We start from the raw sequence: 72,089 nt of genomic DNA, 5'->3' as shown, positions 1-72,089 counted from the left end.
TGATATAAATGAGATTTAAACGCATTCAATACATATTAGTTATATTAGAAAAAATAACATATTCTACTAATATATATATATATATATATATATATATATATATATATATATATTAGTAAAAATTATAATAATTGAATATTAATAAAGTACTTAATGAGACGAATCAAAAGAGATCCCATATGACTATATTTTTTCTTATATATTGAGAAAAATCTAAAAGATTCTCTCTAATTGTGAATAGTGTCAAGATTCCAAGTGAGAAAGATAAAAAATACAGAGGGAGTATATAGGAATAAGATCACGTGAAAACTATTCCTTATGCTGAAAACTGAAAACTGCAACATAAAATGAGCAAAAAGTATCTAAAAATGAGCAAAAAGATAAAATGAGCAAAAAGTTCTTAAAATGAGCAAAAATTTGTAAAATGAGCAAAAGTTTCTTAAAATGAGCGAAAACATAAAATGAACATAAGTTTGTAAAATGAGCAAAAACTTCGTAAATTGAGCGAAAGTTTGCTAAAATGAGCAAAAATTTCATAAAATGAGCGAAAGTTTGCTAAAATGAGCAAAAATTTCTTAAAATGAGCAAAAATATAAAATGAGCAAAAAATATAAAATGAGCAAAATATCGATTTTCAGCTTAAAGTTAGTTTTCAGTGGATCCTACCCCTATATATATATATATATATATATATATATATGAGGACATTATGTTGTTTAAGAAACAACTAAACAACATATGTTAAATATTTACTATGTTTAAAACTTATGATTGTAACAGATGTCTACTATGTTTAGGGAGCTCCATTTCTTAGGGATTATAGTTGATTAATTGTGTTTAAGAAATGTGTTTAATATGTATTATATGTTTAATGAATAAATGTTATTCCTAATATTGATTCAATAATTATGTTAACCAGTTATTCTCTTGTATAAATTTTTCATGAAGTACACATTTAGTGTAGGAGATGAAACACCTACAGATGTTGGTACACAATTTACAATTATGAAACAACAATTCAAAGGAAGTTCTTTTCAATCTTTCTACGTGATTTAATAAAGTGCTAGAGTAGTCTAGTAATCAATCTTATTGTTCTATTTATGATCTCGAGGAAACAATTTGATTGATGGCAGTCTTCCAATAATTGGGTTGCTTAGATAATAATAAGTAGATGCATTAACTTACATCATATGGCAATGCAAAAACAATAACTACAACAAAGTGTAAAGCTCCTTCAAAAAGAAACCTACAAGTGTAAAGCAGTAGACAGAGTTGTAAAATAACATTAAGCATTATTCTAAGCATATAATAAAACGTAGAATTGCAAGTGTAAAGCAGGATAATTAAGAATAGTTTACTTGTCTAGAATCTAGATCAGTGTTTTTGTTGGTTTACCGTTTACAGTGGTGTACTTTCAACGGTTGTAGATTGTTTGGTCCATTGCTTTTGAAAGAGTACGCTTTAGGAGGTTTGTCTCTTAGCTTTGTGACTTAGGTTGTACATTTGTCTTTTTGGCACACATTACATCTTACTTACCAAAATGAAGTAGATGCATTTGCTAAAGTGATAACAGAGTATGAATTTATAGCAAAATTATAGGTTTTATTAACATTTAGTCATCTCTTAATTATTTCATATTTAATTCTTATATATGTAATCTTTAGAGTTGTGCAGAAGACATACAACAAGAAGTTAAGTTTAACAAATAGCCAAAAACTTACACTTTCTCTCTCCTCCATTTTAGCTTCTTCATTTGGGGAGAAGCTGTCACTTCTCTCTAGAATGAATGGAACAGTAATCTTGCTTAGTCTTCACTAAATTTTCTTCTCAATACTCTATATTGTCGCCATGGCAAAGAAAACTAGTGGAAATGCGCAGGGAAGTAAAGGAGGTAAGGGGAAAAAAAGAGTTACAGGACCTTCATCAGACTCGCAAGCATTGAGAACGAGGTCTATGGATGAAATAATGGGTGTTGAGGCCTTAGATTTTGGATTAGGGATTGAACAACCGATGGCACCTGAATCTTCACTACAGGAGTTGAGGAATCAATTGAACATTAGGCACACATTTAATAAATGGCTTCAATCCATTCATACGAGTGTAAAGAAGGATCGCTCACAGCCTGTTCGAAGAAATGCTGCCGAAGGAGGTATGATTACTCCTATTTTATTGCATGTTGAGAATGAAATGGAGAATCCAAAGGATTAGAAAGAAGTAATGCAGGATATATGACACAAGAATGATTCTGATGGGGGTTTGCAACAAGGAAAACATTGTGAACCAGTAACCATTGAGATGGAGGATATTCAGGAGGAGGTGGATTTCTGGAGTTCTTCACTTATTTGTTATGTAGTGGGAGCGAATCCACCTATACAAGTGATGGAGGGTTATCTGAGAAGAGTTTGGAAGAATTTCAATGTGGATAAAGTTGCAGTTGTGAAGAAGAGAATGTTCTTGGTTAGATTTAAGGCCATGGAATAATCAAGGGATAGAGTGATGGAAGGCCACTATTTCTTTGATAGGAAGCCTGTAATCCTGAAACTTTGGCATTCAGATATGGATTTTGAAAAGAGAGACATTGAAAACCATACCTGTGTGGATACAATTGAAATTATCCTTGAAATATTGGGGGTCAGAAATCTCTCCATAAAATAGATGCACAGTTAGGAGATCCAATTAAACGTGATGAAGCTACGAGGAATAGAGAGAAGTTGCAATATGCACGTATATTGATTGAGATAGATATTGATCAAAATTTACCTGATCAAATCTCTTTCTGGAATGAGCATGGTAGTCTGACTGAAGTGCCAGTGCTGTTTGAATGGAAACCAACAAAATGTCATATTGTAATAACTTTGGGCATGAGGAGAATGAGTGCAAAATTAAGAAGGTAAAGAAGATATGGTTCCTAAGGTGGCAGGATCAAATCAACCTGCACCTATAGTTGAACCAGTGCAACATGATGTAGTGTTGCCAGGAAAGAGCACACCAGTTGAAGGAGATCCTGATGGATTCCTGAAGGCTTTAAAGCCTATAAGAGTCAGGGTAAGTAGCATTACTAAGACTTATACACAAAACACATTCCAAACACTTGAACAAGAGGAAGGAAGGGTTGAAATAAGAAGGGAAGAGCTGCCAAAAGTGATACATAACAAGGAAGGAGGGGGGAGAGCCTCTAGATCAGGATGGAAAAGATCCTGAGTTGGAATGTGAGAGGATTGAACAATATCAATAAGCAGAAGGATGTAAAGCAATATGCCCAAAAGCTTAGAGTTGGTGTTGTTTGTCTCTTAGAAACGAAAATAAAAGCCCAAAATATGGGCCATTTGTATCAAAGGGTGTTCCAAGGGTGGTGCTTTACAAGTAATTCTTGTGTACATGATGGTGGCAGAATCATTTTAGCATGGAATCCAAGGAGTTTTCAGGTAATTTAATTACAATTATTAAGGTAACTGCTCAAGTGTTACATTGTTATTTGTTACCTTGTAGTGGTAGAGGTGGATTTTTTTGCTCTTTCATTTATGCTTTTAATGAAAGAAGTAAAAGAATCGATATGTGGGAGGATTTAAAAGGATTGAATACTCAGGATGCATGGATTATATGTGGAGACTTTGATAGTGTGATGCACATTGACGAGAGAATTGGTTCTCAGGTGAGAGAAGTGGAGATGAGAGATATGATCAATTGTATGCAGTGTTGTAGTATGCAGGATATTAAGAGTGTGGGGAATTTTTATACCTAGAATAACAAACAACAGGGTTGTGCAAGAGTCTATTCCAAGCTAGATAGAGTGTTGTCTAATCAAGCTTGGATGGACTTGTATCCATCTATTGAAGCTTGCTTTCATAATGAAGGTGAATTTGATCATACTCCAGTTGTCATATCAGTCTATGAAGAAGAGTGTGAAGGCAGGAGTCCTTTTAAATATTTCACCATGTGGAGGTTATCACCAAAGTTTGAGGAGTGTGTTAGAAGAGCTTAAGGTGTAGAAGTGGAGGGGACAAAGAGGTTCAGGCTTGTTAACAAGCTTAAGAATGTGAAAAAAGCTTTAAAAGGCTTGAATAGAGAAGGTTTTATGGAGATTCAGGCAGCTGAAATAAAAGCTTATCATAGAATGCAAGATGCTCAGACAGAATTACATAAGCATCCAGGAAATCAAGTGTTAGCTGAGATTGAACTGGAGGCTGTGAAGGAATATCATTATAAGCATAAAGCTTATATGGAATTTCTTGCTCAAAAAACAAAACATGCTTGGAATAAAGATGGTGATGAGAACACATCTTTATTTCATCAAAGTATCAAAGCTAGAAGACTACAGAACCAGGTTCATAACATTTATGATGAAGATGGAGTGTGGCAAGAAGGTTCAGAGAAGGTTTCCAAGGCTTTCTTAGCATATTATGAGAGATTACTTGGCTCAAATGCGAAGAATAGGAAGCAGGTCACTACTCAATTGATTAGAGAAGGACCAATGATAACAGAAGCGCATAGGAGCATACTCACAGCACCATACACTGGTGAAGAAGTTCAGAAGGCTTTAATGTCTATTCCATGTGATAAAGCTCCAGGCCCAGATGGATTTAGCTCTCATTTCTATAGAGATGCTTGGTCAATAGTTCAAGCTGATGTGGTTGAAGCAATCTTGGATACATTGCAAGGGAGGAGAATGTTGAAGGAGTTAAATACAACAATAATCACTCTCATTCCTAAGACTAAATGTCCTAAGAATGTGAGTGAATTTAGACCAATATCCTGTTGTAACACCTTGTATAAGTGTGTTACTAAGGTCATCTATGGAAGATTAAGGAGGGTACTACCTGAGTTAATGATGGAGAATCAAGGAGGCTTTGTACATGGCAGGTATATTGCTCACAATATCATGGTCATCAAAGATTTAGTGAGGCATTATGGAAGGAAATCTGCACCACCAAGCTGTCTCCTGAAGATAGACATTCAAAAGGCTTATGATACAGTCAATTGGGATTTCTTGAAGGAAATGATGGAAGCTCTTGAATTCCCTGAAGCATTTACAAAACTCATAATGGAGTGTGTAACCACACCTATGTTCTCCTTAATGTTGAATGGGAGCATGATAGGATTTTTTAAGTCTTCAAGAGGGTTGAGACAAGGTGATCCTATCTCAGCACTGCTATTTGTTCTATGTATGGAGTATTTGTCCAGGATCTTGACCAAAATGGGGGAGTTAGAGCAATTCAAGTTCCATCCTAGATGTAGAGAGATGAAGCTTACACACTTGTGCTTTGCAGATGGCCTTATAATGGGCTGTAAGGGTGAGTTCACATCCATATATCTCCTGTTGAGAGCCTTTAAGTTGTTCTCTTACACTTCAGACTTGAAGGCAAACATTTATAAGTCTGCTTTTTATAGTTGTGGTGTAAATGGAGGAGAGCAGAATCATTGAGGTTTCTGGATTTCAAAAAGAGAAATTGCCTTTTAGGTACCTTGGGGTACCAATTTTGTGCAAAGAAGATCTCTAATGCACAGTGTGAAGTATGATAGAGAAGATGACAACTAGAATAAGGGTCTGGAACACTAGAAACTTGTCTTATATGGCTAGGGTTCAGTTGGTGAACTCAGTGTTATTGAGCCTTCATAATTACTGGGCTCAGGTCTTCATCTTACTTAAAAAAGTGCTGGATGAAACCAACAAGATTTGTAGAGATTTTGTTTAGAGTGGGCAACAATTTAGTCACAAAAATGGATTTGTTTCTTGGGAACAAATGTGCTCATCTAAAGCAGCAGGGGGAATGGGTTTCAGAAATATTATTCATTGGAACAAGGCTAGTCTGGGTAAATATGTTTGGGCTCTTGAGACCAAACAAGATAGTGTTTGGATAAAGTGGATTAGTTTAGTATATTTGAAGAATACTAAATGGTGGAATTACACACCTCAGGTAGGAGCCAGTTGGTACTGGAAGAAGAGTTGTCAAGTGAAAGAGCAGCTCAAACAGTGCTATTCCCAAACAGAAATTAGTTCCATGGATTTATATTCAGTAAGAGAAGTGTATGGAAGGTCTGTAGGGGGAGCAACAACAGGTTCCATGGGATAGATTGGTGTGGAATAGGCTAAGTGTGCCTAAGCATAAATTTATTGTATGGTTAGCTGTGCAAAACAGACTACATACTACATCTAGGCTGTATAGGTATGTTGTGAGCCAAAGTGCCAATTGTTTGATATGTGGAAGTGATGAAGAAACTCATAAGCATTTATTCTTTCAATGTCACTACAACAGTGAAAGTTTAAAATGCTTGAAGAATTGGCTTGGAATTCGATTAGAGGAACATGATCTTCAGCAGATGTACATGAAGGTACAAAGAGGAAGCATATCTGAATTTCAGAAGCAAGTGATTCTTGCTAGTTTAGCTGCTTTATGTTATAGTATATGGCAAGGTAGAAATTCTGTGTACTGGCATCAGTGTTTACCCAGCATTGCTATGGTTGTTTTTTTTTTTTGGTGAAAAGAGAGGGGGACAACCCAAAGCACTAGGCTAAAGAAAACAAACTACAACTAGAAAAGATAAAGGACAACCGACACTACAAAAACAAACACAAAACAGAAAAATGAAACACCAACTGAGTCACCACCAGATTACTCTTGTCAGCAGGGACAAGACTTATGGCTCTTCAGCACGCGCCGGAACCATCCGAGGCCAACTCACTCCCCCTAAATCCTCCAATAAAACGGCATGAAGGTCCTTCGGGACCGCCTCTAATAAAACCACAGATTGGTGACTTAGAACCCCATAGTTCGCGAGCCAATCCGCCGCCTTATTCGCTTCTCTATAGCAGTGAGTGATCTTGACTTCCCAACCATCTCGTTTGATGAAGGCATGACACTTGCGAATGATTTGAATAAAAGGAGAGCTCGCCGGAGGATCTTCCACGAGCATACGAACAACCACTTCTGAGTCTAACTCCACATGGACCTTACGGTGGCCCCCTTCCCAAGCAACTACCAAGCCTCGGAGAACCGCCATTAACTCCGCACGAGTGCACGTACAAGTACCACAATTAATGGTGAAAACTTCAAACAGTTCCCCTCGGTGCCCGCGAATTCTGTGTACTGGCATCAGTGTTTACCCAGCATTGCTATGGTTGTTAAGCAATGTAAATATATTGTTAGATCTAGAGTTCTAGCAGTGGTGCCCAGGAGCATTACTAGACAAGATCAATCATGGTTAAGTAAGTTGTAAACAGTTTGTAAGTAAATGGTTTTAGTACTTCTAGGAGGGAGTCCAACCTAGTTGGTTTGTCTCCTAATTGAAGTACTTAAGTTGTAATCTGTTGGTTAATTAATCTACTTACTTAGCAAAAAAATAAATCTTTAGAGTTGTATATATCTATATAAATATTTATACAAATATATTAAAAGACGTTCCAATCAAAGAAACGGTGCCCCGTGGCACTCTTTTCAAACTTCTAATACACATGGTTATAATCTCATTTAAAAATATTAACAACGTGTATTTAGTAATATTTCGAAGACATGACCTTTGAAATGAAATGTGAGAGTTTAATCACTAATCTACTACAATTTGAATGCTTAATGTTTCATAGTAAAACATATTAAATTCTTATAGTTACATGTAATTATAAAGACATAGACAAACTTTTTGATCTCTAACACTTTTAACAACATTCTCTTACCCCAATTCCATTGAAATAATTACTTTTATCCCCCACTTCCTTAGAAATTTTTTTAAAACGATTTATCATGCCATAACTTTCATTTTCCAATTTTGCACTAGACATAATATTATGAAAAACTAATACACTTAATTATAAAATATATAAATAATAATATATTTGATAATTGTAAATGATCCGGGTATCATCCGGGCCAAAATACTAGTATATATATTAAAAGGCGTTCCTAAACAAGAAATTGTGTCACGTGGCGCTCTCCCAAGGGAGTTTTAGTTCATGTAATCCCTGTACAATGAAAAAAATTAGAAATTGCATAGTGTACGCTTTGATCCATTGACCTCAAGTTCATATACTAAAGTTTGAGGTTTTTTAATTATCGCCCCAAAATTACTTAAAATCGCCCAAAATTCATTTTTTCGGACTATTTTACCCTTTTCTCCTTTACACACCACCCACCACGCCCCACCACGCCCCACCACCCCCTACCTCTTCACTGCCACCTATGACCCTCCACCGCCGTCACCTACCTCCCCCAACCACCACCATCACCCACGTAGAATTGTTGCGGATTTTTTTTAGGATTGGACGAACGTCCGTGGTGGACGATCGCCCCATGGCCGGAACGTCTGGCCTGGACGTTCCGATCATGGGGCGATCGTCCGCGGTGGACGTTCCACCTATGGCCGGAACGTCCAGGCCAGACGTTCCGGTCATGGGGCGAACGTCCACCGCCGACGTTGTTCGCCCAATCCTAAAAAAATTTCGCAACAATTCTGCTACGTGGGTCGACGGAGAGATGTCCGCCTTGGTCTCAGGTTGTCGGGGGTGGTGGACCAGCGAAGTCGTCGGAATTTCGAGTACAACGCCGGTGGTCGGCGACTGAGAAGTAGAGAGAAACTTGTGCTGACATGTGAAGGATGGATAAGGGCTTGAGAAGGAGTAAACTTGAAGTCTGCATACATAAACACGGGAGTAAGCACAAGTTTGGTTAAGGGCTTGAGAAGGAGAGAGAGAACTCAGGGTTAAGGGCTTGTTGTGGCAGGATCGGTGGTGGGTGGTGGTGGTGGTGGTGGTGGGTGGTGATGATTTAAGGGAAAAAAAGAGAGAAGGTTATAGAGGTAATTTCAACTATTTTTTTGGGCGATTTTAAGTAATCATGGGGCGATGTATAGATGTTCAGCTAAAGTTTTAACCACTAGACCAAGTTGTATTTAGTGTTATCATTTTAAAGTACAATATTAATAAATGATATTTCTTCTTACCCGGAACATAACTTGGACTTAATAACTAGCTAGTTATCTATAAGAAAACCACGCTATGTAAGTTATTTATACTACATTATCTTCTAACCTGATGTTACAACATCAAATTACTAGTAACATATCACTATTTGCCACCACAATCCGGCCATATATATACTAGCCTTCATATGCACACGATGCGTGCGTTAATTTCAAAATTTGTTATTTTATTAATCACTCCATTCGTACTTTATTTATGATTAAATTTAAATGTGAAAAATTCAACAATTAGATGAATTTAGATATATTAATTCGGTAATGTAAAAAATTAAAAAGGTTGTGAGTGATTGTTAAAATTAATTTTTTGTGAATGAATATTGAACAGAAAGAACAAAAATAATGAGTTGGTTTAACTGAATTAAAGAGTATCAAAGGTAGTGAATTTTCAAACTTTTCATGTGCACGTTATGGAATTTTTTCCTTGAATAATGCAAAAGTGGGTTTTAATTCCCGAAAAAATAAAAATTCCCTGCATACCGTCCACGTAGGACAGCATGCGAGAATTTTTTTATTTTTTTTTCTACTTAAGTAAAACCGCTAATTGAAGTAGCGGTTTACAAAAAAAAAAAATTAATTTTTTTTTGTTTTGTTTAGTAAACCGCTACTTACTGAAATCCCTAACTCCAGAGTTTGATATGTGCTTGCAACATTTTGCCAAGGAAAACCGCTACTCAGAGTAGCGGTTTATATATATAAACCGCTACTTGAGATAACGTTTTATGTGTATAAACCGCTATTTAAAGTAGCGATTTATTTTAAAATAAACCGCTACTGTGAGTAGCGGTTTTGGTGGGCAAAAACAAAAAAAAATAGTTTCTCGCGTGCCGTCCTACGTGGACGGTAAGCACGGTAAGCAGAGAATTTTTATCTTTTTGGGCATATTTTGGGAATTAAAACCCACATTTGCATTATTCAAGGAAAAAATTCGCACGTTATGTATGCCATCTTTTTTATAAGGTATAAATATTTTGTCCATTTAATTTTTGATTGAAGTATTTGATGCATATACCATTATTTTAAACTTGTTTTAAATGGCAAGTTGGAATGAGAATTTTTAAATGATTTGCTTTTGTAATTTTTTTCATTCCATTAATTAGATCATTAAGGGTATTTTAGTCACTTCAAAAGAGGACACCACACCTCTTCCCTTGACTTATATATATATATATAATTATATTATTATATTATATATATTATATATATATATATATATATATACACACATACATACATACATACATACATACATACATACATACATACATACATACATACATACATACATACATATAGGAGTGCTAATGAGCCTGGGTGGCTCACAAACAACACGAGTTCGGCTCGATCAAAGCTCGACTCGAGAGGGCTCGGCTCGAGTTCGGGTTCGGGTCGAGACCTTAACGAGCCGAGCCTGACCTTAGTGCAGTTCGGCTCGAAAGCTCGCAAACATGTTCGAAAATATTTGAAGTAAACATTTTATACATTGATTTTTAATCCAACTTAGATTTCCACTAAAAAAACCATATTGATTTTTTATCCAACTTGGATTTCCAATAAAAAACTATAAGGCCCAGTTAGAACTTCAAAGTCCACTTCAAAAATACATAAAAAATTTCAGCAAGGGTTTTTGAAAAAAGTTGAACAACTTTGACATTTGGAGGACAAAGTAGGTTGCGAAAAATTAGAGAAATGGTCGTTTAAACTTTAAGCTAAGCCTTCAAGGGTTCTCGAAAAACCTTATCTCTCAAATCTCCAGTTGAACAGTTCTCCAGCTTCACACACTTAATGACTTGATGTTGGTCTTCGGCGGCGAACATCATGGTCCTGGCGGCGAGCAGTGTGGTCTTCGACGGCGAGCAGGTGGTCTTCGACGGCGAATAGCATCCGGCTAGCGAGAAGATATGTAATCTTTTCTATTTTTCGTTTTTTCTTTTTTTGATTTTTCAATCGTATTTATGTGATTTATGTGTTTCGATTTTCATTTGTTTTATTCAATTTTTTATTCATTTTTTTCCATTGCTTTAAGTACAATTGTCGAGCCTTTTCGACCCAAATAGTTCGCAAACCTTCTCGAGTCGAACCCAAGTTTTTTTTTCGAGCTTGAGCCGAGCCCATAATTTCGAGCTCAACGAGCTTCGAGCTCGGTCCTTCCCAATCTCGAGCCGAGCCTAGCCTAGCCAGGTTCGATCTCAGCTCGGCTCATTAATACCCCTATACACACATACATATATAGGGGCAAGATCACATGAGAATGATCCTTACATGAGAAATGAGAATGAATCTCAACCACACGACTGGATTAGAGTTAGAACACTCGTTCATTAGAGTTATATCCCCCTAAAAAATTTGGAGCCCAAAATAAGTTTTTTTTTTTGAATTTTTTTTCTAATATTCTTTATTTGGAGTTACATCACATATTCATAAGAGTTATAGCGCGTAAAATTCACACACACACACACACGCACACACGCACGCACGCACGCACGTGCGCTCACACACTCACGCACGCACGCACGCGCACGCACACACGCACGCACACACACACACGCACGCACGCACGCACGCACACACACACACGCACACACCACACAAACACACACACACACCACACACACACACACACACACACACACACACAACACACACACAACACACACACACACACACACACACACACCCACACACACACACACCCACACACACACACTTTTTTTATGTAGAATTAGAACGTGGATTTATTTTTCATTTTTTTTACGTCAAGCAAAAGCGCAACTTAGATTAGTGGTTTATTAAGATAAATCGATACTTGAATTAGTAATTTATCACTAACAAAAACATTGATCAAAATAACACTTTATCTTAAAAAACAACTAATCTAATTAGCGGTACAATTTATCCTATGATGCCATATAAGACATTTAATGAAAATTCCCGTCAAAATTAATTCAAATACTTCGCTGACAATGGAAATCGAACCCTCAAATACTATTGATTTGTTAATGCATTTAGCTTATTTAATCAATGATAGAAGAAGTTGCTTTCAAGAAACCCTACTTCAACTAGTGATTTTGCATATTTGACCGTCTTTTGAGCTAGTTCACTTAGCGATTTTGATATATGTATGTATAAACTTTTGGATTCACTGCAACATGAAAATATTTTGTTAATATAACATTTTCTAGGGGGAAAAAAATCTCATTTTCATCAAAATTTATTTATTTTAATACAAGATCAAGTCGAAATAAATATAATTTGAAGTTAAACTAAAATGGTGGAAATGTAAAAGTTGAAACCATCGATTTATCAAGTGTCTCGATAAAGTAACGACCTTATGGTCCTTATGAACATAATTTGAAACAAATCTTATAAGATCTTAATCCAACCAAAAGTAACCCAACTTTCAAACTAAACTTGCTCCATACTTGACCTAACTTGAACTTTATTAGACACAAGCTTATTCCAACGGATTTAATTATGATCGGGTTGAACCAAAGTAACCCAGACTAATCGTTCTCAAATTCAAACCCGAATCGACGAATTCTAACCGATAATAATACGTAAAGACCTGAACAACACCTAACCCGACTACGACCCGAACATGACGATCCGACTGAAACCCAACCCAGCCCAAAATTTCCACCCTTCTCCCCACTATATACTATTAAATAATGTAGGGAAAAAAAGAGAAAAGCACTACTTCACATACATAACTTATGTCCAACTCCCAAAAAGTTGAAAAGTTTGCTATGGAGAAAATATTAAGTGATGCAGGGACTACTACATATATAGTGATCGATACGAATTTTTCCAAGGATGTCTTGGCCTAGTAATTAATACTGAGGTACTGTGAACAATAGGTTATAGGTTCGAATTCCCATTCTCCTTCTTTGTACTTTGTACTGCCTTCACGGCTCATATGGAAAAAAAAAACATATATAGTGGTACGAACTTATTGCTTTACTGGAGTTCATATATTGATTGCTATACAAGGATAATGTACTAGTGGAGCAGTATTCAGAATTGGGTAAAGGATCACACATGTCATTGTACCTTCCAATTAGAAATTGATGTTTTACATGGATTTGTAAATTTCATGTTTTGCATAAAAGACTTGAGCTTATTATGTTTTATTTTTTTTAATATAAGTTAAGCACTCGCGTCGGAGCGACGGTAGAACATTGAAAGATGCACCAGCACCACCGACACAGCAAGGCCAAACACAAACAACGACTATTGCAGCCGAAAAAGCTTCGAAGAGAGAGGAGTATATAAGAAAAGGAAGCAAACAGCACCTCCTCGGACCTCGGGGTTGATTGAAAAATGACAATACTTGAGAAAGAGGAAGGTATTAGGTATGAGTGAATGGGAATTTTTCTGTAAGTTTGTGGAAGTAGAGTTGAGAAAGAAGACAAAAGTACGATGAGCTATATTGGCTTAAAAACACATTCGCCTAGAAGCTCACTTAGTGCGTTGATTGATTAATAGAATTAAAGAATGATCAGTGGGTAAAATATGATCTTATAAGTATTACTTTACACACCCCACTTCCTTTTTTCAACTTAATTTACTAGAGAAAGGACGGAAATTAAATAAAATACTTTTGAGAAATCAGTGTTTAACACATCCTCGTTTCATATTCATCGTCAAACTTTGTATCATTAAGATGTAGAGACGCTTTAATCCAAGAGAGCTTTTATTTTATGTCAGTTTTATTTTTTCAAGTATAATTAATTCCGTCCTCAGTTGTTGCATTGATCTTGATTTCAACCTCAACCCCATTACAATCCTTTAAAGTACTCTTGCTCATTATGTATCGTATTGTTGAATATTAAGTGATTTAAAACGACAAAGTTAAAGAGTATAGCATCATTTGAGTCGATTTGATTTAGGTTGAGTGTTATCTTTGTCCCTTAATTAACACATAAGAGATTAAGTGTCAATAACTATAGTGAGGTTTGTCAAGTTTGGTTAAGTCCATCTTGGGGAAGATGGTTTGTGATATGATTGGAGAGTCGATTGCGATACATGACATGTTTTGCGGCTTTTGTTCGAGATTGTTCTCATGTTTGGTTCATGTAGTGCTTATATCTCTCATGTTTTTAGTTGAGTGTTTGGCCCTCTTGTATAGTTCTATATTGTAGGTTGTGGTCTTACTTTTCCAATATCTGTATCTTATTGCTTGGGTACAAGTAATGATTTAGCTTGGAAGAGTTTGATATGTCATGTTTTTATGTAGTTTATAGGTGCATCTAGGTTGGATTTTAGAGCATTTAGATTTATATCTAGGTTCATATTGCATTATATTATTACGTTACGGTATTATACTCATAATTGGTACATTTTCTTGTTTTTTTATGTATTTCAGGTTATGAGTACATATTTGGAGTATGATTAGCTAAGTTTAAGGATTAGGAGCAACTAAAAGGAAGGTTGGTAAACTTCATTGGGCCTAATACAAGCCCATGCCGGAGGAGAATTTGACCAGATACAAGGTTGATAGGGCTTCATCCTAAAATTAATTGGTGATAAGTGGAGTAACCCATCAATCTATAAGTTAGTCATTCTCTCTCTAATTTTTCAATGTGGGATACGTATTTCCTAGCTCACATGTGGGTTATACTCTTATTAATATTAACACTCTCCATCATATGCGAGTCACCTTTAATCCTACAATCTGGATAGGTCATAACATCCTCGTTGGGCCCTCTCTCAACTTCCAACATAAGGTCAATTGAGCTCTTTCTTAGGGTTATCACAATTTTGTTGGTCTTACTTGTCCCAAACAAATCTATAACACCTTCCATCTTGCACCACATCTAAGATTGGTAGAATTCCATCCTAATACCAATGGGTGACAGGTGGAGTAGCCCACCAATCTATATCTTACTCATTCTCTCTCTAATTCTTCAATATTGGATAATTACTTCCTAACTCACATGTACGTGGATTATACTCTTAATAAATGTGCATTTAATAAGTATCGTTTAGATATGTTATAGTACAAGTTTGAGTGAAAATAAAGTGGAAAATTATCAGAAGAAATGTAGAAAAGGAGTCACTCTACTATTCTGACCATAACTTTTTACGTATTTCTTAGAATTGAATAATTTCAGCATGTTTGGAAACTAGACTCAAAGAGATTTTGAACGATAGATGGAACGTCCCAAGGAGACTGCTAGCCAAAGTGTTATGTCTTTTGGAATATTGGATTGTTTCTACTGGAACCTGCTACCGTACGCGCGGATCACTAAATCCTCCTATTTAATGCTTCTTATACTTTCCTTATCTTGTAAATTGCTTTATTACTCATATTAGGATTATTTATACGAAATTTTCACCATTAACACCCGATAATTTTTTTATTCACCATATACCCCTCGATATTTTCAAAATTTACTACATACCCCACACTTTGTTGATACTTCATCATGTACCCCTACTGATTAATGACTATTAACTTTTTTATCATTAATTCTTAATTGCATCACCAAACCTTAATTAATTGATCCCTATTTGAGTTGTTTATCTTGATTGACCACTATTAAAACACCATAAATGACCCCTTTTATCGTTACTCCTCCACAGCTCTCTTTCTTTTTCTTTGGCTCTAAGTGTTGTTTCAATGCTAATTTGTTAGGATAAATGAGTAATATAGGAATCACTTAAGGTTTAGTAACGGAATTAGGGTTAATGATCAAAAATTTGATTGTCACTAATTATTGAGGGCACATGGTGAATTATCAAGGAATTGAGGTATATATATTGTAAATTTTGAAAATATCGAGTGCACACATGGTGAATAACTTTTTTTTATCAGGGTATATATAGTAAAGGAGAACGCTCCACTCTTTGACTCTTATTCTTAGTTCTAGTTCTAGTTTTGTTCTTTTTTTTTTCTCTAAAGCTTGTTAGTTGCAAATCCTAGTTCTTTTACTAGTTTATTTTCATGGATTTTATTATTTCATTCTCTTTCTTTCATTGATTTCTTCAAATATGTTTTCCTCTGTAGATTTAGATTTTATTCTTCATTTCATATTTGAGCAGTTATATTCTAGGGTTTTGAAAATCCATGTTTATATACTATTAATCTTGATTGATATCATTGATGGTTCGAATACCCCTTGATTAGGTTTATCTTGTTGACCTTGCAACCTGATCAATTGTCTGATTAAATCTTGCTAATAAAGAGTCATAGATCGAGAAATAGTACTCTTTAGAGGTTACCTACAATTAGTAAATCTGATCATGTTTGCGAGCGTACTTCATATGTTGATTTGAGAGCATTAATTAAGACCCGACCGTAGAATTAACTTATGCTCTAGATATATGACTAATTGAACTATTGATTACATTTTGATTGATTATAAGTATGAACATTACAAACCATTGCCCTAAATCTTTTTAGTTTGATTTTCTTTATTTATTAGTTAGAACCTTTCATGTTTAGTTTCTCCATATTTTAGAAGCTAAGTTAAAACAATAGTCTCTCTATAAATTCAACACTACTTACCATACTAAATTATTAGGAAGTTTTATTAAGATTTTATTTTTAATTAGGTGTGCGATAGCCTATCAACGACCTAACTATACTAAGGGTCTGTTCTCTCCAACTTATTTTCAGTTCAGTTTAGTTCAGCTCCATTCTTTTATAACCATTTTGTTAAATATTATTATTATGTTGGTCTAATTTATTTTACTAATTACTCTTATTATTATTTATTTTTATTTCATTATTAATAAGTATTATTATTATAATTATAATAATAGTAATTATTATTATTATTATTATTATTATTATTATTTTGTTTATTATAGCTTTACTCATTATTATTACTATTATTATTAGAAGGAACATGGTTTAGGCCAAAAGCACAAATAAACCCACGTTTTTTAGCTCATAGACCAATCAAATTGCGTCAAAATAGTTTATGATGTAATTTTGCGCAGTCCGACCCAATCATTATTTTTATTACTAAATATTATTATATTATTAAATCTAATTATTAAAATAGTAATATTAATTTAGTTCATCATCAAGTATTAATATATTAATACAAATAATATAAAATAATTATTATTAATTATCATTATTATCATTAATTATAATTATTATTAATTTATGATTATTAATATTATTTATTCATAACTATTATTTAAAAATATCCAAAATACTATTATTATTATTATTATTATTATTCATTATTATTACTTATTATTATAATAATTATTTAATATTCATATTATAATTGTTTAAATATTATTTATATATTTATTACATTCAGTTCAATTCAATTTAATTCAATTCAATTCAGCTCAGCTCAGTTCAGCTGTTTTATGCCAAAGAGAACAGGCCCTAAAACCCATGACAATCATACTCAAACCCCAACCCAACCCAACCCAACCCAATTCAATATTTCCACTATACCCTTTCCACTATATAGTATTAAAGAATGTATAGAAAGCAAAAGGGAAAGCCTTACTTCACATGTACAACTTATGTCGAACTCTTAAAACGTTGAAAAGTTTGCTATGGGGAAAATATTAAGTGATGGAGAGACTTACATATATAGTCTACGAACTTTATTGCTTTAATCGAACGTAGAGTTGAGGAAGATGACAAAAGTACGATGGGGGCGACAATATTGGCTTAAAAACACATTCGCCTATCAGCTGAGTTAGTGGGTTGATTGATTAATAGAGTTCAAGAATGATCAGTGGGTAATTGGTAAAATATGATCTTACAAGTATTACTTTACACATCCCACTTCCTTTCTACAACTTAACTTAATGTATTATAGAAAGGATGGAAATTATATAAAATACTTTTGAGAAATCAAGTAATTACTTAGCACATCATCATTTCTATTGATCGTCAAACTTTTTATGATCAGCTTTATTTCTGACTAACATTTAGAAGACACATTATAAAGTTGGAGGACTACTTTTATTATATAAACTTTCACTAATTGTTGGTAGTTAACGTAGTTTTATAAAGGATGAAATTTGATGTGTATTTTCAACATTAATTTATTATATTATTTCATTGACCATTTACAAAGAATACTAATAAATTTGCGCCAAAAAACAAGAATCACTAGGTCTACCTTATTTTATGGTAGAAACCTAGGGATAAACTAAATCTCCACAAAATCTTGATGACCGAATTTTGTCTCATCTAAGCAACTAAACAACTTTGAAAAAAGAAAAAAAATAGGGAATAATTATAATCTTTAATTATCATACTTTAAAACTCATGAAGTCATGAACAATACATTAACGGTTCGAAAAAAATATTTAAAGAATAACAAGCGCAATTGATTAAAAAAACCCTAGCTTATACATTAATATCATGTAATCAATAATATTTAAATCTCCTAATTCTTTTTTTTTTTCTTTTCTTTTTTTGGCTTGGATGCTAAACTTAGAAGTTGGTAATCAATAAGGTAGAATTCCGTTGTTCCTCAAAGTACCACCATGCATATTATGATTAAAACGTCTAGTTGATTGAGCCTGATATAATCTACTCAATAAGAAATCAATTCTTGACAAAGGAGGGTTACAACAATTACTATTAGATAATAACGATGAATTAAAAGAAGATGATGATGTTGTAGTAGTAGTATTAGATTGTTCATTTGTTGTATCAATTACCACACAACATTCATCCATTGATAAGGATCGCTTCAAACCCACCTTAACCAAGTCTTGTGGTCCTAGTCCTTGAATAGGCAGCACCAATTTAGTGGAATGACATAGCAAACCCCCGGACCGAGTCCTCGGCAAACCATGACCAGCACTACCACCACCAGCAGCAGCGCCGTTGCCACAAGCCGTGGCACGGACGACGGAGCGACAAATGGGACAGTTTATGTGGGCATGGAACCAATGATCAATGCATGAGACGTGAAAAATATGGCCACAATTAGGCAGCCTACGTATTAAGTCACCTTTTGTAAGCTGTCCAAGACATATAACACATTCATCATCATCTTGATTAATTCCATATAAATCACATGTTTTAGAGGAGTAAAATAAGATTGGGATTGTGTTTAGTACACGTTTATCGAGACCGGTTTTAGTTGATGGTTCAATGGAGAGATTTTGAGCTCTTTGACGGGTTCTTTTGCAGTATTTGATGAACATTATATGAAGAAGTGAGAGTGCTACAGAAGTTGTGATTATAGCACCAAGTGAGATTATAACGATGGGAACGTAATTATTTTTAGTTCCTTTCTTTTGGATTGAAGAAGTTATATCCTCCATAATTTAATCATTGATTGCTTGAATTGAGTTTTGAGCTTATATTTTGAGTTTGTTTGAAGTTTTCTAAAAAGTCACTATTTTCAAGTGAATTTTGGGAGAGTTTTTTGAGAGATTTTAGGTTTGGAGTGTATGAAGTGGAGGAGTAGTGTGCGACTTTATAGGGAGAGGGAGGAGTAGTTGCGCACAAAGCTGAGCTTTTATAGGAGCATTACCTTATACACTTTTTCCCTTTTGTTTGTTGTGGAAAACATTTGTATTGCATTAACGAGGTAATATTCTTTTTTAGGGACCCTTTCCTTTTTCTTTTGTTCTTGTGATTGATAATTTCTCTTTTTACACTCTAATACCTGTTTTACAAGTTATTTCTTGACATATAAAGTGTGATATGCTTTTTTTTTTTTTTGGCAAGGGTACTATCCTACTACAACTGTATGTATGCAGATATTTAGAGTAGCGAGCTGTATGTCTGTATGGTACACGTGTGAAAACGGGTGCACGACTTAATTTCAATTTAGTTTGATTCAGTTTAATTTCATCTAAATTCATTCAGTTCAACTTAAACTTTATAATCTTAATCTTAATCTTAATATATCATATCACATATCACATAACTAATATATAAAGCAGAGTACAAAAGCCAATTTACGAGGTCGCGACATTTGGCGTCCTCATTGGACGCCATTTGTTGCGTTCATTAAGTGTTATGTCATTTTTTTTTATGTATAAATAGAGTTCTAAATTGATTAAAATACAAATAGAGTTTAGGATGAAAATAAATAGAGTTGAGTTCACAATGAAAAACTTAAAAATAGTAAATTGATTATAACTTTTAATATATAGTTCGTAAAATTATAATTTTTGTACCCTTAGAAAGTGTTTAAAAAGTACTTTAAAATAAGATCTATTTATACTATATTTAAAATTTTATATTAAAGTAATGTATAAAAGAAAATATTGACTAATTATGTGAACTACATATTATATATTTTTAGAGGTCAACTTTGCACATTGAGTTCTTTCCCAAGGTACGGTTTCTAATAGATGTATATGAGATATATTGCTTAGATTGTAATAAAGATAATACGTTGTTAATACATAAGCTGTTAGTTAGTTAGTATTTCTGTTAGTTTGTTATAACTAACTGAACTATAAATACTAGCTTGTAATAATTCAGCTACCTACTTCTTCATATTACAATAGAATCTCCAGAGAGTAAGAAGATTTTCTCTCTCTTTAGCTTATCTGATTCTCATGGTATCAGAGCAGGTTCAAAATAATTGACCTGGAAATTATCTCAGATCAACTGAAGTTGAATCAATTCGATTGTTTCTTTTCCTTCGATTCTTCTATTGAAATTGCAAGATTTTTTTTAGTTTCTGCAACTTTAGATTTCAATCTTCTGCAAATTGCAATTCAACCTCGAATTTCTCTCTGAAATTTCTTGATTTCTTCTTCATTAATGGCGGAAGGAAGTGGTGAAAACTCAGTCACTGGAGGTGCTGGTGATAGCAATGTAAGTAATAGCTACAATGATCCATTTTACATTTCAAATTCGGATCAAACTATGAACAAATTAGTTGCAGTTAATTTGAATTCAACTAATTTTGTTAGCTAGAAGAGAAACATTAAGCGTGCATTAATTGCGAAAAATAAACTTGGATTTCTAGATGGTTCAATTATGAAACCTGATGAGAAGAATAAGGAGTTTGATAGATGGTTGAGATGTGATTATCTAGTCACATGTTGGATTGTTAACTCTATGGAGCCAGAAATTGGTGAGAACTTTACTTTTGTAGAAAGTTCTACTCAATTATGGACTGAAGTGTGTGAAAGGTATGCTCAAAGTAATGGTCCACAGATTTACCAATCAAAGAAAGATTTAGAAAAATTGAAGCAAGAAAATCTTTCAATTGTAGCTTATTTTGAAAAGATGAAACGAATCTGGGATGAACTGCAAAATTTGCACAATTTTCCAGATTGTAGTTGTGGAGTTATAACTAAATGTACATGTAATTTCTTGAAGAAGATTGTCGAGTTTCAAGCAGAATAAAAATTAATGGAGTTCCTGTTAGACATTCTACTAGTATTAGCAAACCTCCCACCAAATTACTAGATTTTGAATGTCCTACTATTCCTCACCAATCTAATTCATTATCTTTTCTATGTCTTCTTCTTCTCCACCTACCTCTGAACCATTTTCTTATGAACAAGCCTGCTTGAGTCATGAATGGCAAGTTGCTGTAGATAAGGAAATTTCTGCCTTAGAATTGAATGATACTTGGGAGTTGACATTTCTTCCCAAAGACAAGAAAGCTATTGCTTCCAAATGGATTTTTATAATCAAATACAATCCTGATGGTTCAATAGAGAGGTATAAAGCAAGGCTGGTGGCAGTAAGGTATCAACAAGTTCCAGGGAAAGATTGCACTCACACTTTCTCACCAGTGGCTAAAATAGCTATTGTTAAAGTATTTATTTCTATAGCTACTGCTAAAGGGTGGCCTTTATGTCAATTTGACATAAATAATGCCTTTCTTCATGGGTTCTTAGATGAAGAAGTCTTTATGAAGCCTCCTATGGGTTGTAAAAAGGCACAACATGGAGATGTGTGCAGACTTAAAAGGTCCATCTATGGCCTTAAACTGGCTTCTTGGCAATGGAACAAGGAATAATGTAAATTCCTTCTTGCTCATGGTTTTGTTCAATCCATTCAGGACTACTCTCTGTTTACTAGGCAGAAAGATGGAGAATTCTTGGCTGTTTTTGTCTATGTTGATGATATGGTATTGACTGGTACTAGTGAATCTGAAATCAATATTGTGAAAAAGGATCTTGACTTGGCTTTTACCATTAAAGACTTGGGGTATATGAAGTATTTACTAGGTATAGAAATTATCAGAAATGATTCTGGTACCTTGCTCAGCCAGAAAAAGTACATTTCAGACATTGTAAAGGAGTTTAACTTGCCATCTGACAAACCAGTTCTTACTCCTTTACCTAAAGTGCTAGGCTTGTCCACTGATAGTGGTGAAATTCTAGATGAACCAGAAGTGTATAGACAACTTGTTGGTAGGTTATTATACTTGAATATCACCAGGCCTGATCTGTTTTATACAACTCAACATCTTAGTCAATTTCTTAGCTGTCCCAGAAAGCCTCATCTTCAGGAAGCTATACATGTGGTGAAATATTTGAGAAGCACTATTGACTTGAGCCTACTTTATTCTGCTAGATGTGATCTTATATTGGAAGCTTACAGTGATGCTGACTGGAGTACATGTGTGTTTAGTTGCAAATCATTCAGTGCCTATTGTATGTTCCTAGGCTCTCATCTTGTTTCTTGGAAAACCAAGAAATAGAAAACTCTGAGCAAGTCTTCAGCAGAAGCTGAATATAAGAGCATGTCTAGTGCTGTTCAGAAGTTGTTTGGCTAGAAGGCCTACTTCATGACTTACATGTCAAAGTTAATTTACCTATTAAGTTATATTGTGACAATTTTGCTGCTAAACATATTGCACAGAATCCAGTTTTCCATGAGAGAACGAAGCATCTCAACAGGGACGGCCACTATGTTAAAAAGCAGGTGGTGTCTGGTTTTCTTCAAACTTCTCATGTCTCTAGTTCACAACAGTTGGCAGACGTGCTCACTAAACCTCTAGGAGGTCCTCAGCATCATCAACATCTTTCTTCCAAGCTTGGACTTGTGCATTCTTCCCATGTCCAGCTTGAAGGGGGGATATAAGATATATTCCTTAGATTGTAATAAAGATAATAGGTTGTAAATACATAAGCTGTTAGTTAGTTAGTATTTATGTTAGTTTGTTAACTAACTGAACTATAAATACTAGCTTGTAATAATTCAGCTACCTACTTCTTCATATTACAATACAATCTCCAGAGAGTAAGAAGATTTTCTCTCTCTTTAGCCTATCTGATTCCCAATATACTCCTCATATTTTCTTTTTCTTTGATAAAAAACCAACAAATGTTACATCCTTAGTCTCCTCAAAACGTGAATGTTGGATAAAATGAGACATGGTCAACATATTAGAAAGAGGGTTGATATTGTTAATCATGTTGGTTTATTGATGCTTGAAGGGTACCGCAACAACATTCCATAGCAACATACCTTAGCAATATACTGTAGCAATATTACCAATCCTTCATAATTTAACAAATTGTTTCATATTTATATGACATGGGCTTTAATTTGATTTGTAAACACAATAAGCACTAAAGAAAGGTAAAATTTTATCTTGAACTTTCGCCATTAACTTTTCATTGGTCTAGAACATATACTGATGACTTAAATATTTGAATAATAAATAAAATTATGTGCTATGCTATTATAAATAAAAGGTCAAGGATATCAACTGAACGAATCAAATACAAGTTGATCAAGGATTTGAGCAAAGAACGACAAGATTGGACACTAAAAGTTACGGTCACCAAAATGTGGGATGTAATAAACTCAAAAACCAACAATTTTATTGGTGTTGAAACAATACTTCAGATGAGGAAGTAAGCCCCACTATACCATAATTAATACATTATCTATTTTTGTTTTATTTTGATATAACCTTGCAAACTAAAGCCTACTAAAATAGGGAGATCACATTTAAGGCTCTATAAAAGGAGATGATGCATCAGATTACAAATGCACGCTCAAGGAGGGGAACATCTAAGTAATTAGAAACATTAATGTGACAGCCAACAAAGAGGAGTATAGAACTGTCACAAATAAACACATGATATATTTCAACTTCTCAACCTCTATTCAAACTCTAGATGAAGATGAACTCAAAATTCCTAGATACAAGTTTGAGTTGGGAGACTATAAGTTGATTCAAACACGATGTGACTCAATTGTGCAACTCACATATACTCCTATTTCTTCATTATATAGCCTTTATATGTAAATACATGTTACAACTTATTATCTTTAGTAATTATCATTATATGTACTTATTAAAGTAACATTATATATAGCGTCTGAACCTACTAATTTTAAACAAGCTTTTAAAGACTCACATTGGTGTCAAGCTATGCTTGATGAATATCAGGCTTTAATTAATAATGACACATGGGAGTTGGTACCTCGCAACTATGATAAGAATTTGCTTGGTTGTAAGTGGGTTTATAGGATTAAATACAATTCTGATGGTTCTGTGGAGCAGTTCAAAGCCAGGCTTGTCGTTTTTGGAAATCACCAGCAAGCAGGTATTGATTACTTTGAAACCTTTAGTCTAGTTGTTAAGCCTACTATTGTTCGCTTAGTCCTTACTATTGTTGTGTCCCTAAAATGCTCCATTCGTCAATTAGATGTCAAAAATGTTTTTCTTCATGGTTTTCTTCATGAAGAGGTTTATATGCGTCAACCTCCGGGTTTTATTCATCCATCTAAACCTACTCATATTTTTCGTCTTCATAAGTCCATTTATAGTCTAAAACAAGCTCCTAAAGCTTGGTTCTCTCGTTTCAACAATTTTCTCTTATCTATTGGTTTGAAGTGCAGCAGTTGTGACACTTCTATGTTCACTCTTAAGTATCGTGGGTATCTTATCATTCTTCTATTATATGTGGAAATATTGTCCTTACTGGTAGTAGTCCTCCTCTTGTCATCAAATTCATTTATGTTCTTTCTTCTCAGTTTGCTATGAAGGATTTAGGGGATCATCATTACTTCTTAGGTGTGCAGGTTGTGCGTACTCCCTCTGGTTTATTTTTGTCTCAAAATAAGTATGTTTCTGATTTACTTCATAAATTCCATCTTCATAATGTTAAACTAGTTACCACACCTATTCTCTCTAGAGTAACATTGTCTCTGCTTGATAAAGAACTTCTTGCTGATCCCACAGATTATCGTAGTATGGTTGGTGCATTGCAGTACTTAACTATGACACGTCTAGATATTGCTTATGCTGTTAATATGGTTTCTCAGTTTATGCATGCTCCTCGTACTACTCACCTTCATGCGGTGAAAAGAATTTTCAGATGTTTGCAGGGCACATTGGATTTCGGTCTTTTCTTGTATCGAAGCAGTTCTCCTACTATTGTTATTGCCTATTCCGATGCAGATTGGGTAGGATGTCCTGACACGCGACGTTCTACTACTGGTTATGCTGTTTTTCTTGGGAAGAATCTTATTTCCTGGTGTTCGAAAAAGCAACCTACTGTCTCTAAATCCTCCACTGAAGCTGAATACATGATTGCTGCCTACACCGCTGCGGAAACCATTTGGCTCAAGCAACTTCTTGCTAACATTGGCCATTTTCTGCATCGTCCTGTGATCGTCTATTGAGATAATGTCTCTGCTACTTATCTCACTGCTAACCCAGTTCATCATGTTCATAGCAAACATATTGATGTTGATTATCACTTTGTTCAAGAAATGGTTGCCAAGGGAGGGCTTAGTGTTCGACATGTTCCTAATCAGTCTCAAGTTGCAGATATTTTTACTAAGGGCCCATCTACTGACTTATTTATTAAGCATCGTACCAATATATCTGTTGTTTCACCCCGTAAAGATTGAGGGGGTGTATTAGAGTAACATTATATGTAAATGTTGTTATGGGATTTTACTAGTCATAGGTGTAAACGCTATATATATTGAATGTCAGGGTTAATCAAATCAGGTTAGTTAACACAATTATTCTCCACACTTGTACAACACTTTATATATATTACTATTATATCCCTCATGCAGATATAATAGGACAACTACGGGCCATTGCTAGACTAATATAGCCTTGCCATTGACAACAGTCTTTATGGTGTACATCTTCACCCCACGAAGAGAGTAGCCCACAACGATCAACTCGGATATCGTGTTTGAATTCGAGTAAGGCTTCTCTCTCGTTGTGGAGACATCAAATAGTGCCTTCATCATCGATTGTAGTAATCCCAGCGATGATGCCATTGTAGTAGGGTAACAAATAGTGCAAGCAAGAAGAAATAGAAGGTATCGGTAACATGTTTTGGTAGGGGAAAAACAAGTCATATTTTTTTCTTTTTTGTAAGTCTAGGGAAGATTAATTGAAGTGTATGTGTTTGTGTATAAATAGTAGGAAGCATGCATGCATGAATATGGCGTAGATATTGCTCAACGTATGAATGGGCGGACTAGCTTGTCTATACCATTTTGTTCGTACATAAGACATAGGCCAAGACTTAGTTCATCATGAAGTCAACTTTTTGGCATTATATATGTGAACCTCCATGTCACATGATAGAGAAAGCTCAACAAAGCAAGGAAATTCCTATGTTCTTCCCTTTAAGTTAACATATCCTATTGGACATACCTAAAACTCTAGTGAGTGTTCTCCATGACTCAAATTGGAAAAATGCAATGTTGGATGAATTTAATGCTCTAATTAAAAATAAGACTTGGGAGTTGGTACCCCCCTCCCCCCCCCCCGATGTGAATACTATTCGGTGCATGTGGATATTTCGTCATAAAAGAAATTCTGACGGTTCTTTTGAGAGGCATAAAGCCCGTCTTGTAGGTGATGGCAGGTCACAACAGAAAGGAGTGGACTGTGATTAAACTTTCAGTCCGGTTGTAAAATCGGCCACTATACGGACTGTTCTTAGCCTTGCGTTATCACATTCTTGGCCTATTCATCATTTGGATGTGAAAAATGCTTTTTTACATGGTAATTTGAATGAAACAGTCTATATGCATCAGCCTATGGGATTCAAAAGACCCACAACATCCTGATTATGTATGTCTGTTGAAGAAATCTCTTTATGGTCTTAAGCAGGCTCCTTGTGCTTGGTACCAACGTTTTGCGGACTATGTCGCTACTCTTGTTTTTCTCTGAGCACATCTGATCATTCTCTGTTCATATACAGGAAAGGTACTGATACTGCATATATCCTTCTTTATGTGGATGATATCATTCTTACTGCTTCCTCAGATGCTCTTCGTACATCTATTATGCATCTTTTGGGCACTGAATTTTCTATGAAAGATCTTGGACCTCTTAGTTTTTTCTTGGGTATTGTTGTCACTCGCACTACAATCTACTTCGGGTTATTGTATATTTCACTAGTAGAAAATGGACGATTTGCGTCGGACTTGAGACCCCTATTTGCGTCGGACTTGGGTCCGACGGCACAGGTCTTGACGCAAATTGTGCATAACTAATCTGCGTCGAATAGAAGTGCGACGCAAAAGTCGTGTCATTTGCGTCGGACCGTATGTCCCACCCGACGCAAATAATGAGAAGGGATGCAACCATTCGTGCCATATGCGTCGCATATGACAGAACATCTGACGCAAAAGGCCCAAATTTACGTCAGATGGATTGCCACAAACGACGCAAATGGTTGTTTTTTTCTTTAAAAAAAATCTGATAAAACGCATACAAATTCTCTGGCAAATTTTTTTAGAAATTCTATTACTCTATTCAAGTTGGATTTGGCATATTTCTAAAATGTACTTAATTACAGCAATTGTGGTAAGTTATCCCCTTAAATTAATTTTTATAATCCATCCCTGTACGAATACTAATAATTGACGTGAAAAATAAAAATTACACCAAAAAATGAACAATACTAATAATTTTAATCATTGTATTTTATATCATCATAACAAAACAAAAGTGGAGGAAATTTATGATGATCTTAGATAGTGAAATTGACAAAAACAACGAAACATGTAGATCTACAAATCCAAAACAGAAGAGATTAAGGGAAGGTTTAGATCTGCACCTCATCCCAAAAAAAATTAATAAGAATTACAAATTCTCTAAAACAACAAACAAATCTCTCAAAAACTTTTCAAATACAACAAAAGAAACTCTGGAAAACCCTAAATATCTATCATTAGAATTAATTACCATCGAATATTTTCGTCGAAGGTTAAGATCTAGTTTAACTTGCGCTGAGTTCTTGCTCTTCTTCAATTTGTTTTCCTTCAAATTGCGATTTGTTCTTCTTCAATTTCCCTTCGCTGTTCTTGAGTTTCGAATGATAAGATCTACAAATCTCATATTTGCTCCAGTTTCAGATCTGGTTTTCTTATTGGAGGAGCGATTTTTTTATGGTGGCTTCTCGAACAGCAACGAACAACAACAATAGAACAACGAACAGCAACGATAGAACACAACAGCAACAATAGCGGCGACGAGGAGAGAGAAAGAGAGTGCAGCAGACGAAGGGAAGATGCGGCGTGAAGCAGACGAATGGGTTAAAGTTTTTAGGAGGGAGACTGAGGCGCATGGAGCGGCGGTTAAGAGTGGGAGAAGGAGAGGGTGAGGGTGAGAGAGAGGGTGAGGGTGAGAGAGAGAAATTTTAGGATTTGAGAGGGAGACGCTGGTTGAGAGGGACGAAAGTGAGAGAGAAAGAGGGACGCGTTTTAGAAATTTTAGGGTTTGAGAAATGTTAAGCGCTAGTTATATGCTTAACATTTAGAAGTGATGTGCGTCGCATGCTCCGTAGGTGCGACGCACATTGGTCCAAAAATCTCTCCAGCAGGTGCGCGATATATGCGTCGCACTCTCCTCACATGCGAAGCACATTGTTAATTTGCGTCGCATGTCAGGAGGGTGCGACGCATATACCGCGCACCTGCTGGAGAGATTTTTGTGATTTGCGTCGCACAGCTTCCCACATGCGACGCAAATCACAACTGTGCGTCGTTTCCGTTTCTGTGCAACGCAAATGAGGGGACGCAAATCATCATTTTTCTACTAGTGTTTCTTGGCGATAATTTATTCTCCTGGTCAGCTAAGCGACAACCCACACTATCTCGTTCCAGTGCCGAAGCCGAATATAGAGGGGTTGATAATGTTGTTTCTGAAATATGCTGGCTTCGGAATCTCCTATTGGAACTTCATTGTCCTCTCCAAAAATCCATATTGGTTTATTGTGATAATGTGACTGCGGTCTATTTCTCAGGTAATAATCCCATTCAACATCAGCGCACTAAGCACATTGAGATGGACATTCATTTCGTCCGTGAAAAAGTTTCCCGTGGCGAAGTACGTGTCATACATATTCCGTCCCGTTATCAAATTGTAGATATTTTCACTAAAGGGCTTCCGCCCGTACTTTTTGATGATTTTCGGGACAGTCTCAGCGTACGACCTCCTCCCGCTTCCACTGCGGGGGTGTAATAGAATATGTTTATATTTGTATATAATATATTATATATGGTAATGTATAGTTACCTTCCTTCTGTATTACCTTAGATTACGTTAGTATAATTGTTTATATCTTTATTACATAAGGGAAGGGGGGAGCAACAGTGTCCTCGTTTGAACTGACTATTTTGCCCCCCTTCCCTTTCTAAATTACAAAAGGAATCTCAATACCAACATGGGGGTCAAACAAAGCCATCGGAAATTAATTTTCTACAATCACTCAGAAATCACTTATATGAGGAAACTTTACAAATCACTCATAGAATTGAGAAAATCACGTTGTAAAAATCACGCAAATCACTCAAATGATCAGGAAACTTTACAAAAACTAAAAATTAACTTACAAACAAAACTACTATACTAGGACGTCAATACATACAAAAACATTCACAAAATTCACTTACAAATCACTGTTCTCAATAACCATTCACAATTACATACTCATAAAAATTACCTATAAACACAAATCTGAGAAAAATATAAGATTTTGACAGTGATATCACACATTCGTCCATTGGCGATTTGCGAACTTTCAAACAGGTACATAATTCTTTTAATCTTCAAAGTTATGTAGTTGAAAAAATGGAGATAATAGCAATTAGTTGAAGAGGGCTTTTATATAATTAAACTTAAATTTGATTCATTTTCATATAAAATCAGAAAACAAGATGTGTATGAAATTTGATTCATTTATGACACATTTAGTTTACAAAATATCCATGTTCAGAAATAAATTTTGAAAAACAAAACAATATCAAACCTTTTTGCGAACAACTTTTGCAACAATCCATTTTCAGAAAAAAAAAATTACATTAATTTGCGAAAACTATTTCATGTGAAATCAGATAAAATTTTAAAATTTCATTTCACATATAATTGAGCTCAAAGTGTTAAAATTTAGAAAAGGAGAAAAATTAAAAATGCCCATTTCATGCGAAATCAGATTATGTATGAAAAACTTAAAATTTCATTTCAATTATAATTGAAACTCAAAATGTTAAAATTTAGAAAAGGAGAAAAATTAAAGTGACCATTTCATGCAAAATCAGATTGTGTATGAAAATTTTAAAATTTCATTTCAAATATAATTAAAACTCAAAATGTGAACATTTAGAAAAGGAGAAAAATTAATCTTCACCAATTTAAGTGGCAAATAAGTATATGGACCAACTGTTCCTGGTTAACAAGCAAGATTTTTTTTTATAAAAATTCCTTCTAAATTAAATCAGACAGGCAGTGCACAAGTTTTATTGCTCAAAATAAAAATAACCCAAACCAACGCATCATGATTCATTTAGATGTATCCTCGCACGCATCGCGTGAACAAAAGGCAAGTAATGACTATATTGAAAGCAATAATACTCAAGGAATCACCTTCCTACAATTTTACTATCTTATATCTTCTACATTCTCCAAATTAGAAATGAGAAATCTAATAAGGAAAGAGGGAAGATTATTTGATATAACTAACTATATATAATCTTTATAGGAATTTTTTATGAATATGGAAAATAATCAAATTACCAATTATATATAATCTTTCCAAGATATATAATGATTTTTTTGGTGATAAAAATATATATTGAGTTAAAATCAACTGTTGTATTATTAATATATAAAATATACTTTCTTCAAAAAATATAAAATATAATTCTTTTACATTTTTGCCCCATTTCACCTCTTCTTACAAACTGCTTCATATACTGCATTATCACTATTGACATTGTTTGATAAGTGTGCCTAGGGCTGTTTATCGGTCGATTCGAACCCGGACTATGGTATGCTCGGCTTGTATTCGTTTAAATTTATTTGAACTCGCCGAGCTCGAAGCTTAACGAGTCGAGTTTTGACCAAATTTAAATGACCAGAGCTCGAACTGTTCACGAACAGGCTTGACTATTTATCACTCCTAGTTTTTACATGTTTTCTTTATTTTTTCTTTTGTAACATTTGAAATTTATAGGTTTTCTTTTAGACAAGGAAATTATTAACTTATTATTGTATGATATATGGGTTAATATATCTATGTATATACTTCCTCCGTTTTTTTTTAGATGTTACACTTTCAAAAATTGTTGTTCCCTAGGCAAAAATTGGAGAAGTAATTAGGAGAGAATTAACATGGGGTTTAAGGGAAGGGAGGAGAGAGAAAAGAGGACCCAACTTGGGTTCCCCACAACCACCCCACCACCCACCTGAAATACGAACCACCCACCCAGCCACCCAAAACCCCACCCCACCCACCCGAACAGCCACCGAAACGCCCATCCCACCCGCCGAAAACCCTACCCACCCACCCGAAAACCCCACCCCCCACCCGAAAACCCCACCCCATCGCCGAAATCCCCACCCACCCACCCGAAAACCCCAACCACGTGCCGAAAACCCACCCCCACCTACCGAAAACCACCCAATTTTCTTCGCATAAAACCCTCGCCTCCATTTTCGGCGGTTTCACAGCAGAATCCTTGACAACAAGCCTCTTATAACTCGTCAAAACATCGGTGCGCATCCATCACATCGGTTTTGCGCGAAGAAAATTGGGTGGTTTTCGGTAGGTGGGGGTGGGGATTTCGGTGGCTGGGTGGTGATTTCGGTAGGTGGGGAAGGATTTCGTGGGTGGGGGTCTTATTTTCAGGTGGGTGGGGTGGGGTTTTGGGTGGGTAGCGATTTTGGGTGGGTGGTGGGGTGGTGGTGGGAATTCGCCGGGCTTCTGTGGTGGTGGGTAAGGAGGCTGCGAGGTGGGGGAAGGGATGGGGCAGCTGAGGTGGTGTGGGAGGGGTGGTGGAAGAGAAAGAAGGAGGTTTAATTAATTTTGGATTAGTATATAATAAGGTTGAATTAAGTTAGTTTAATTTTGATTAATCCTTATAAGTAAGGGTAAGTGAGTAATTTTACAGCATAAAACTTTCCAATTTAGGAAATAAAAAAAAGTGTAACATCTATTTAGAAACATGCAATTTAAGCAAAGTGTAACATCTAAAAAAAAACGGAGGAAGTATATAAAAATGAAGTATTATTTTTCTATATAAAAGTATAATCGAGCCTTTTCACGAGCTTTTGAGCCGAGCTTATCTAGCTCAGCTCGGCTCGGCTCGTTAAAGCCTCGAGCTGAATCGAAATCTGGGTCGACCCATCACGATCCGAGCTTTGACCGAATCTATTCCCAAATGTTCGCGAATAGACCGAGGTCAATATCAATCCCTAATTAATTGTGCCATAAGGAGGGAGGTAGAGGGGGGATATGGTGAAAATGAAGTCAAAAATTAGTGTATTTCTGTCAAAGCACGAGTTAAGCTGGTTTTGATTGAAAAATAGAAAACGTAAATATTTAAGGCTAATTTATCTACACCAATTTGTTAAAAAACTTCTACTATATTTTATACCGATGTACAGATGTGCTACAAGAGATGTTTTTATATCATATGTCAATAAACCTTTTTGCGCTAATGCGACAATTTTTATTAATGTGTTGTACCAATCGGTCAAATTCGATGATTCAGCCTTTGTTTTTGGCCATGAGTGGCATTATAAACTTTACAAGCAAGACTTTATTTTCTTCACGTGAAATTCGTTCTTTAATATTGTATGTTTGAGAATAATATTGTTATATTTTTAATTTTATTTTTTTTGGACACGGAAGAATTATTTTTTGAGTTGTCCTCATACGGAGTCACTCATCCATAGATCTAACAAATCTGAAAACCTCTCTCAAAATTAAAACTTGCATCCATCAAAATTTGAACCTTCGTTAATCATATAAAAAATAGGAAGTCATATTATTAGAATCAACTAGTTATTAGGTCCGGACTATGCCCCGGGTAAGAAAAATTTCATTTATTAATATTGTACTTTGATATAATATCACTAAATACAACTTGGTCTAGTGGTTAAAACTCTAGTACATGAGCTTGAGGTCACGGGATCGAAACCTATACTAAGCAATTTCTAATTTTTTTCATTGTACATGGATTACATGAACTAAAACTTCCTAGTAAGAGCGCCACGTGGCACCGTTCTTGATTTACGCACGCCTTTTAATATATTAGTATAGATATACTTTAAACTACCTTTTTTATAATAATAAAATGATGTAGTTCCTTGGACTTTCATTGAGTAATTGTTTAGAAACGTGGCACATTCTACACCACAAAGTGTAGGTCCATATAATGCGGTGAGAATTATGACAAACGTAACTTCCCAATAAGTTTCAACTGTACTTAGTCGACAGTTTGAACTGAAGCTAAAAGATAGAGATTCCTAGAAGATGGAAGGGTGAAGTGTTGCCACTTGCACAACGTATAGAACAACGGTAATCTAGGCCTCTTGGCTGATAGATAAAAAAGACCTGATTGAACTTGAGCTATTGACAAACTGGTCGAAAATATCTTACAATCTTGAATGTCCAATCTCTATTATATAAGGCAAGGGAGGAGGTGTGGTGTCCTCTTTTGAAGTGACTAAAATATCCTTAATGATCTAATTAATGGAATGAAAAAAATTACAAAAACAAATCATTTAAAAATTCTCATTCCAACTTGCTATTTAAAACAAGTTTAAAATGGTACATGCATCAAATACTTCAATCAAAAATTAAATGGACAAAATATTTATACCTTATAAAAAAAAATGACATACATAACGTGCACATGAAAAGTCTGAACATTCACATCTTTGATATTCTTTAATTCAGTTAAACCAACTCATTATTTTTGTTTTTTCAGTTCAATATTCATTCACAAAAAATTAATGTTAACAATCACTCACAACCTTTTTATTTTTTTACATTAGCGAATTAATATATCTAAATTCATCTAACTGTTGAATTTTTCACATTTAAGTTTAATCATAAATAAAGTACGAATGAAGTATCTAATAGAATAACAAATTTTGAAATTAACGCACGCATCGCGTGCATATGAAGGCTAGTTATATTATTAAGAGAAGGTATTGTATAGAGATGGAAATGGATCGGGTTCGGGGCGGGTGGACCATCACCCGCATCCATCACCCGCCTCCATCCACCCCACCCGATCCATCCATCACCCGGTCAAACATCTACCCGAATCCATCCATCCATCCATCACCCACGGGTGAAACGGATGGATCGGGTGATTGGGTAAATGCACAATTTATACAGAGAACTTCCAAATTTTGATTAATAATCGGTACACACATATTCAATAAAAACAACTAGTTAGAGTTAAATCAAGTCTAAGTTTGCCAACACATGGCAACATTAAAAAAGTGGGAAAATTGAAATCAGTGGCAACAAGCAAGTAGCAGAATAGTAGCACTATTGTAGTAGTGTCACTTTGCAACACAAAACGATGAAAACAGCAACAGCAGCAAACAACTTCCTGTAGAAACAAATTACAGAAAAAAATTACTTGTATGAACACAAATTATAGCAGCAAATTTGTATGAACAAGTAAAAAAAGGAGTTTGAGCAGCAAACCTGAGTTTTAAACAAACTACAACAGATCTGAGTTTTAAACAAACTACAACAGATATGAGTTTGAGTTTAACAAACTAAAAGAATTAAACAAGTAAAAAGGATTTTGAGTTTAGAATACCTTAAAGTTGGATAAAAATAGCCTCTAAAAGCCTAGAGTTGAGAGGCGTCGTGCCTTACTGCCGCCGTGAGTGAATGAGAGAGAAGGAGACAGGGAGGTTGGGAGAATGAGAGTGAGACACTGAGAGTATCAGAGTGAGAATGTTAGGTTTAGGAAAATTAGGTTAGGTAGTGCCGTAGTGGGCTTATGTTGGACCATTTAGTTAGGCTTTTAGGTTGGACCTAAAAAGGTTTTTTTTTTTTTAAATAAACGGGTTATGGGTCGGGTTAACGGGTCGGGTGGTGGATGAAAATTGCCCACCCGTATCCGATCCGTCACCCGCATCCGTTAATCCGTCACCCGCCTACCATCTGTTTAAGTCGGGTTTTTCACCCGTCCATTAAAGCGGGTGGACCGAGTGGGCGGATGGTCCACTGGATATTTCCATCTCTAGACTATTGTGTCAGACGAGTGTGACACAATAGAAGTGGTCGGACCAGCCTCATCAACAACCAACTGAAAGATTAATAGATACAATTGAAAGAAAAAAAGAACTAACTGAAAGAATAAAAAAAAACCAACTGAAAGAATAAAAAGAACTAACTGAAAGAATAAAAAAACCAACTGAAAGAATAAAGTAACCAACTGAAAGGATAAACCAACTAGCATTTTCCATCATCTCAATTCCTCCACGATGATCGCCACGTGTCCTCCCTCCTATTTCTACCCCCCTCTCTTTTTCCTCCCACTCACACTCACATTCTTACTCGCCACCTTTTCTTCACTCTCTTACTTTCTCTCTCCTCAAACAAAAATCAGCGGCGTTAATGGAAGCAAAAGATTCTCCGGCACCAGTAGACTGCACGACTGTGGTACTAAGCATGCGTACGTTACTAACGGTTCTACCGTACTGGGTTCAACCCGTCTGACAATATGCATTGGGTCAGCCGGTCTGACCCAATATTTTCACTATTATTAATGCATTAAGAATTAAAGGTAATCTAATTAGTTGGATGTTCCTTTCACTCTTGTAACGAGTGTTGGATTATTGCCTCTTTTAGGATGGAATCCGCAAACTACAAGACACTTCAAAGCAAAAATTTGAGATTCACTAATAGCATAGTACTCGTAATTGACTCGCTAACAAATAACTAAATATGCACGTAAACCAGCAACTAATCGAATTCAATCTTAAATCTTGATTTTAGAAAAAAGTAGGTATGGAAAGAATAATAGGAGTCACTAACAATATTCAAAACGATAAGTATATTATTTGCTTTTCGAGTTCTAATTTAAGTGATAAGTTTCTTTAACACTATATTGATAAAAAAAAATATCTATATACTTTATGTCATTTCAAAATTTGTATTGTCCATAAACTGAGATTCATCTAGAAATTAAGAGACATTTATTTATAAATTGAAATAGTATGTGGAAAAGTTGATATTAGAGTTGCATAGATTGATAGCATATTCATAAATTGAGATTACATATTCATAAATCGATATCAAAGGTTCATAAATTGTTATGTCCAACAATTGGATAAGTCTATAAATTGAAATGATATACACATAAATTGGTACGATTTTTAAAAAAACTGAATCATTAGTAAGATATTTTTTGTCCAAAATAATGTTGATTCAATGTAAATCGTAGACCAAACTTGGCAAAACTAATTCGAGTGGAATAAACCCATCAAAACTTAATTAATTTATAACCAAAATTGAATACCCTAAAAATTATACCGACTGAAATCAATCTAAGACAACCACAACAAGTTAGGATTGTTAAACATCGCCCATAAAGTACTTAAAATCGCCCAAAATATATTTTTATAGCCCAATTTACCCTTTCCTCTTTTCTACACTACCCACCACCTCCACCACCAACCTACTGCCATTTCACCTTCTCTTTTCCCCCACCACCCCACCACCACCTACCTTCCCACTACCACCGTCGACCTCCACCGCAGCCACCTTTATTTCGAATTTTTTTTATAGTGGAGAACGTCCCGCCAGGACGTTCAACCCATGGGGCGATCGTCCGGCTAGGACGTTCTACCCATGGGGTGAACGTCCGGGCCGGACGTTCACCCCATGGGTAGAACGTCCTAGCCGGACGATCGCCCCATGGGTAGAACGTCTTGGCCGGACGTTCTCCACTATAAAAAAACTTTCGACGCTGTGCTCCTCAACATGAGAGCTCATGGTAGAATAGCTGTTTGTGGGATGCGTCTCAGCATAGAAATCATGACAAGGCAGGGATTCGCAACCTATTTACCCTTATCAGAAATGGTAGAAAAGCTCTCGCCGGGCTTTTCACTGGTAAAAATGTGGGCAAGCAGGTTGTCTGTGTGTCCCAGGATTGATTAACCTATGTTTGATTTAAAGTAAATTTTCACATAACTTGTATAAAATGGATGTACTGTAGACATCAGGGTTTAATCACCCCAAATTACAAAGAAAAATCTCTCATTTATAAAGTTGACTTTATGTGATTATATAACACTGCTTATCTAATGTCCTGGCGAGACGTGGTGGAAGGCAGGAGGTGAGGGAGATGGTGGTGGTGGTGGCGGCAGCCAGGAGGTGAGGTGGATGGTGTTGATTTAAGAAAAAAAAAATGAGGAAGGTTATAAATGTAATTGCATTGTTTTATTTGGGCGATTTTAAGTAATTGTTGGGCGATGTATAGAAGTTCAGTGAAACGAATGTCCATAAATCCGAGCTTGGCCTAATTTGACCCTGGTCAAACCAAATCTTAAGATATTTTACCAAATTTAACCCAAACTCAATCCTAACTTGAATACTTAATTATCTGTCTCCTCTTCAACAAGGCTTATATAAAATGCATCATGCCATCATGGTAACAAATTAAGCTTTACAATTAAAATTGTTATTTTCCCTATACAGTATATCTTGATGGGTGAATGAATCTCATGTCGTTTGAACCAAACATCACAACCGACTTGTTGATGGGTTGGCTAGACTTGCGTCAAAAAAATAATCAAGAATGATATCTGTATTTTGAACAACCTTACCCCTGATTGTATTAAGCTCTATGTAGCAGACTTAGAAAATATTCTAAAACATATATCTAAACTTCAGGGATGATGCTGATCACGTGCGACAAGGCAACTGTATAGGGCCACTAAAAATTTAAGGCTTTCATATACTATTTTTATATTAATAGATATTGACTCATTGTATAAAACATTTTTCATTGTTGGTGTTGGACTCATATCATATACTCCCCCGTTTCATTCTAATTGTTACACTTTGATATTTTACACTATTCACAAATTTTTACTTTGACCATCATTTGTGATTTATACGCGGATGAAAATATAGTCATGTGGGATCTTGTTAGATTCATCATCATATGTATTTTATTAATATGTACTTTTTATAATTTTTACAAATACAAAACTAAAGATATATGTCCTCAAAGTTTTGCATTGACATGCGTGAAAAGGGTAAGTGTGTAGATTAAAATGAAACGGAGTGAGTATGATATATGCACCGTCTTTAGTGGAGAAATAGGATAAATATATAATCGGATAGTAAACTAGTGCAAACATATCACTCATGATCATCTGATTACGGTTTTAGTTCACTTAAACAACTCCTAATTTAAGTAATCCAGCAATAATTTTAATAATCCTTGGATGAAAAGATTGATGTCACTCCTCAAATATTTCAAAAGAATATTCTTTTTACAATTTTCAACCCTTAAATGAAGTTATACACTTTTTATTTATACTAATAACAAACTAATCACTCATATTGGATTTAAACAAGCCCACCCCTTAGCTTAAGGGTAATGGTAAAAACATGAGCTTATTAATTATTAACAAATATAGTATAAGATAAAACTGTAACACATTTATTCAGTAAGCCAACTAATATAAAATATAAACTCTTATCTTTTGAGGGGAATATAAACTCTTATCTAGATGCAAATAAGTTAGAGTAACTGGAGACCAACATTAAAAAGACAACTTATCGAAAGGACGCCTTTGATTTTATATCAGTGATATGTTAATTTGTGAATATATTTAAATTTTATAATCCAAAATTTAACTTATATTTGTACTTTTAATGTATTAAGAAACGGACTGATATTATCTTCATTGTCGTACACCAACTGCTTGTTAACTGATTCAACCCTAAATGTATGATTTTTTTATAATTTATACTATTAAATTAAAATTGAAACATATACTCCCTCCGTTTCATAATACTCGCTACACTTTTCATTATGGGAAGTTTCACATTACTTGCTACACTTCCTTTTTGGGCAATAAACTCTCTCTATTTCTCTCCTCTCACATGAATTCCTTTTCTTTTTACTATCTACCTCTCTCTTCTCCAAAAATTGCATAGGAGTCCGTGAATTAAGAAGTGTAGCGAGTAAAATGAAACGGAGGAAATACGTACTTTTAATCTATTAATAAAGGGCCCAATATAATATTAAATGTGCGGGGGATCCTTGATAATTGAACCGCCCCTGCTGAACATGTTAGACTCCCAACTAGAGATGGCAATGGGTAGGATCTGCACAAGGTCATCTAGAATCCAAATCCAGATCTAGATTCATTTTTTATGCAAGGATCCAGATCCTACCCGGATCCACTAGGTAATCAGAATAAGGATCCAAATCTGTATGGATCTTACGAATCCGGGTCCTAAACAGATCGTTGCCTATTGTCTTAAAACTATCCTAATTTTCACAATAATTGAAGATTTTAAACAATAAAGTCATCTAATATCAACCAAAAAATACATTTAATGTTTGAAAAATAATCATTGCAACTACTTACAACTATTCAATTATCAAACTGTAGATTAATTATCAACCCAATTTTCAAACTCAATTATCTAGTAAATTCGCACAAAAACCACACATTAATTAGAACAGATCCGAAATTCAAGCGAAAATATGTTTTACATGTAATAACTAATTAATATAATATTAAATAATAATATTATTATAAAAACAGATAAAAATTTAAGATCCGGTCTAGATCCGTTTTTTTCAAGGAGGATCCATATTCTACCCGGATCCATAAGGTCCAAAATTTGAGATCCCAGATCCATTAAAAATGAATCTGAATCCACAAATTCGAACATGATCTATTTTACCCACCGTCATCTCTACTCCTAACTCCCACTAGCTCCGAGAGTGTGGTAAACTTTGTTCCTCTTAATTAATTAATGCATCCAATTCAAACAAAAAAAAATCTCATGCGACTGATACTTTACAACTTATGCCCGTGTCTATTGCAAAATAAAAGTATGCCCAGCTGCTTATATGAACTAATGAAGTGAATTTTATACCATGAAAGAGAAACACAATGCTCCAATTACGTTTTAGGTATGGCTACTCGCTATATATCACTTTTTTTTTTTTTTTTGAGGGACGCTATATATAACTTTTAAGTCTATACAAATATATGTCGATTGATGGTGCTCCCCTCAAAAAAAAAAAAAAGTCTATACAAATATATTAAAAACGTGCGAAAAAACCTACATGTCATGTAGCACTCTCCTCAAATTTCTAATGCAAAATTTAAATCTATATGTACTCATCACTTTATAAAAAAATGTATAAGTGCAAGGTATAAAATATGTGACCTCTAAAATGAAAAGTAAGAGCTTAATTATCAATACACTGACTTTGTTGTCTAATGTTTCAAATAAAATATGACGAAGTCTTGTAATAATTATAATTAACTAAAAAGACTTAAACAAGTATATACATCTCTAACACTCTTATTAGGTAACTTACAAGACAATGTTGATGCCATATTCTCTTACCACACTTCCTTTTATTAAGATATTGTTTTCAAATTCAAGCCTCCCAAATTTTTTTTTAATTATCACGTCGTGACGTGAATTTTCCAATATCTTAATGGATAAAAAATACGAAAAGTAACAAAATAAATTATGAAATTTAAAAATTATAATATATTTGTTTACTGTAAAGCCCGAGGCATTTTCCATGGCCAAAAAACTTGTTATGGCACCAAAAGTCGGAAGCTCGTAAGTTGTGTTTGAGACACTACTTCAAATGTTAGCAACAAGGTTTCTAAATCGAGCATTGTCTTAGATCCCTACTGAATAGGTAAAAGAAAATTTCAATTCAAATTTAATTGTACTTGAAATTTGATAAAGTAATTTGTACTCAATATCATTCTATAAAAACTAATTAAAATAGGAGAAAGTGTTTGTGTCTCGTCATAAAAGGCCAAAATGGTCTCTCATTTTGCAATCTAGAGATACCACAATAAGAGTTACTTTGGTACCTCTAGTTCAAAGATCGAGAGGCCAACATTTTGTTATTTAGAGGTTCAAAACTAAGAGTTTCTTTGACATTACTGGTACCAAATATCAAAATTGATACTAAAGTAGGTATAATTGATACCAAAACTCAAAATTAATACCAAAGTTTACTTACACTTAAGTACCAAAGTAAGAGTTACTTTGATATTGATACCAATTTTACTGAACTTTGATATAAGTTGGTACGAAAGTCCAGGTCATTTTTATGTCTTTTTACACTAAATGTCAAAAAAAAAAAACTCTATGAGAGACCATGATGAGACGTCTATCCAACCTCTTAAAATAGCCCAAAATTTTACCTGAACATTTCTTCGGATTCTAAATAGTTCGATCTGATTTGATGTGAAACAGTAATAGTACTTTGGATAAATTTAAAAAGCTTGTGATTCTTAATTTACGGAGCCAGAGTTGTTGGAGAATCATTCAACACTCTAACCAGCAGATTCCACCTGTAAAATTGGGCAATCATTTCCAATTGCAATCACAGCATAGCTTCAAATTTAATGAGTGTGACAATCATGGCAAACATAGCCATTCACCTTCTATCCCAAATTCAAACAAGGCCACCATTAACTCATTAACCCACACCTTTCAAAACCTTTTTTTAAAATTTTTGAGTGAATCATCACTATGGTATCCAAGTATCTCAGCCTCCATTTCCAGCCCCACCTTCAAACTTCACTTTCCTATTCCCACACTCTCAAACCCAAATATACCTGCATCACCCCAGCTACCTCAATTACCTCATTTCCAATCAAACCCAAGTATACCTTAAGTTCCCTCTGCAGAAGATGCTCTGCATCATCGCTTCGTTCAATGGCATCAATCAATCCCATACCCGATACTCAAACGGATGAATTTGAGGCTGATCCCACACTTATTAATAATGATCTCAAACCTACAACTTCAAGTCAACGGACATTTTCTGGGTGGGAAATGGCAAGCCTTTGGATTGGGTTGGTTGTTGGGGTCCCATCATATTACCTTGCTGGTAGTCTTGTTGACCTTGGGATGGCATGGTGGCAAGGCATAGCCACAGTGGTCGCAGCAAATCTTATATTGCTGGTCCCACTAGTCCTCACCGGGGAACCGGGTACTCGATACGGCATCTCGTTCCCCGTGCTGGCAAGATCGTCGTTCGGAATCAGAGGTGCCCATGTCCCTACACTCCTAAGAGCATTAGTTGGTTGTGGGTGGTATGGCATTGAGACCTGGATTGGTGGAGAAGCGATTTTTCTACTATTGCCAAATTCAATCAAACAATCCTCTCTGTCACAAGTTTTACCTTGGTTAGGAACTTCTCCACTTGAATTCTCTTGCTTCTTTGCATTTTGGCTAGCTCAATTAGCAATCGTTAGGAGAGGAATGGAAGGAATTCGAGTGCTTGAGAAATATGCAGCTCCAATCCTTATAGCTCTAACATCTTGCCTTCTCATCTGGGCATATGTTAATGCCGGTGGACTAGGCGATATGCTTTCTCTATCTTCTCGTCTTTCAAGTTCTGAATTTTGGTCCCTCTTCTTCCCTTCTCTTACAGCAAATATAAGCTTCTGGGCAACACTAGCACTCAACATCCCTGATTTTACAAGATACGCCAAAAGCCAAAAGGATCAGATAATTGGTCAAGCTGGCTTACCTATTTTTATGGGTGCATTCACATTCGTTGGGCTAGCCGTGACCTCTTCTACCAAAGTGATTTTCGGTCATTTGATCACAAACCCCATCCAGCTCCTCGGAGAGATTGGTGGGTTCAGTACAATGATCATGGCAATTGTCGGAATCAGCCTCGCCACCATCACCACCAATATAGCAGCCAATGTTGTTGCACCTGCAAATGCACTTGTTAATCTCAGCCCATCAAAGTTCACATTTTGGAGGGGAGCTCTTTTAACAGCATTACTTGGCATTGCTTTTCAACCATGGAGATTACTGAAATCAAGTGAGAGTTTTGTATATACTTGGCTTGTTGGTTACTCTGCACTAATGGGACCAATAGCAGGGATACTATTGGCAGATTATTATCTCATTAAGAAAATGAAGCTCAACATAAAAGATCTGTACACATTGAGAAAAAATGGTTCCTATTATTATACAGGGGGGTATAATTTGGTAGCAATGGCAGCTTTAATTGCTGGGATTTTGCCCGTGATGCCTGGTTTATTGCAGAAACTCGGAATGCTGAGTTCAGTCCCAAAATTGTTCGTCACAATCTACAACAATGCTTGGTTCTTCAGTTTCTTTTCTGCAGGAATTCTTTACTGGGTAATACAATCATTATTAACAGGTAATGATAGTAAACTGATTGATCCACTTTTGGCAGCATAAAACTGACCTGTGATGGATCATATGCAAATATACAGAAGTCTACTTCAGAATTGACACCATACAGCCTTGTAAGTCTGGTCGCCTATACATTCAAAAGTATACATCACAACACGATATTTTGTGTAAATGAACTCGTCACATTGAATCAATGTACGCTTCTTTTTACTTTTTCTTATTCCGCATATCACCTTGTTTCCATGCAACTATGCACCATAAGTTTTTCTTTTATAATTTGTCATTAGAAAACAATGTCAGTTGCTTGTGAACTTGGTAGTCTGTCCACTGTAAATATTTTCCACAACCAGCCGAATACTGAAGAGAATATAGTTCCCAATTCGTCATTAACATGCTCTACCAACAAGAATCATGCTAAATTTCAGAAGATATAGACATAAATACTTGGATATTGGAAGATTGTTCTAGCAATTGATTTGTTAGAGAATCTTCTAGCGTTCAATGCACCAACTGATTCTAAAGTTCTCATCCAATATCCTTCGGCTTTGGATTATAATGGATTATAAAACAGTCATATATGGCTACACTTTTTTTCTCTTTGTGAAGTAGCAGACAGGTATATGCATATCAAATCAAAGTCATTTGGAGACAGCCTCTCTCTCATCAGTCATCAAAACTTACAAGTTGCAAGGGTAAGTTGCTTAAATGGGACTCCCTTATCCCATCATGGGCAGGAGCCTCTTTATAGGTGTTGAAGTAATATAGTTGATGAAACTAGGAAAAAATGCTATCTAGATATTGTACTACTACTTATAAAAAAACAAAAGGTCTCAGCCCACAGGCCATTATAAAGCATAAGGTCACAGCCCACAGGCCATTATAAAGCATAAGGTCACAGCCCATCGAATCAACGAAAATTACTTTAGACACCCCAAAAGTTGGTAACAGATGTAGCAGGTGGATACACAGCATAGATTAAGAAAGGTTCTCACTCTTATGGACCACCTTACACGAATAAACCAGTCATAGTATTTCATGCATAATTCCACAACTAAGATCTATAAGGAGGTAAGCCTGGAAAGATCCTAAAAGCCCAAAAGCAGCCCAAACATGCCAGATAGTGCTTCCTAGTAAAGGGCTCAATTAGTTTTGTGTTGTTTTTAGATATACATCAGCAAGATTGTACAACTTACCCGATGGACTTCTCAGATAGACAGGTGAAGAGAGTCACACCATTCTTCCAAATAGAGGTTTTCCTAGCATGAAAAAATCAAACATGAGTTGATCATCACTCTCCTACTGTTCAATCCACCACACCTGCACAAGCTTGACTTAGGCATCATCAAGGAGTCTAACTTAGCTAACATTGTGGTTATTAGTATTAGGATGGAAGCGCAAATTGACTAGCTCCAGTAATATAGTGTGTCTTGGAGCGGTTTCGGGTGAGGTTGTGTAGATATAAGGAGAAGAATTGCGTCTTGGAGTGGCAACGGCGCAACGCAGTGTCACTAGATCAGAGTGTAGGCAGATGTTTTCTAGTCACAAGTGCACATGCGTGGAAGCACAACTAAATCTGAACCCAAATCAACTCGGTCCTAACTCAACTGACTTACAAAACAACCCAAGTAGCATGATCCAAACATAAACTTTGACTGAACTCAATTTCATGGAATGGAAAAATATCACCTAATGTATTTAGGTTCCGTTTGGTAGGGTGTAAAACATTTTCAGTGTAAAATGATTTTCATGGAAAATAATTTACAATGGAAAACACAATTCCAAAATTAGTTTTCCATTGTTTGGTTCCATGTAAGAAAAATAATGAAAATGAAAGAAATATGAGAGGGAAAGTAGGGAGGTAGTGAGAGGAGTATGTAAGAGAGATAAGGAAAATAGTTTTCCCTTCATTTTGAAGGGAAAATAGTTTTCCCTTCATTTTGAAGGGAAAATGGTTTTTCATCATTGGGAGTGTAATTTTACTCCAAATGAAAATGGTTTTACACTCCCTTGTCAACCAAACAATGTAAAACTGAAAATAGAGGAAAACGGTTTTCCAAGAAAACGTTTTACGCCCTACCAAACGGAGCCTTAAACTTGAAATGATCCGAAAATGGATACAAATGATATAAAGACACGACATTAACCTATATCTCAGCTGACCGAACCTTAACACATATAGACTGGACCAATATTCATTTCTTTTCAAATATAATTTATACCCATAGCATATAAGTCTAGAGAGGTGACATGAGACATCAACTTCTGCCAAGACTTCAAGATCAAATTTTGCAGCCCTGGTATACAAAATTAAGGTTCAGGCATTGAACATTATATTAAAAATCTGTATATACGGGTCTTTCGGGTCAGGTCATCCCACAAAACCGCTAAACCATTCAGGATATATCATATTTACAAGTCAAAAACCTTAGTTGAACAGCAGCATGAACTCAAGCCGGGTTGGCCCTGATTTTAAAAACTTCATTTATGACATATCATCCCAACAAATTCATAGTTGCAAACCATATATGTATATCTAATTTGCTTATCCCTTGACGCAACTTTTACTTGAAAGACCCCGAAAATGATCCGAAAATTCTGTCCATAAACTAACATCTAATACCAAACCTGAAACATATTTCTTACTTGAATTCAATTCTAGCATATTGCATTAGCACATTGTAATATTCACTCGTATAATTTAAGAATATGTCAAAAAACTGATCATATATCAAATAAAACACATGATTCTTCTTATTTGATTTAAGAATTTCCCCTCAATTGTATTAGCAATTAGCTCAACCTCAATCTTTCCTTCCAAATGGTTGTCAAGTTTAGCACATCAAGGCAACAAGAGAAAGAAATAAATAAACTTTTAATAAGATACTAGAGGCTGACCACCAAATGATCGGATCCTAGTGAAATCAAATGCTAATGAAAAGATCGCAATATGTGAAGATTAACGATTGTCACAAAAAAAAGAGTTATTTGCTTTTATCAGGATGTTAGCAGCAAAGCTCAGCCTTCCCTATTCCCACAACCTAGAAAACTAAGCAAATGACAATCAAGGATTCAAGAGTTAACATCCAAAATGCACCCACCAAACATGGTCTAACTGCTTAAAAATCATAAATACTCTCTCTGTCCTCAAAAATAAACTTCCTGCATTTCTTTTTAGACAATCTACAAATAAAAGTCTTATTTCCCTAATCCCTATATAACATATTTGCCTTATTCAACCCATGTGAGGTGGACCGCTCCATTAAATAAATCTTCCACACTTTCTACTTATCTCATGTGATGTAGGGTCTCTCTCAATCAATTTATTTACTCAAGCTTTTACACTATCTACGAAAAAACCTACCCTCTCTTACTAAAATATTGTGTGCCTAAGGCCCCGTTCTTTTGGACACAGAGAAACTAAACTGAACTAAAGCAAAAGAAAACTTGGAAACTAACTGAACTGAAAACAAGTCCAAAAGAACAGGGCCTAAGCCCAAAAAGAAGATAATTCGAAGACGAAAAGAATATAGAATAGATGTACCATAAGATAGGGTGGATTTTGACTATATACCATAAAATAGAGCAGACATTCAAAGAAGCTAAAATCAAAAGGTCAAACAAGTAATACAAGCCTCATAATGGCAATAATAAAATCAACATTACGGTACTACCTCTCAGCATTGACATAATATTCTTGGTCTTCTAAAGTATTCCCATTTCCAATTGAGCACCAAATTCCTTCTCTCAAGTAAAGCTCCCAGCCATCAAGAAGAGGAAGTGAAGTGATCGTGCCACGTGTCAATTATTCAACGGCCAACTTTGTCCAAGTACAACCTAGAACTCAAATAGCAGCATCACCTGAAAGCATAATTTTCTAATACAACAATTATTGAACAGGCAAAACAAAATCATTGACATTTTAATTATGTAAATATACTATTGCTGTCGACTTGCAGACAGGAAAATTATTTATAGGAAGTAAACGCCTGATACAAATTCATTAATCTCCAATAAATACTGACAATTCCAGAAGTCAAAGTTCCTGCATGCAGATGAATAATATTAAAGACATTTGGTACGTTAGCTTACCAAAAGGACAAGTTTTCATATTCAGCAAAAGGAGAAATATATCTACTAAAGAAAAGGAAATTTAAGGAAATACTCACAAGTCAATAGGCAATAGTGATGTCTGTTTGGAAGCTAGAAAACCAATTTTTTTATTTTCTTTCTTATGAATGTAAGCATAAAACACTAGGATTGCCTATTCTGAAGGCAGAACCGTATTTTTTCTAACTGAAGATGTTAATCTATGCTACACTTTTTGCCAGGTTTGGTTTTGTATGAGCATAGATATGACGAGCGAGAGAAGCAAGGAAGTCCGCCACTTGATTTGAGTAGAAAACTTAACCAACTGCTTAAAGCAAAAAATATTTCTAAGAAACCCCCCGAAACTCCGAAAGTGAGTGTGTGCTCAGGAATCGAGGAATCATGGCATTCAATTAGTTTAGCTAAATTAGTTTAGCTAAATTAGATACTTTTTCAGTCCAGATTTCATTGTCACAATGCTACACCGTATCATAATTAAGTATAAAACGTAAATTGACCTAATATCGTTTTACTAGTTGTAGATTTTGGATAAGAGCATATTAGAAAATCCAACCATAAACTATTTTTATTTCGATAACAAATTGTTTCTTGAGCATAAATCGTCAAAATGGCAATTATATGTAAGCACAAATGAATTATATTGGAAAGATGAAAAAGAAAAAAAATTGACAAGAACAAAGTAATTAAAAGCACCTAATTACTATATTATTTTCATGTCAGCATAAAAAGGTGTAAGAGAAGTAATCGTTGTATTGTTGCAAGGAATATAATACCCATTTAGTGATGTGGCATAAAGACATGCACCTAATGTAGATAACAAAGACAGCAATTAAAACATTTATGACTTCCAGATGAACTGATAACTACAACCATGAATGAAGCTGTCGCTGCTAGCAGCAAGGATTGACTTTTAGAGGTGGGTTTGCGTTGCTTGACTTAACAAAGAAGTTCGTCTATCAAACAACTTTTGTGCATCTTTAAGGAACATTTCCAAGAAACTGGTCTTGAAAGTCTTCCTTCTTTGAACGTTGAACTTAATAGCTTTGAAGGTGCCAAGTCTTTAATAGAATCAACTAATCAAGCATTCCTATAAATCTTGCTAAATATTTATAAGTTAAATGTTGCTTATGTTCACACATCTTTCTGCATCTTAAAGGAAGATTTCCAAGAAGCCATTCTTGAAAGTCATCCTTCCTTTAACTTTGAACTAAACGACTTGAAGTTGACAAGTCTTCAATAGAATCAAATAATCAAACCTCGTTGTAAATCTAGTTGAAAATTTTGAGGGTAAATGTTGCTTATGTTCATACATGTTTATAATTGCAAATGAATCGCTTGAAGACAGGCCGTCTCAAACTTATTGGGAACCCTATACTAAAAATAAAGATTGGGCCCTAAAATATTTTGCATAAGTTTGAAAGATTAAAATATGTATTCTATGATTATAGTAAGATTAGTTCTTGCAAAATAAGCACACAAAACCTGGGTATTAGGACAATGTAACTAAAAGAACAAAATGGACTTTAAATCTTCAGGCTCTCTTAAATGACGCCACATGTTGTTGGTCACTTTGCACTCTTTTAAACGACTCTAGCTTGAAATTGAGGGTTGAGACTTGAGGATGACATGGACCACCTTTACCTGTCCAACATAAGTTTTGGGTCCTTAACATACTAGATTATCAGAAAGCAATTTGGTAGTTTCAGTTTCTAGATTATCGCAGTTTATGCAGAAGGTAAAGTTTAGAACCTGCTAGTTCATGATTTCTGAAAGGTATACCAAATGTGTGATTACCCTGAACCTTGGTTTACATCAGTGAAAGCTTTACAAATAATAATATTTGTCCTCACATGTTCAGATTACAATTGCCTGAAAGATAAAGGTTAACAAGCCATGAATGATCATCTCAATTTCAAAGCCAGATAAGAGTGCTACAGTCAGCCAGTCACATTGAACAGAAATATACTCTGCATATTAGTGTATTTCAACTAGAATAAAAGATAACTTCAAAAATATGCCATTAAGTTCAAAATTCAAATGAACAGAGATGACTTGAATTACCTAGCATTGTATGAGATTTTAGCCCATCCCTCATCCTAGAGGTCTTGGACATACCATGACATAGTAAGCAATGATAGCAACACATCGTCCACATTACCTGTGACACTGATTAAGCAGAGTTATCACAAAAGAGATTTGAAACTTTGGACGTTCACTATGCAATTACATAGAATTGCAAGCAACTTTCAATAAGCTCATGTATAGGCCAACAAGTAATAATTGACGTTTAGGGCTTTCAGCAAAAGTAGAAAAAATACAGGTCTAATACAATATGCAATGATTATATGGAGAGAGTTTACAATTATATGAAGAAAATGATTTTGCAAGAGCATATAGCACTAAACAGAAATACTGAAATGGATGAATAGGATCTTTTTAGTTAATAAGTCGTGGTAACACTGCCTTACGATAAAGTTATTGTACGACAACTTCACTTTTTGCCCTAAAAGGGTCACATTTCAAGTTAAAGAATCGTTTATAGACAAGCGATCACATTTTACCTTAATAATTTTGTACTTTGTAAACAACATAATATAATTCATTGGTTCATAAAGCCAACCCCATCTTTTGGGATTAAGGTTTTGGTACTGCTGTTGTAGTATGCAACTGTTCAGTCCACAATAACATAGGAAGTTCATGGAGGATGTAGCTTGCATAGTTGCCCTAGGTAAGTGGCTATTCCCATAAGAAGTAAAACTTTTTGTATTCAACGTAACAAATTTTGACACCTCTAAGGGAACGAAATTCCTTGTTCCTTAAGCATTACAAACATCTAACCAAAGTAACAATTCCATTAACACATTCATTAGACTTCAGAACTCCTATGGCAGGATTGAGATATAATAGAAAGACTTCTAGGAGCATTAGACTTGTTGGGAGCTGAAACTATAAATAAAAGAATCGCCAATTCAATTAGTACTATTGCATTATGACACATTGACGCATACCAAGTTTCCAAGTCAGCTAAAGGTGTGCAACGCATATTTGAACAAATACAGCATGGCATACAGGAGAGAAGTAACAAAGTGTAGAGGGTGGTTCTCCAATTCATAGGTCAGAATGTGAATAACTACATTGGCCTAACACCATACCTCAACCAATAACTAATGAACATAAGGTATGTCAGAGACATAAACCAAGAAAGCAGCATGAAGATGGGAAACAAAGAGTCATTACACCATGTGTCCATATCAGATAGTAATTAAAATACTTTTTTAAGTAATAACTCCAGATCATACCCTTTGCTTGACAAGTTCAAGAACCTTAACAAGAGTCAAATTTCACTCGTGTCTCAGGCAACTATTATTTTAAGGGCACACTGGCCAGAGTAAAAGGTACTTTACCTTACAAGAAAACAGCCAAAAAGAAAAAAGATAATGATATTAATTGCATGGCAACTTGTGGAGCATCTTAATTATTAGTAATAGAATCTAAAACCAAGCCTCAAGGTATTGGTTGTAAGGGGTATTCTAAGGACTAAGGAGTAAGGACAACCATGACGAAAGAGCACCTCTTTATCCCACGTAGGAAAGGCCAATTAAAAAGTACTTGGATCTACCAAAACTCTTGGACTATCCTTAACATGATGCCATGAACTATTAGTATATAATAATTATCTCACCATCACAGCCAACATATCATTTTCAGGCCAATAGCTGTGATGCACCAAATAAGCTAACGCTAGCTTGATAACCCCATCATGCCCCAGAGAGCCTGAAGGGTAAATGTTTGTCTGAGACAGTCTTAGAATATTTTTTAGTAGGACGAGAGGGGTGCTTATGTGATAAAAAGGATACCATCTTACATTTTTTTGGGATACCTTATTGTGACTAACATTAAGTTAGTAAGAAACAGTCTCACTCAACACTTGTTCAACAAAGTAATTAGTAATGACTTTGGTGGTAATTTCTTTGTTTTACCCTAGCAAACAAAGCATCCCTTTGACTTAGCTATGCTGACTTTGTGAAAATATCCTGATATTGAAGTCACATACTAGCACAATGCCAAGCATAGAATCAACTAATAAACATTCAACATAACATGAAAGCGATAACGAAGATAATCGAGATTTTCATAAAAGTCAGTATCAAAACAAACTGTCCATTTTCAGCAAAAAATTTGCAGTGGTCCAATTTGGGGAAAAGGTTCCGTGTATAGCCCACTGCATAGTTAGCAGTTGCCTTCTGGAAGCATTGGGGTTGCAGTCTGGTGTGTTCATATTCAAATAACAAGAAAGAAATACTAGTAATAGATGGAGGCTTTCCTAAACACAGCAAAACATGTAAAGGGGTGGGCTAATGTTGAATGCAAATATTTTAAAAAAAAATAAAAAAAAAAAAAACGAGAGAAAAAAGAAGGAAGATGTTATGCGGAAGCGTTTAATTAACCAAAACAAGCATGCACAACTACCAAGCACCCAAACAAGAACACAACAAAACGAATAAAGAACACACAGATTTAACGAGGTTCACTATCAATGCGATAGCTACGTCCCCAAGGCAGGGAAAAAAGATTCTTTCACTATGAACGAGACGATTACAAATTACGATAGGCAAGATTCAATTGAATGTAATTGAATCTCAAAGACTCTCTTTAATCTTCTCTATTGTGTTTAAGCTAATCTCTCTCTGATATTTTGTGGTTATCCAACCCTAAATATGAAGTAACATATTTATATGAAGTCTAGAATACAAGCCCTAAGTTGTCGAATAAACCGAGTGAAGAAATCGCCCTCGCACTTCGCGAAAAAAACAAAGCTGAGCTCGCGACACACGATCAGTGTCGCGACTCGCGAGCACCTCGCGAAGCCCTTGCGACACTCGTCGCGGCTCGCGACGATGAGTCTGCCATAACACGCAGGAAATCACCCCTCGCCCCTCGCGACACAGGTCGCGACTTGCGACGACTCCAGCTCGCGACCCGCGATGGTGGTCGCAACTCACGACTTGTGATGCTGCCTGCAAGTCACAACTCACAAATCTCCACCTTGACTTGCATCTACCACACGACTCCACCTCGAAACCATCAACAAAACATGTACCTCTTCAACAGTACACGAGATACTCTTTTCCCCTCCTGCTTATGCATCTTTAACCCGATGTCGGGCTTGCCCTCATATGAGTCTCACTCAATCTTGCCAAGATCGCTGACTACTCATCATGAACGATCCGGTCTCACAGCCTATGAGACCCATGTTGCACATTCACCCGAAGCCCAATTTATTACCCATCGAGAATCAAATCGCCTTCACTGAACCGCAAACACACTAGCTCCACCTTAATCAAGACAAGTTAGTATCCTGCCAGTTGCTCCAACTAGAGCCATTTGCACTTACGTCTAAGTACCCAAAACAATCACCCTTGGGGCAAGGGAAAATTCCGTCAAAGTTCTTCTATGCTCCCGCCGGAGCACTCCACCCCGTTCTCACTGGAACGCAAGTAACTCCTCCTGGAGTTCCAATCTAGCTACCTCTTGGTGACTTCTCGCAGAACCACCTCTCAACCCAACACTCCCTAACAAAGACATGCCGCTCGGAGAACCCATAGCTATAAGCTGGCACACAAGTATCGATAGAACCGAACCTTATCATACCAGACCGCTGCTGAAAGATCCCTGGTTGTTCTTCTTGATGATCCGTAGTTTCAACCAGTTGTGTGGTAGTTCCCACAAACTCTACCTCATTGTTGACACTCTCATCCTCAACCCAACTAGTACTCTTCAACCCGGTTGTTGAACTCATTCTTGTTGACGCTGACCCCTCAACCTGTGTAGAAGCCCCCCCATAAGCTCCACCTCACACTCACAACCATCACTTTTCAACCCGAAATGCACCTTCAACTCAGAATCATCTCTAGCCAGTGTCGTACCCTGCAAACCATACAAGTTACCCACACCTGACTTCACGCCACGAATTAACTCATAAGAACCATTCACTACACGCAAAACTCCACCCCCTCTTTGGAATCGGAAACCCTTACGGTCTAACATCCCAAAAGATATAAGATTTCTCTTAAGCTGTGGAACATGCCTCACGCCTCTAAGATCCTTAACTCTCCCATCATGCATTCTAAACCTCACGGAGCCTACTTCAACCACCTCACACACCGTATTGTCACCCAAAGTAACACTACTCTTGCATAAGCTATAGGTCGAAAACATCTCCTTTTTCAGAACACATATGTAAAGAACATCCTCTATTAAGAACCCACATATCTTTTGAGCGTTTCTCCTCATGGACAATTAGAGCTAAATCCTCCTCAGAATCGTAGTCAACTTTATTTTGTTTTGCAAAAGAAGGCGACCCACCCTTCTTAGGGCATTCACTATTCCAATGACCCGGTTCTTTACAATAATGGCAAAGATCACTACTTTTAGGGCCCTTCGACCTAGGTTTTCTCCTATCTTTACTCGAATCTCCCTTATTTTTCTCAGCAAACCTGCAGAATAATCATGATCCTCTACCATATCACCAGTTGCTTTATGACGCAATTCCCTAGTGTAAAGTGCCGACTTTACATCCTCTAGGGACATAGTTTCTTTTCCAACCACAAAAGACTCTACAAAATGTTCATAGCTACTTGACAATGAAACCAACAATATCAACGCAACATCCTCATCCTCAATCTTAACATCTAAATTACGCAAATCCAGTAAAATAAAATTCAAACTATCGAGATGATCTTGTGGGGACATACCTTCTCTCATGCGTAGGCCGAACAACCTTTGCTTCAATAACAATTTGTTTGTGAGCGATTTTGTCATGTACAAACTCTCCAATTTCAACCACAAACCTGCAGTGATTTCATCTGCAACCTCTGTGATGACATCGTCCGCCAAACATAGCAAGATAATTGAGTGTCCTCTTTCCTCCTTAGATCCCAACTCGATCTCAGTCACACTAGTCAGATTACCTTCTTTTGTTGTCGTTGTGAAACCCTTAATCAATGGTTTCCAGATACCTTGTTGTTTCAATAAAGGTCTCATCGTTATCAGCCATAACCCATAACTATTTCTTCCCGTAAACTTGTCGATCTTTAAGTTTGTAGTTGCCATGTCCCATAAAGCGATTAACCCCGGTGTTAACCTGTACCTCAGATACCACTTGTTATGCAGAAGCGTTTAATTAACCAAAACAAGTGTGCACAACTACCAAGCACTCAAACAAGAACACAAGAAAACGAATAAAGAACACATAGATTTAATGAGGTTCACTATCAATGCGATAGCTACGTCCTCAAGGCAGGGAAAAAAGATTCTTTCACTATGAACGAGACGATTACAAATTACAATAGGCAAGATTCAATTGAATATAATTGAATCTCAAAGACTCTCTTTAATCTGCTCTATTGTGTTTAAGCTAATCTCTCTCTTATATTTTGTGGTTATCCAGCCCTAAATATGAAGTAACATATTTATATGAAGTCTAGAATACAAGCCCTAAGTCGTCGAATAAACCGAGTGAATAAATCGCCCTCGCGCTTCGTGGAAAAAACAGAGCCGAGCTCGCGACACGCGATCAGTGTCGCGACTCGCGAGCACCCCGCGACGATGATTCTGCCACAACACGCAGGAAATCACCCCTCGCCCCTCGCGATGACTCCAGCTCGCGAACCGCGATGGTGGTCGCGTCTCGCGACCTGTGACGCTACCTGCAAGTCACAACTCACAGAAGAAGAATTCCATATCTGATAAAAATGCCTAAGACTGAGAGCTTTTCTTAAAGCATATTATAGCATATATAAAAACTCATTCCTCTTTCTTGTTATCCATATTACTTTCATAAAGATTTTTACTTGGCGTCAAATAAATAAAACAAACTTAAGAGGATTTCAAATAAATGAAACAAAAATGAGGATATACGCAAATATGTAGGTGATTTTGTGCGGTTTGTTGTTAAGTTTGTCTCACCTCAAATAATTAAATAAAAAACATGAATTTTACTCCACATAATTTGCAATAGTAACCAAGTTTATCTCACACGAATTGCGGCAACGGGTAACTACCTGATATTTGCTCACATAAGGAAGATATTTTCCATAAGGATTATCTACTACTTTTCAAATGATAAAGATATATAGAGTCCAAGAGCCAAGAATGGTAAAGAGAAAAAAAAACATATTTTCCATTAGAAAAATTATTCTAGAGGAAAGGCTAATTTATACCACCTCCATTTTTTTTGATAGATTTCCCGTTTCTAAAAAAAGAACATGAACATATCAAATACAAAACACCATATTGATTATAGAAGAACATATGCGTATATGACTTGAGAAGCAAAAAATTATGAAAATAGTCATAACAACGAATTAAAATTTAAAAAGAACATGAAGTTCTAAAACAAAGAACATCATTCTGATTATAAAAGAACATGATATAATACAATAATGAACAACATATTGATTATAAAAGAACACGTACACATAATAGTTGAGAAGCACAAATCTGTAAAAATAACAATAATGAATAAGGACATAAAAAATACATATTTCCTCCGTTCTGTTTTAAATGAAACATTGGATGAAATGACACTATTCACTAATCAATTTTAACTCCAATTTATCGCTATTATATAAAGAAAAACATAGTCAAGTGGGATCTTGTTAGATTCGTCTCGATGTATACTATCAAATTATAACTTTTTTATATTTTTTACGTTTACACAACTAAAGATATTAATGACTAAAGAAGCGCGTTGGGTTGCGTGAAAAAGCAAACGTTTCATTTAAAACGGAACGGAGGAAGTACTTTTTATCATCTCGTGGGAGTGATTTGTCGCAATTCTTGAAAAGTTATCAATGTTTGCCAAAACAAAAATTAATAAATAATAAAAGTTTGTTTTTTAAAAAAAAAAAAGTTTAATGTGATGTTATCATCTAGTGGGATTGATTTGCCGTAATTCTTTTTTTAAAAAAAATTATTTCCTTTTCTTCAAGATTGCATTTTCAAGCTATGCGTTTTGGAGCAGGACCACGTAGAGGAAGGTGGTCTCTACTCCACCATCCACGCTTTGGAGGATATAGCCTACTTATCACTTATTTACAACTTATAGTTTCAATACTGATCTCTCATGTCATCTAGAAATTTGAATCCACAAAATCATCGGAACTCCAAGATTCATAAGCCTCTTCTAATTCACTCATTCTATTATTATTCGGGAGTATCACCAGTAATATAATTCACCATTTTATCATGCAACATGCATTCCCTAAAATGCAGTTACCAGCAATTCTATGCCACAAAAAAATTCTCAGAATGTATATGTACTCATGAGTCATATCTCTATAGATAATGAACTCGTCTCTGCCACATGCATGAAAGCAAAACGTCTTATTAGGGTTAGCAACTGTCACAAGAGACATAGAACCAAGGAAAAAATCGTGGACGCAGTCGCGATAACATTTGCGTTGTCGCAAAAGCGGCTTGTAACAGATGAATGGAAAGAATCCTGGCTGACGCGGCATGAATTCTTTTAAAAAATTCACATTCATATGTTATAACTATATTTGCAATGTTTTAGTTTATAAAGCATTATAACAACATAATATAATCAAATCTATCACAATATCATGTTTCATAAGCTATATATATAATGATTTATATAATAACTTTGGTCAATGTTTGAAAAGAACGGATGTAATGGAGATAAAAACGTTCCGATGCGGCGAGTTTGCGTTATGGAACGGACAAGAGAAGTATGAGAATTTTATTATAGTGTTCCGTAACGGGATTTCACGGAATGGCAATATCCAAAATCCGTTATTGAATGGCAATTATGTAACAGACGATTGACGAAATGAAGCTACTGAGGGAAAAAATCAATAACAGAAGAATAATATAAAAGTTCATTTACATAGTTTTCAATTTGGATATTATTGAAAAGATGATTATGAGGGAAACAATTAAGTAATAAAATATGAGAAAAAAAATGATATTAGTTCAGATAATAGGAGAGTCCATCATAATATTATTGCTGGAAATAAGATACTATTTATTTCGCAAAAAAGAAAAAAGAAAGAGGATGTACAAGACGGGATATAAGTTTTAGAAAATGTCTATAAATGTACGTCTTGATATGATAAATTATTAACATTATAATTTAAGAATAATAATTTATAAAAATATATAATACAATAGTGTGAAATTAATAATTACATCGATGGTATGATTTTGAACTGATAGTATCACAATTATGTGTTAGAACAGATAAGCAATCCATTTACCCAATTCAAAAATAAAAATACTCTGCTGCCAGTCCCACGACTTAAAATGAAAGGCAGAAATGTACGGCATTTTGTTCCTCTAGAAGAATACCCGTGTTGACACAGGAAGATGCTAAGCTCAGATCTTGACATTTTCAAATACAAAGAATCAGGTCAACTGGTCTTAAATGGAGAATTACTTTTTATAAATAACTGCACCTTTTTTCAACTTTCCATTTATATCCTTCATACATCCAAAGCTATGTGAGCTACAGCAACTGACAGAAGTACTATGCATCAGAATTACCTACATCAGGTAGAAAAAGAAATACTCCCTCCGTTTCTTTTTGTTCTTCCTGTTTTGTGTTTTGACTATTTGCGTTTGCCAATGCACTTTTTGAACCTTGAATATCTTTCATTTCATATTAATAAAATTTTAACGATTGATAACAAAGTACTTATTGAAACGTATCAAACAAAACCCGCATGACAATAGTTTTTCTTATATATTGAGAAGAATTTAGAAGATCAATAACAATCAAAAAGAAAAGGAAGAAGTACTAGCAACAGTGAACCAAAAAATTCCAACATAAACCAAAACAAAAAATAATTTGACATGAATAGTCTCAAGCTTTTACTAAGCTTCTCAGAATAACCCTAACTTTAAATTATTTCAATATAATCCCAACTTTCAGAGAGACCTTCTCGACATAATCACAACTTTATTTATAGACCCAACAAAAAAGGCTCAAAAAATAACAGGAAAAAAAAACTTGGATCATTTTGAAAAGGTACTCAAAACTTTTGGATTATCCCTAACTAACAAGAAGTTGGAATTAATTTGAGAGCATGGGTGAAAATTAAAGTTATTCATGTCAATTATATATAAAAAAAAGTTGATAGGAAAAAAAAAGGTGCAGCCAGAACTCAAAGCAAGATGGACCAATGTCTGCTAAATTTTTTATTATATGCAGTAGTTTTTTAGATGGACCAATGTCTGCAATAGGACAATGAATAGTACTACTTCCAAACTCATGTCCCCACATAAATATACAATACAGGTCAGTTGCAAGTTTAGCCAAATCTCATTATTGCACATTCTTAGAGCCACTACTTTGTCATAGTTAAAAGAGCATATATATTGGGTAAGCTTACACAAGAAAGGCTTATCTCTCCACGAGTATTTTTTGAAATAACATAAAACCAAACCAAAAAAATTCAATAAAGAGCAAAAATCTCTACTTTTTTTTTTTTTGTTTCTAGCCAATCTGCAATACTTCTATTATCTAATTCTGTAAATGCCTCTTGCGATAGCTCAAAGATAACCAACTACTTCAGGATCACAGGTCACTAACTGATATAGTTTAATTAGTAAACTACTTATTGGTTAGTGAGTTTGCTCAATATGGTCACTGGCAAACAGTAGTATGCAGAATGATATATATTTAAGTTAACCCCTATGAAAGAAGTCGTCTGATTTAATAAGCAGAAGTCAAAACAATTGCAACTTGCAGATACCATTCCCAAATATTCTGACAATGTCAAAACAAAAATGTTGTCAAACAATCAGCTGATTTATGCATGGTCTCATTAGTCGAAAGTTAATGTAAGTTTAAGGAAAAAAGATTCTTTAAAAGGTACGTACTTGCTCGATACAAGTTGTGGGCTTTCCGCTCCTATCTTTTCACCTGAGAAAAAATTTGGAGAAAATTGTAAGCCCTACTTGTTCATATAAGCTGCTGCTTGCCAATAAGCGCAAATAAGTATTGATGTGGTCCACTAACATTCAATTTAGAACCAACATAAGTTCCAACATGCTTAGATAAGTTAAAAATTAGTTCTAATAACTTCGAATAAGTACCGATAAGCATTTTTTTCAGGTAAGAGATTGAAGCCAAATCCCATATGCAGAAAGATAACTAATGAAATTTTCAAAGAGCTAGCCACATGACATGTATGCTCCAAAGTCGGTAACTCATGATAAACATGAAATTGTCAAAAGTGTATAAAACATAAAAGTTCATCAGATTCTTAAATAAGGAACTAGTCAAAGCATCTGCTAGCACCTGACTCATTGGATTAAACTTGACACCATGCATGAACTCCTAAATGTGTGGGATAATAAAATAAGCCCCAATAACAAAATCATTTTAATTTTTTTTGTTTTCTGCTAATGCCTTTTTCAAAAAGATGAATTAGTACTACTTGCAGGAAAAGTTGTAAATTGTCCACAACTACTGTTATTGCTGTGTACAGACAGCATCAAGACATTTACCACTTGAGCAATAATTAAACATCCAAGTTTCTCAGCTAGCTTGAATATCCGGGAAGATGCACTGAATTAAATAAATTTTATGATATCATTACCACTTCAACAATTGATAGACAGCCTATATTAGAAACAGACCCTATTTTAAACAAAAAATATGCAAAAAGTCAGCCAGTTGCATGTAACACATATAATATTCTAAGTGAGAGAACTAGATCAAGGAGAATAAACAAAGCCTTGGAAATAAATTGGCAGCACATAGATGGAAAAAGCTTAAGACCCCAAGAACTCGTTCTTTGACCCAAATTTTTGGTCAACGGTCTTATTATATAGGAAGTTTTCTTTTGCTTGGATAAAGAAACCCAAAATTGTTTTAATGAACTTGGCACGCCCCCACCCTCATCTGAAAAAACCAAAGCTGGTTTTTCTAAAGGTCTGGTTTTTCCAAAACTTGCGACTGTGGTTCTGACGTAGCGTCCCTAAGCCACTCCTATATATAGGCTTCTTCTGCATTACCATAAACCTCAAAAATTATTCTTCTGCATTACCATAAACCTCAAAAACTATTCTTCTGGTACTCCCTTCATCGTACACATTCATCCGCAAAATAAAGGTATGGATGGTGGTTATGTTTAATGTTGACTTTCTCCTCCCGTCTCCTCTCCTCTCCTCTTCTCTCTACGAAGAGGAGCTAAGAGTATGTATAATTGACCTTTTCTGATTGCATGTCACAGGAAGTAAGCTGCTCATCCCAATGTCTCCAGCAATTTCACTTCAATCCGTAAGAAATATGAGCGACAGCAGCCAATCTGAAAACGAATATCAGAAAGGTGTGAAGCATCTCTACGAGAATGGAATTCAGAAGGTCCCAAACAAGTACATATTTCCAATCCTAGACCGACCAAACACTGAAAAAGAATCGCATGTTAATGAAGCAAATATCAAACTTCCGATCATAGATTTTGCTGAGCTACAAGGTGCAAACCGGTCTCAAGTTCTGAAAGACCTTACTAATGCTTGTGCGCAATATGGTTTCTTTCAGGTTGGTTACAACATCTAATATGAGCACCACAAGCTAAGTTTTTGGAACATAGCATACATAGATACAGCATGATACTTATCGTGTTGATGTTGCTGCAGGTGGTGAATCATGGTGTTCCTATAGATGGTATTACCAGTATGACTGATGCCTGCAAAAGATTTTTCGAGCTTCCTTTTGAGGAACGAGCAAAGTACATGTCAGCGGATATGAAAGCACCAGTTCGATATGGAACAAGTTTTAGTCAGAACAAAGACGGCGTCTATTGTTGGAGAGATTTTTTGAAGCTTGTTTGCCATCCCGTACCAGATGTCCTTTCTAACTGCCCGTCTTCACCAGAGCACCTGAGGTAGTAACAGACACTTCTAACTATTTTATTCTCTTCTGCAACCCTACCCACTAGAATAATTATTTGACTATGCAATGATTCATTTAAGCAGTAGGATAACTACCAGAAGATAGATTTTGTGGCTGCTTTCCTTTTTGAAAATAAAGCCGTAGAACTAGTGGTCTCCAATTGCCACCCCTTCCCCCAAAAAGAAAAAGATTATTTTAAAATGGAAAAAAGATAAAGATTCTAATTTCTTTCTTTATTCTCCAATAGGAAGCAGACAGCTGCTTACTCAAAGGAAACAAGAAACCTGTTTCTGATGCTGATGGAGGCCATCCTAGAAAGCCTTGGACTGTGGGGCGCAGAAATGAACATAACAGAAGAAAATGACATTTTGGAAGAATTCGAAGATGGAAGCCAGATAATCGTTACAAATTGCTATCCACCTTGTCCAGAACCTGAACTCACACTAGGGATGCCACCACATTCAGACTATGGCTTCCTCACTCTTCTTCTCCAGGATGAGGTCAAGGGTTTGCAAATACAGTTTGAAGAAAAATGGTTAACAGTTGAACCTATTCCAAATGCTTTTGTCGTAAATATTGGTGATCATCTAGAGGTAGGTTCTTTGTTCCATTCGTTCCATATAATATAAGATAAATACTTCATAATCTTACATTTCTGCAAGTTGGAACAGTAATGTTATAGCAAATTAAAGCAGTTTTTGATATGGTTTTGTTGCAGATATTTAGCAACGGAAGGTATAAGAGTGTGCTACACAGAGTTCTAGTCAATCAAGAGAAGACCCGTGTAACTGTAGCATCACTGCACAGTCTTCCCTTCGAACGTGTTATCCGGCCTTCACCTAAACTTATAAACAAACACAATCCAACACGTTACAAGGACACAGATTTTGCTACTTTTCTGGAGTATATTTCATCATGTGAGCCAAAGAAGAAGGCTTTTCTTGAGTCCAGAAAACTCAGTTGAAATGCACACATCTCCATGTCAACCAAGACACCTTTTAGGAAAAGAATTAATTCATGTACATGAAATTCATATAACATGCCCAACTATTACTGTTTTTTCATCTCAATAATCAAAGTAAGCTGTATCTAGAACGATCCAAGAAACAAAATTACAAGTAAACAATAGTTTTTTGACCAGAAATTTAACATCTGCTGATTGCCTCAACCTTCAATGTGTTCCTAATTTCTTTTAACTCAAACTTCTAAGTCAAGACTGCCAGCTGACATCAAGTCTAAGTGTCTAACACAACCATAAGCAAGGAGTCATTTCTCGAACCAAATAAAGCATTACAGATAAATATTTCTGGGAAAAACTTAAAAAGAAAAAAAAAAAATATATATATATATATATGGAAACAGAAACTTTGTATAGATGATGTAACACCTCATGTTTAATAGATTTGTGAAAAGAAGTCTATCTACATAATAAAGAGAGATGGAAGTAGGCTTTCTAATTCAAATCCAAGAAACCTGCCCAGAAAAAGCAAATTCCCAAAGCTTCAGGCTAGAACAACCATAAACTAGGAAATTAAGGCTTTTTCTGAGTGCCTATGACTTTGTAGATACCGTTCCTTATTAGACAATATGGGTTGACAGAGCTGAAAGAGTAATCACGTAAACTTTCATACTCATAGTTCTGAAATTTTAAGGTTCCACACAAGAAGTATCACATTACTCAAAACCCATCTGAAATAGAAATGTCTATAGTATACAGCTAGAATATCTCTACATAGCATATACAAGTTAGATGGTACTTCCTCCATCCCATACTAAACTTCCCCTTTGCTTTTTACATAGGTTCCGAGACACATTTTAACTATTAATCACTTTTTTTACATATTGATAAAAATTATAAAAAGTTGACATTTTGAATGTAAACATTTAGATGAATCTAAGAAGATCCAAAGTACCTATATTTTTTCCTATAAATTGGTGAAAATTTTATCGTCAATAGAAAGTTGACAATAAAAGCATATGAGAAGTTTCTTATGGAACGGATAAAGTTTATTTAGGGAGTTTTCATAAGTATATCTCAAATTGAAGGACAGAGAAGCATACAGTATTTACTTTACAGTGATAGTATACAGCAAATAAATAAATCATACCTCATGACTCACGAGTGTCCTAACAAGGACGAAATTTGAGAAAACTTCAATTTTATATCCTGATAGAATAGAATATAGTTCCCCATTCTGCAAGTTAATTGAATAAAATACATTAAATTATGTAAGTCAATATCTATAGTAGGAAGTAGGCACTAGTATAATATGCCCTGAAAGTCCCTCAGCATAAAGCTGATCTGACTTTGGAATTAGGTTGGAAAACCATCTGCTTCCACAAAATTAATGAAATCTCCCCCATAATTTCATAATTGTACTACCACAAACAGGACATAAACCACGGGTGAGGTGTAACATCTTTTACCCTGAGAATTTTCTTAAATCAAACAATTTATCAATAGCCACAAGGAACATTTTTCCACTATGCACATAAGAAGATATTTCTGAACTTCCTCCACATCACATTGCGATTCCAATGGAATTCTTTGCAACTTATCAAAACTTCAACAAAAAACTTGACTGTGAAACATCAACCGAAGTTGAGCAGGGAAAAGGCTCAAATGCTCCATATACCAAGAAGTAGGAATCATATGCTTTCATATCCTGACTTGCATGACCAATTAGTAGCATCCCAAGACATCAGAACCTCAAACTACCGGCTCAATGTGTAACTCACCAATCTTAAATAATTAACTTTCCAAGGCTGCAAGCTATTATACGACCCTCGCAGTAGCAGCAAATTCCAAAGTTACCACGTTTTACACTCATGGTCATACTACAACTACCTTCTGTTCCAAAGCAGTAAAAAAGAATCACCTTGAGAAGCAAATGATGCTCATGTGATGTACAGCTCTCAGCCTCTCATATAAATGCAATCTACCTGTAAAGCACATGATGTTAATTCTAGTTTCCATAGTCACTGGGAGTACTAAATAAACTAAATAGATGTTGCTTTGCATATACTTTTCAACCTCTTACCTAATTTAGGCTCAAAGTGAACATCCTTTACGCCTTAAGCTTCCTACTTTTAATGTAGTTCCCTGAATTTACTTATCCTCAAAGTCAATTGAGTAAACAAGGAACGATAATCCCCCAAGATCATCAAGCTTAAGCATGAAGAGAATTGTTCTTCTCAAATCTTTACTTATGTCCCAGAAAAACACGACCAAATTAATCGCCTACTAGTAAGTAGTTGCTTCATTTCCAGAACTAGTCTAAGGAAGAACCCTGTGTAATTGTAAAACTCTTAAGGGATTTTACATAAAAAAATAAAGGGAGAGGGTAAGGGAATCGAAATAGCAGTCGAACCTACTGGAAAGCTGGTGAAAGTTATTGGATCCAGTGTATTAAAAGGGAAGCTAAGGCATGAGTCAATGCGGCTCAAATCTCAATGAAGGCAATTGACAGTAGGGAACCTTGATGCAAACTGTCAAGCTTCTATCAATGAAGTGTTTTGAAATTGGATTTGGTACTACCCAAAGCCTTAAACCCAATGATGTAAACAATTAAGGAATTTCTTGGTGTGTTCTCATAGCATGTGCATTTATGATAAAAGAATTCTTCATATGAATAACATTGAAATGTGCACCTCGCTTAGCCTAGGTACACCTTCACTACACATTATCCCAAGGCGATTTGTATCAACAAAATGGAGGTCATGCCTCTATAACATTGGCATCAAATTTATAATGAACCCAAACATTTGAGGAAAATAAAAGACTCAATCATGACTCACCTTTTGGCATGTGGTATAATTATTTTCTCCTATACCTGAGATATCTTCCTACTAGACATTGAAAAACAACGGAAGAAAACCACGAATAATAGATTACCTAATATACACTATCAAAGCATAAACTTTCTCCACTGGAAATTGACTGCAAACAAGGTCTACCCCATAACCTCGCGCATCGTAAGTTATCACATATTCTCACCAAGGCTTGTTCAAGCCCGAGGAAACTATAATCAGCAAACTAACCCTATATGTAGTGTTTACATTTTCAGCAGAACTAATTGTTAATCTTTTCAGCTTGCATTGAACAAAGCCAAATGTCTAACTAACTTATCATTTACTTATCTTGGTAGGCCTAGGGACAAACTTCTGGCAAAAAAGATGTACTTCCCTAGGACATAATTTAGATTCTCTATTGCATATTTTCATTTCATTGCACCTACATGTTCTTTTTTATAATACTTCAAGGTCCTTTTTATCAATTTGCTTGCATGTTCTTTATATTGCACTTACATGTCCTCTATATATAATGTATTTATTTACATTTGCATGTTCCTTTTCCAATGTCTATCTTTAAATTTGAACTTACAAAAGAACATGCACGTGCAATAAAAAGAACATGCAAGTGTGCAACTGAGAGCATGAAATGCATCATGCTCCCATATGTTGGATCTAGGCATTGCCAAGGGAGCAGGGAGTACATCCGTCACTAATGAACCCATGATCCAGTGTGTGAAGCACAAATGACAGTGTGTGTGTTCATGTACTACTTGGAGCAGCCTATAGGTTCTTCAATATCTTGTACCAGTAAACAAAGCAAGGATAAGCAATGATTAATATGAAAATGGAAATATCAGACAGATATTTGATACCATGCACAGATTACTTGTTAACCAAAATCTTTCACCGATAGATGATGCTCTTGAATCTAAACTCTAAAGCATCACCATATTTGAGAGCTTTCTGTATTTTTCTATTACAATGCTATCTATTTATGGAAGTTCACTATTACTTGCAACATTACCAAATTTGACTAAAAGTTCTCTCTATCTCTCTCCTATCACATGAGACCTTTTCATCACTAACAATATGTCTCCTCTCACATAGTCTCCTTTATTTGTCAGCAAAAGACCCAATGTTGCAATAGAAAAAAATTCGAGGAAGTATTAGGATTACACAGAGCACCCCTTCTTTTTATATTCCCCTTGTCTCTAGATACTTGATGTTTTAGCATTTTGCATTTAGAGCGTGTTTGTTTTGTGGGAATGGAGGAGGGAATGAGAGTTCTAATCCCAACTTCTTAAAAGGCCTTTATTATTAATTAGTAGTGAGGATTGGGTAATTTTGCTAGTTATTACCAATCTATTTCCATCACCAACCAACTAGCATTTTGCAATATTTTCATGAAAACCCAATCACCAATTCCCTACCTTATCCTACCCTCTACTCCCCAAATACCCACCCAACCATACCAAACACCCTGTTACTCTGTTAGGGTTCAATAGTTTAGGTTAGTTTCTCTCTCTTATTAAGAATATTCCAAAAGCAACATGCTAAAACGATTATTTAATAATACTTTTAGAAAAACATACTTTCTCCATTCCATTATAATCCATACATGATTCGCACACTTACTTTTATCATACAAATAAGCAGAGATATAAAAAGAGGAACCCGTGTGAAAGAGAAAGATAGAGAAAACCCATTACTGGGTAATGACGCAATTACTATGTACAACTTTTATCATATACTCGGGTATACCGTATACCTAAGGCTAATGTCTTGCTCAATGCTAATTCAGAGCCTTCCAAATGAGCAAAATTTGCACAATGGGGCCACATCCCAAATGAGCTAAAAATAGATTTGGGTATACCATGCACTTAGTGTATAGTAAAGTAAATTCGTTCAATGATATAAAACTTTCCAAATAGAAAATCTAAGACAAATTGTATAGTAAATCCATGCAACCTAAACCCTAGAATGAAGAAAGTATTAATTGTATTGCCCACTCAACATCCTTAGCCATAAGAAGTCAAAATAGATTAAAATATCTAAGACATCATCTATTGGAAAGGGACGAATACAATAGAAAAATTGGGATCTTATGGGAGAAATCACCCACTTTCCTTAGCAGTAAAATAAATGGAGATCAAAATTGGAGAGAGAGAAAACCAAAGATGATGTCGTATAGTGAGCATAAAAAAGACAAGAATTCATTCATTCATTCACACATTCATTCATGCCCCACTAATAATAAGTTGCTCAAATCAAAAAACAAAATTAAGCAATAATTTTGTGTTCCAGACAAAACCCACTTAATAAATTGGGCATCCCACCAACTATAACCAGATTGAAGACAAATTCTTCAACATAAAGCAATTGGAGAACAAAGCATAAAAGAACAAACAAGTATAAAACAAACTAGAAAGTGCAATGAACCCGTCAAAAAGAAAAGGAACAAGTTATTTTACCTAATATTCAGAAATATATAGACAAAAAGAAATTGGGGCCACGGAAATGAATTTGATCCGTTGATGCTAATGCATTTTGTTCGAATACGAGTACAGTCTTAGATATTCTGTGGAGAGTTGCTTGATGGACATGACAGCAGAACTATCACCGTTCTTTCTTTTTTTTCACTGCCATGGAAGGTTATTTTTTGCTGCGGTGAAATTCATAAACTCCGTGTCATTTTTCTCTGTTAAAACTTTTAACTTAAAAAGGTGGGAGCTCGTCCAGCACTATTATCAGTTTTTATTTTTTCGATTCTAAAAGTCATACTCACTTCGTCTTAAAATATAGTTTTTATTTTTTTTTTTCACAATAATTTATATAAGTAGAATCTAAAAGGAATAATAAAGATTTTTTGTTTATTTGAATAAATATTATATGGAAAAAGATGATTTTAGGAGAGCGAATGGAGAATAATTAGTGAAAGAGCATTAGTTGTAACATTTTGGTTGAATAAACAAAGGAAAAAATGAAATTCAAGAAGCAAATAAATGATGGGACACAGTTTTTTCTAGACAAATTATGGAAAAATGTAGAACTAAATATGAAATGAGAACTATATTTTGGGACACCTAAAAATGAAAATGGAAACTATATTTTGAGACGGAGTGAGTATGATATAAGATGCTATAATCAATAGTGTTAACCCGCGTTTCTTTTAAAGAAGAAAATATATCCTCCATTTTCTAATTGTCATAATCCAACGTTGAAGCAATCTTCTTAAAACAGTTTTAAGTTATTTTTAAATAATCCAACCTATGAGGGATGTTTTCTCATTATAGTTCTTGATTTGTTCGTGACCGATATAACAGGTAAAGTGGATAAGTGTCACACTCTAATTGGTCTATCCATTTTTTAATTTTAAGAAAGCTCCCCTCTCTCTCTCCTCTCCACCAACCACCGACCCACTTTTTCCCTCCTCTCGTTCCACCACCAGCTTCATCTCTCCTCCCCCTCCACCACCCAATTTCTCTCTCCTCTCCCACCGCCAACACAACTCACTTTCTTTTCCTCCCATTCCACTGTCGCCCTTCATCTCCCCTAACGCTATTGCCTTTCTCCTCCCCTGCACCTCCCCCTTCCTTTTCCTTCGCCGGAGAAAACTTCTCCTCATCCTCAAGGAAAGTTTTTTCTCACCTTCTCTTTTATAGATTTAGTGGTTTTTGGAGATAATGTGTTTTTGGATAAGTGGTGGTGATTTTCGGCTGGTGGAGTTCTGGATGGTGGGTTGTTTCAGGTGTTGCACAAGTGGTTTCAGGTGGATTAGGATTGTTTCGGGTGGTGGACATGTGGTTTCTGGTGGGATAAGATTATTTAGTGTGTAACACCCCGGTAATTCTCTCTTTTTCAAAATACCTTTTCAATATAAAACTTAGAGAACCATCAAAGCATTATCGTCCATGTGATAACGTATCGGCTTATTCAGAATTTTGCAGCGGAAAACATAATAACTAACTTTAGAATTGAAATTTATTTAACAACAAAAGTCAACTTTAAAAGTCAACCAACAACGTCAACGTTAACTTAAAACCAAACCAACTATAAAGTTTATAAACTTGTGTACGATTTTAGATGATAAACTACACAAGCTCTCCAATCCCGAACCAAATGATGCATCATCTTCAAGACTGTAGATGACAATGCACTATTGATCTAGAGAGTCTGCTCACCAAAATGGATCAGCATAGGATCAATAAGGCATAGCCATGATCAACATACACAAACAAAAGCACGTAATCAGCAAAGCTGAGTACTACATAACAAATAATTAAACAATCCTAATATGATACTAATAAGGGAAATTCCCACTAGTAACCCTGTACTATGGAACATTTGCAATGGTAAACCGTTTTTATTTTGAGATTCAAAAATAATCCTATACTTAGTAATATATGAAATTAATGATGGTTAAACCGTTATTCAACCGTTAGTATTATCGGTTCACCTAATCCAGGTTAACCCCAACCACCACTCAGCCCACTAACATCCCACCCAATCACCATTGTCCCACCCCTCCCCATGGACTCCACTCCACCTGAACACCACCCACCACCATTGTCCCACCCCCTGAAAGCAAAGACTCATCGAAATCCCAACCTAGATAGCCTTGAAACTAATACCTATCAATCCAAAGCCCACTCCAGCCACCAAAAACACCATTAACTACTCGAAACCCCCATATCATCAACAAGATAAAGGAAGAAATAATTAGGGGCGGAGCGAAGCAGACAGAGGAGGAAGGAAGACTCGAACAAGAGACAGAGGGGGATAACACCAACTGTAACACCCTCAAATTTCCCTCTTTTGGAAAAGGTATTTTACTATAAAACTCCTGGAGAAACTTGAGAGTATTACCGCCACGTGATAACATTAAAGGCTTTAATACTAACTACTAACTGAACTTGAACTAATGCAGGGAAATAACTAATAACTTCTCTTTATTAATATAAACTTTATTGTATAACTATGTAACAATGGATTAAAGAAAATAAAATAATAACTCCTTGACTAATTATGATTCCTCTTTCACTAGCTCCCCCATATGAAATATGCGTCATATCAACCTGTAAAATCTGCTCGTCAAAATAGGGTCATCACAGAGACAAAGCCATAAAACAAAACAAAACAAAAGCGTGTTAGTAAAAATACCGAGAACATGTATATGTGGAATATTAAACACTAAATTTAATCAAACATTGAAATATTTAATTTTGAAAAACCTTTGTGAATACTTGATAATACTTGTATAACATAAAGTATATAACTTTAATAAAAATCATTTTTCCTTGCCTATGTACCTTTCCTAAAGTGTGCACACCCCCCAAGTTTAGTATTCCTTACTGAGTCTACTACGAGGGGTTACTACCTTGTCCACATGACTTATACAAAAAGTACATGGGTAAATAATATAATGGCTACCGTTATTGCTAATAAATAACAAGTCGTTGCCTCTTTATAATTGTGATCATAAAAGATCATATAATTAATAAAAATCCTTCCGAAATAATCCTCCTTTAAAAAGAATAATAATTCTTAAAACTTAGCCATACAAAGGCATAAATAAAATAACTTGCTCAAGGGTTAACCTTTGAAAAAATAATAATAGTTCAAAAATACTCCTTTTTAAATATTTAAACATGAATCAAAAGAGCAAACTCCTTCTAAAATATTTGAATATAAATTCAAAGATCAAGCTTTATAAATATATTAAACGAAAAACATAATTCAAAGTTCATATATAAAATTTGTAAATATTCAAACATGTTCATATAAAACAGATGCAGTTCAGAATAAAACTCATAAAAACATGTATTTCAATCCAAAATATTTTTCTAAAAATATTTAACTACACTTGCAAAACAACTATTAAAGATCTACAAATACACGCACCTTGAAAGTTATTTAATAACTATAAGGGAAGAAGAGAAAGGTAGGCTAAGAGAGAGAGTTTAAACTTGAGAAAAGAGATGTATTTCCCGAATTTGGTGTGAAAAATATGATGGGTGGAGACTCCTATTTATACTAGTTGAAGGTAGAATCGGAATAGGATTAGGAAACTAAAAGATAAATATAGGGAAAAGGATAAACTAATCTAGCTAAGATATAACTCATATTTACGCATATCCAACTAAGATTAGGAAAAGATATAAATTATCCCATAATACATATTTATAAACGGGAAAATAACTAAAAGATAAGTAAAAGACAAAAAGTAACCAAAACCTCACGAAACATAACCGTGAGATTGATGCGGCGGTAATTTCCATTTTTTTTAAAAAAAAAAAAAAATTCTTTAAATCTTTTTTTTTTCTTTTTGAAAATCTTTTTGGAATGGTTTTTAAAATATTTTTAATTTTATTTTGAACCAACTACTTGAATGTAAAACTTAGGAAAGTTAGGCCCAAAATTCATTTGGGCTAAAATTTGTTTTAAATACCCAAAACCTTTCTTGTAAAAGTCTTTCTAATAAATAATAAGCCTTTTTAGTAAATAAAACCTTTTTAAAAACTAAACTTTTATAAAAATATATATAATAACTTACTAAAAGTACGGAGTATTACACCAACACCGACAAGCCACAATCACAACAAGAGCAACGTAATAATAGTAGCAGCACCAACATGAAAGGGGGGAGGGGAGAGAACATAGTGACGGTGAAGATATGGGGAGGCAGCAACAACCTCAACGTGAAAGG

The 72,089-nt window shown here is 35.1% G+C and overlaps 3 protein-coding genes and 2 long non-coding RNA genes across 6 annotated transcripts; 2 read left to right on the top strand and 3 right to left on the bottom strand.

Moving 5' to 3' along the window:
* Window positions 1-18,178: 18,178 nt before the first annotated feature.
* On the bottom strand, window positions 18,179-19,658 carry LOC104898590 (RING-H2 finger protein ATL8). The gene has a single exon (XM_010685686.4). It carries the CDS (start codon window positions 19,228-19,230, stop codon window positions 18,403-18,405), a length of 828 nt encoding a protein of 275 aa, XP_010683988.2. The 5' UTR covers window positions 19,231-19,658; the 3' UTR covers window positions 18,179-18,402.
* A 14,608-nt stretch (window positions 19,659-34,266) lies between these two features.
* Window positions 34,267-35,281, bottom strand: LOC125499383 (uncharacterized). The gene is made up of 2 exons (XR_007276247.2): window positions 34,955-35,281; window positions 34,267-34,738 (listed from the first exon to the last, which is right to left on the bottom strand). It is a non-coding gene; the product is annotated as an uncharacterized LOC125499383 (long non-coding RNA).
* A 6,371-nt stretch (window positions 35,282-41,652) lies between these two features.
* On the top strand, window positions 41,653-43,943 carry LOC104898588 (purine-uracil permease NCS1). The gene has a single exon (XM_010685685.4). The coding sequence runs from the start codon at window positions 41,908-41,910 to the stop codon at window positions 43,600-43,602; it is 1,695 nt and encodes a 564-aa protein (XP_010683987.2). The 5' UTR covers window positions 41,653-41,907; the 3' UTR covers window positions 43,603-43,943.
* A 483-nt stretch (window positions 43,944-44,426) lies between these two features.
* LOC104898587 (uncharacterized) lies at window positions 44,427-61,028 on the bottom strand. 2 transcript variants are annotated; one of them, XR_007276026.2, is made up of 7 exons: window positions 60,905-61,028; window positions 59,569-59,611; window positions 54,420-54,808; window positions 49,726-49,830; window positions 49,414-49,533; window positions 47,229-49,305; window positions 44,427-44,813 (listed from the first exon to the last, which is right to left on the bottom strand). It is a non-coding gene; the product is annotated as an uncharacterized LOC104898587 (long non-coding RNA). The 2 variants fall into 2 exon arrangements; XR_008970096.1 differs by lacking the exons at window positions 44,427-44,813; window positions 47,229-49,305; window positions 49,414-49,533; window positions 49,726-49,830; window positions 54,420-54,808 and having other exon boundaries at window positions 54,903-59,611.
* Window positions 60,947-62,756, top strand: LOC104898586 (probable 2-oxoglutarate-dependent dioxygenase SLC1). The gene is made up of 4 exons (XM_010685684.3): window positions 60,947-61,234; window positions 61,333-61,580; window positions 61,836-62,181; window positions 62,307-62,756. The coding sequence occupies exons 1-4, from the start codon at window positions 60,947-60,949 to the stop codon at window positions 62,550-62,552; spliced, it is 1,128 nt and encodes a 375-aa protein (XP_010683986.2). The 3' UTR covers window positions 62,553-62,756.
* The last annotated feature ends 9,333 nt before the right edge of the window (window positions 62,757-72,089 follow it).

Source organism: Beta vulgaris, chromosome 7 (genome assembly GCF_026745355.1).
Source record: "Beta vulgaris subsp. vulgaris cultivar EL10 chromosome 7, EL10.2, whole genome shotgun sequence".
NCBI classification, from domain to species: Eukaryota; Viridiplantae; Streptophyta; class Magnoliopsida; order Caryophyllales; family Amaranthaceae; genus Beta; species Beta vulgaris.
Note: the sequence above shows the minus strand (reverse complement) of the source record. Positions and strands in the feature narration are given on the sequence as shown.

Coding starts and splice junctions, on each gene's coding strand:
- LOC104898590 (XM_010685686.4), bottom strand. CDS start 19,230: ATGGAGGATATAACTTCTTCAATCCAAAAGAAAGGAACTAAAAATAAT.
- LOC104898588 (XM_010685685.4), top strand. CDS start 41,908: ATGGTATCCAAGTATCTCAGCCTCCATTTCCAGCCCCACCTTCAAACT.
- LOC104898586 (XM_010685684.3), top strand. CDS start 60,947: ATGTCTCCAGCAATTTCACTTCAATCCGTAAGAAATATGAGCGACAGC. Junction 61,235..61,332: donor CGCAATATGGTTTCTTTCAG/GTTGGTTACAAC, acceptor ATGTTGCTGCAG/GTGGTGAATCATGGTGTTCC. Junction 61,581..61,835: donor TCTTCACCAGAGCACCTGAG/GTAGTAACAGAC, acceptor ATTCTCCAATAG/GAAGCAGACAGCTGCTTACT.